This window comes from Micromys minutus (assembly GCF_963924665.1).
Source record: "Micromys minutus genome assembly, chromosome: 10".
Classification (NCBI taxonomy): Eukaryota; Metazoa; Chordata; class Mammalia; order Rodentia; family Muridae; genus Micromys; species Micromys minutus.
Window position 1 is genome coordinate 11,005,091 of NC_137979.1, and position 72,089 is coordinate 11,077,179.

Consider the following 72,089-nt stretch of genomic DNA (forward strand, 5'->3'; position numbering starts at 1 on the left):
GCACAATGAGAAGACCAAACCTAATGATAATAGGGGTAGAAGAGGGTGAAGACTCCCAACTAAAAGGCACAGTAAATATCTTCAACAAAATGATAGAAGAGGGACTGAAGAAAAGATCAGTCAGAGAATGCCTCACCCAGGGATCCAGCCCATATGCAGCCACCAAACCCACACACTATTGCTGATGCCAAGAAGTACTTACTGGCAGGAACCAGGTAAAAATGCCTCCTCAGGGGCTCTGCCAGAGTCATAGAGATGCAGCTGAGCATGCTTGCAGCTAACCAGCTAAAGAAAGGACTGAAGGAGCTGAAAGGGGTTGCAACCTCATGGGAAGAAGAACATTATCAACCAACCAAACCCTCCGCAACTTCCATGGACTAATATACCAGTCACTGAGCACGTTGAGAGTCCTATGGCTCCAGTTGCATATGTAGCTGAAGACAGCAGTGTCTGGCATAATGAGAAGAGGCCTTTGGTCCAGGGAGGGCATGTTTTCCCAATGTAGGGGAATGCCAAGGCAATGGGGTGGAGAGGGTGATTAGGAGTGAGTGCACCTTTTGAAGACAAATGGAGAGGGAGGGAGGTGGGAATGGGGTAAATGAAGGGGATAACTTTTCAAATTTAAATTCAGAGAGTATCTAATAAAAGAAACTGTTGAACTTCAGTGACCTCAGTGGTCAGAGAGAGAATCACACGAGAAATCCCTGAAACAAAGGCATATGTAGTTTGCAATTAAAGAAACATTTTTGCTTCTTGAAGGCATGCCAACTACAGTCTTAATCCCAAAGTGAAGAACCACCTTGCCTCCATTTAGGCTTAAGAACCATTTTATAGTGAAGACAAACTAGGTTTGTTTCTATTCCTCCTCCCTGTCGCCCCAGATGTAACTACACACAAACCTGTACCATCTGTTCCAGGAAGTGGCCACCATACTTTTTCTTTAGGAGGTTGTGATCCCGCTTATATAATACAAATCCTTGTCTTCCTCCTTTATTGTATTTTCTATCACTAACAGCCAATTCGCTTGCCCTTGGTAGTTGATAATCTTTTATTTCTCCCCATTAAAAACTGAATTGATAAAAGAGAGATAAAAAGGAAAAAAAAAACATGACTGCTCCTAGGTATTCGGGAAGCCAGAGGAAGAGACTTCTGGGAGAGTCCAGAGTGGATCTGACTTTGAGCTGAGCATGTGAGGAGAAGTGGGAAGAGGGTGGGGACTGAAGCCACCAACCAAGAGGGGTGGCCTGGGTCTAGAGACGGGCCAAGAGACCAGAAGGGTAAAGGGTAGACAAAAGTTCAGGCAACCATATGTTTGGATTATGTAGGGAAGGGCATCTGAAGGAAGGGCAGCCCAGCCTCTGGGCTAGAAAAGATTAGGGTAGTCAGTGGGGTATGCTAACCAGAAGGACCCTGTACAGATAGAGACTGAAGGATGCTGGGAAACCAGAGGGCCAGGTTCTTTTCGATGTGTTAAATAGGTGCTTTAGCCAGTTGTTAGGTCTGGGACCTAACAAAAGGGGCATTAAAAAGCCAATGAGGGTTGCTCTCTAAAATCCCATCTTAGAGATTTTAGACAGCCAGAGATGGCTGGCTTGTCCCTGGTGCTCCTCTAAAATAAAGCATGCTTCAATCAGACAATTGTGGGTTTGGTTTTTCTTCTCAAAATTTTTAGATTTAACATTAATGTTCAGTCAAATGCAAAAAAACCATTCCTTTTTTATATTTCTTCTTTCATCTTAAAAATATTTTATAATTTATATTTTCTTAGTTTTAGAAGTTAGATTTGACGGGTGTCTTAGTTAGGGTTTCCATTGCTGTGAACAGACACCATGACCAAAGCAACTCTTAGAAAGAACAACATTTAATTTGGCCTGGCTTATAGGTTCTGAGGTTCAGTCCTTTAACATCAACACCATGAGCTGGCAGTCATGTTTTCTTTGACTCCTGAATGACCGTGGGAGGGACAAAGTTTCAGCCATGGTGGATGAACCACTTGAAGCTCCTGCTCACTTAGAGTAAGCTTTTTTGGGAACATGAGAGTTAGACTTACAGGCAAACTTTATTCCTAGGGTCCTGCCATTTCTCTCTAGTGATGGTTCTGTAATTCTTTAAGGGAGTTATTCATGCTTGAGGACCTCCATTATCATTATGAAGTATGGTTTTAAGTCCATGTCTTGTTTTTCTGGTGTGTTGGGAAACCCACTACTTGCTGTGGTGGGAGAACTGGGTTCTGATGTTGTCTTGGTTTCCATTGCTTAGGTTCTTGCGCTTGCCTCTTGCCATCTTGTTATCTGTGATGTTAGGTGATCTTGTTGTTTCTGACTGGAGCTTGTCCCTCCTGTTTGTCTGAGGGCCTGTGGGCTCAGGAGGGAGATTGCTCCTGGGTGTTTGGCTCTTTGTGGGCAGGCAGTGAGTTCTGATGGCAGTGACCTGGCTCTGTTTCCGTGGGCTCGTGTAGGAGAGCACTTCTGAGGCTCTTCTGGGTGCCAGCACTCTGTGGGCAGGCCCTGAGTCCTGATGGTGGTGACCGGGCTCTCTCTCTCAAACCTTACACTTTTGTTTTATTTTTTTTTCAACATAGAAGCACACCTGATTGGCTTTTTATTGAGGAGGGACAAGGGTACGAGCAAGTAACGACAGCTGGGACCCTAGGTTGAGAAGAATACCCTCCCCTCCTCGTATGTACCCACTGCCACAAATATAAAATAAACAACTATAGGCGAGCAGCTGAGACAGTGACGGGGAGGCTGGGAGTGGGCAGGGAAGGACACTCGGAATTGAGGGCAGCAATGAAGAGACCATGCCTGTGTGCGCGCACGGGGGGTGGGGCGCAGGTGGCACTGGATATGTCTATCTTCCATGCAGGCAAATATAAATATAGAGATAAGCCTTTCTTCTCCCCCCTCGGCCCAGTGCTGTTTGCCACCATCCCAGCTCGCCTTTCCTCATTGGTGAAGGGACGAGGGGAAAAGCAAATTATCAGTGAATTGTGATCAGACCCACAACCATCAATTTCTGCATCTTCTGTGCTATAACAGGATTCTTCAAGTGTTCTCTCAGAGCATGGGGGCCCTTTTGCTTCTGCTCCAGGATGAGCCTTGTGGCTGGGTCACTTATTTTCTGCTGCACCTCAGGGTCAGCCACGGCTTCACATCCTCAGGGCTGTTGTGTCTGTTGTACTGTGCCATCAGACAGCGTTAGTAACCGTCTGCTGCTTCCTCACAGTTGGAGTCCAGGTCTAACGCCTTTTGGTACACATCCCTGACTTTTGTATAGTCCTTCATGGCTTCCAGAGCAGCTGCTTTTTGTGTCTAAATCTTGATGAAGGTTGGCTTTAGCCAATGCACTCTTTGCAGTTCTTGAGCGTCAGCTGAAACTCCAGGAGCTTGGTGTAGCAGGTGGCTCGGTTGCTGTACAGTTTGGCATCTCTTGGGTTCCTTGTAATGGCTTCTGTATAGTGCTTCATGGCCTGGGGTAGTCCCCTTTCTGGAAGCATTCATTGCCCTTATTTTTTCCCTCCAAAGTCGAGTCAGGGTTGCTATAAGCCAGACACTATGTTCCTTCAGAATTTTCTCTGCCGGCCAGCACAAGTACATCTTGGGTTTGGTGCTCTGCCAGAGACTTGTAGAAATGGGTAGCATCCTCGTACCTTTCTTCTTTGAAACAGGAATTGCCAACTCGGGCACAAGCTTTGGCGATCTGCTGGTAGTCCTCTTGGTTCTCTCTGCTCACTTCCATGGCATTTGTTGTAGTGGTCCTCCTCACAGTGCTCAGCCACTTGATTAGTCATGTAAGTCATATTGGTAGGGTCCAGCTCCTTGGCCCTGTCAGAATGCTTCAGGGCCTTGTCAAAATCCTTCTTCTTGTAGGCATCATTTTTCCAAGTCCTTTTCTTTCAGTGCCTGTTTCTAATTCTCTGGAAGATCTTCTTCCATTGGTTCTGGCTTGGCCTCCTTTTTGGGAGGGGTTGGGGTGGGGTGTTGCTGTCTCTTCCTCTTCCTCCATACTTTCCAGATCAACCCCAAGGAGGACACTGAGAGTGGTCATGACCCAGGGATCTTGCAGTTTTGTGCCCAGGTCTGAGGGCTTGTTCTGTAGCTTCTCTATGAGTTCCCTGTAGGTGGGGTCACGAGCAGCATCCTTGTCCTGGGATCATTCTCCAACTTCTGGTGCAGATTAGGCAAGTTGAAAGGATTCATGAATTTCCTCTCTGCCTACCTGGCCTCCATGTTCTGCAAGCCCTCCTTAAGCTGGAGATTATTGGCTTCATGTTTTAACCCTTCTTTACAGGTTCGGTTGGCTTCTTCAAATGGGTTAAGGAACTAAAGGGCGGCTGCTCTTTTTGAATAACCCTTGCCCGAGTCAGGCTTCAGGTCAACAGTCTTGCAGCTGTTCTCATAGGCCTTCTGGTAAATCTCCTTTCTAGGCATAGGCTGCAGAGCGATTGCTATACAGCATATGGTTCTGGGGAATTTAATTGCCTCAGAATAGCACTGTGAGGCCTTGTCAGTATTCCCAGCACGCAGGGTCTTACTGCCCCTTTCCTTTATTTAGCTCATTCACCTGCTCCATAGCCTGGCCCGGAACCCCGCTGAATCCAATTGGTCCGCTCCGCGTTCTCCTACACTTTTGATCTAATGTTAGAGGAACTGTTTCTGTTCTTTTTGTAACGTCTGAATTATTTACTTTCCTGCCAACAGTTTGCACGAGTCCCCTTCTTGAAGGATCTTGGTCCAGCCTGCTGTGTTTTCTCCTCACGATAATCACACCTAGAGACCCCGGGCTGGATTCCCACAGGGATTTGTCCTCAGTTTCCGTTCACACTGGCGATCTTGGTTGGTCCGTGTTCCCGTACTTTATCCCACTTCTCTGCTTGCTGTGGCGAAAAGTTGCTCAGGCCTCTTGTCCATGTCTCATGGGAGACTGTCGCCTTTACACTGAGGTACTTGAGCTCTTTCTATGTCGGGAGCTCTGACCCCTTCACAGACTTACGGTTTGCAAGGACTTTTCTCTCACTGCCTAGATCGTGTCTAAGTTTGTGTACTGCTACCTCTTCTGGGTAGGACATCTGACCTTCAAAAAATTTTTCTTTGTCTGCTTCAGCTTTTTCAGTCAAAGTAAAAAAGAAACAAAACTCAAAACTCAGTTCCTGGAGCAGACAGAACTGGGCTGCTCTCAGCCATGGTCAGGGACACTCCTATTTACAGTGGAATGAAGCCAGCCTTCCCTCCCTGTGGGAGTTCCTGCAGCACTCCAATCCCACCCCACTTTCCTTCAGGACTTCTCCTAGGGTTCAAGGCCACACAGTCCACAGCTGTGCATTTCACAGTCCTCTTATCTGCTCAGCTAACTAAACCATCTCATTAGGTTTTTTTTTACTGTTGGACCATGAATTCCAAGGTGACTAATGAGCTCGAGATAAGGAAAGTTTCTGGTAAAGAAGGTGCAAGAGCCAAGAGGCCATCTTTATAGTAAAGTCTAGGGCAGGGTTACCTCAGTTGCTCTTCCCTCAGATGACACTGGCCCAGAGCCTGCAGAACAGGTCAGAGTTGGCTATGTCACTTTAGGAAGAAACCGCAGGCCGCTATCATTGCTAGAGAACAGAGGGTGGTCTCAGTGGGAGAAAGTCACTCAACCTCCTCTGTGCTAACTTCCTGCTCCCTGGGTAAGGCCTCAGCAAAAGCTCCCTGGGGACAACTATTCAGATATGTGGTAGCCTGGGGTCACTGTGGGGAAGCTGGCAGACCCTGTTAGAGGGACAACCTTCTGATGTCAAAGAAGAAAGCTCAAAATACTTGAGGTGAGGTCAGGGGTTCCGGCTACTAGATGTGTATCTTACATACATTTTTGTCTTTTGGTTGGTCCCACAAGACCCCTGGAGAGCATTTCACTCTCTTCTCATTCTTGGGACAGAAACAATATTCTGCTATATGTCCTATAGAGTCACTATTGCAGGGCAGAGTGACCATCTTCCTGTTAGCCTTCCACGTGGGACCAGTTCTTGGAGGAATGCACTGCCTGTTTCTCAGGCTACTGGCGACATCATCTCCTCTCACAGAACCCAGGTTCCCCAGCGCTGCACAGTGAGGACCTCGCATTGCTCTGCCATGTTTACTTGTATGTCTCTTCATTTTCTGAAGGATCTATCTCACTCACTTCACAAAGGATGGGGGTGAAATGAGTGAGAAGGCAGACCTATGAAACCCAGTTCAGTCAGATTATACAGCAAAGACAGTCAGCCATCCTACCTCACCTGACCCTATCATTTAGGCTCAGTAAGAGACTAGTAACCAGATCCCGAGGACCCTTAGGGAACAGGGAACATGCCCAACATGAAGGTGGGGCTTCTGGCAAGAGCAGGTGCAGGCAGGTGACATTCAATGATGTCAGGCTACCTCTGGAACAAACATCCTCACCCAACACCATCCAGATGGTCATTATACACTGCCGAGAGGGGCACCTGCAGGGCTGGTCAACTTCTTAGGAGAAGCATCCCTGAGTCCTGCCTGATCTCCTCTCTCCTGGTTGTCACCAGCTACACAGTGAGGAGCTATGAGAGGTTCTGTTGCTCTTGGGAGCTCAGCTGCTCCATTCCATCATGGGACCTGCAGCTACTCTATGTTCGGACTCCACGGCTGCCATCAAGCAGGATGAAGGCCCTAGCGTAGAGCCTCCGTACTCCTGCACTCCACTCTGGCCCCTGCTCTTGTGCTTTGTTTCCAGGCTTCTGTTCCCTAGTCATCTTCATCACAGGCCCCTTCTTCTCCTTTGGAGAGGAAAAGGCTGAGAAGTGTTAGAGGCAGCAAAGAAGATCACTAGGTCCTAGAAGCACAGGGGCATTCGTGTGAAAAGACCAAGGGGATAGCCAGAGAACCAGAGGTGGCCTCTTTGGGTCAGTTTGACTTGGTCCTTTCTTAAATGATCTAGGTTGCTTTTCAGGCATAGAGACTTGTTCATAGAAGCTCCATGTCTGCCTCCTGATGGTGACATTGGGTATAGAATGATGCTGAAACAGCTGGAAGGCTAGCACAAGACCATGGTCCTAAGAGTTTGGAGAACACTTGGCTCTTCAGTGTCACAGTCCATTGGAGGATGTCAGGGCAAGAACTTCAGTAGGAACCTAAAGGCAGGAACTGAAGCAGAGGAACATTGCTTTCTAATGTTCTTTCTGTGACTTGCTCAGACTGCTTTCCTACATCGCCATGACTACCTGGCAGGGCTGGTACCATCTTCAGTAAGCTGGGCCTTTCCTCCCCATCAATCTTCACTCAAGAAAAATGACCCCACAGACCTGTCTACAGGCCAATCTGATGAAGACAATTTCTCATAGAAATCCCCTTTCTCCACATATGTCTAGGTTTGTGTCAAGTAGTAAAATAAAAACAGCGAGCAATGTTTTGGTTAACCATATTTTTAATACAAATTATAAAAAAGTAACAGAGCATGATCTGAGAGTTGTAAACTGAAATAAGCCTGTCCCTCACCAAGCTGTTAGAAACACTAACAAAGGCAGAAATATTACTTAGGTTAATGCCCAAAAGTTCTCTTCAGCACCACATACATACATGCATATATGTGTGCACACATGTGTGTACACATATAAATATTTCTTCTAGTAGTTTTACAAATTTCTTTCTAATATGAACAATACAATTTCTTCCCTTCCTTTTTATTCTGCTTTTCTTTATTTTTGCTTTCAGATTTAATTCTACTTGCTTACTGCTTTGATCTGTCTGATTACTCTGGCTAAGACTTCTAGAACTATGTTAAGGAGGAGAGGGGACATGCAGAAATAGTTATCTCTGTGTGTTTTCTGATATTACAAAAAATAATGGAGTTAAGTTTTCACATAAAGAACAGAGAAGTGATTCCCAGTTTTTACTTGTTTCATATTTTGGAAACAGCCATCCAAGTATATCCATGGGTCCATGTGCATAGGATTGTGGGATTGCCGGTGCCTGGATGATCAAAGCATGGTTTTCAGGAGGAGCAGAACGATTGGGAGTGAGGCAACAGATTTGGTTGAAACAGCTTGGCTGCATGTGGTTTTAATGTGTATCATATTGAAGATATCTATATCCAGTTTGCAAGCACTTTCAGTTGCGCATCCTTTTGCATACAGGACTGAAACAGAACCAGCTGTTAAAAGGAAGAGCCAGCAGTTAGTTCTCTCTCTCCTCTCCTCCTCACCCAAGTTCTCTGGGGGAAAGCAATGTGCCCAGAAAGATCTTCAATATGTAACCCCTATCTCCAGGTGGTAAACATGCAAACAGCTCCACCAATGGGTTGGGCCTCTGTTTAAGGCACGGTGAACAACACCAGGGGCCAGCAGACCAATACCATGGAAACATATGTCTCTATTTCCCATGGAAATTGAACTAGAAGACTGTCTTGCTGTGGATAACTTCAGTCACCCTCTGTGTCCTGTGTGACCCCCCTGTTCATCTCAACTCTTCTCCAAAATGGTCCTTTCCTTCTTACCCTAGACCCCCCTTCAGGATTATTCCAAATATATGGCTTGACTCGCCTTCAACTCATGTTCTCAGTTTTGCACTCGTGAAATATTTCACATCTCAATCAGAAAAAAAAAAGTTGCCACTGCCTCCCTCCCATCATATAGGGCACAGAGAAAAATCCCATAGTTGTTTTTCTAGTTCACACCTGAATGATGTACATTCCTACACAACACTCAAAAAAAAATTGTAAAACTTTTACTAAATTCACAGTGGCTCTATGAAAAACTCAAGTGCTCACCTATGTGACATGAGGTCACCTCCAGAAATGAAGTCACCTCCTGTGTTGCCTGTGGGCCAAAGTCCCATTTCAGGGTACCACAGCAAGGCAGGTGTAAGCATTTATATTTCTCTTCCTCACCAACCCCATCCCCTACCACACACCCTCCCTTCAACTGTCAGAAAATGGCTCCCTCAAGGTCTTGGAGAGATAACCAAGAGCTTTCTTGGCCTTATATTGCCCTTTGTTCTGTGAGGAAACTACCTTCTAAGGGTGGATTCCCCCCTCCAACTACTGGCAGATTGGCTTTCTGCAGGCCCCATTCATGTTGTCTCAGGTTTGTATCTAGACGGAAGTGGAGATGAGAGAGACAGGACTCTTGAGAGGGCCTGTTGCACTAGGTGATGAGGAAGGACGGGGTGGAGATCATGGACTCTCAAGTCCTAAGAGGACATATGGAACTAATTGTAAAATTCAATCCCAATCTCCACAGCTTCAAAATTGCAGCTCTAACTGTATCGAAGGTCTTAGGAATATATGATATTTGGATCTGGATAATCTCACCACATGATGTTTTTAATTTGTAAGTTCTTTAAAATTTTAATAAAAAAAAAAAAAAACAGGAGTGAAGACGATGTCACTTCTGAGATTAGATTATTAAAGCCTATCGCTCCCCTTATCAGTCTACCCCTGTTAATCTGATCATTAGTGCTAGGAGAAGTCAGCTGATAGACCATGAGGCCATTTCATGAGCAGGAGGAGTTGACACTACCCAAACTCATGAGTGAAGTAGAAAGTGGATCCTCAATCTGAAGGACTCCAGCCCCTGCTGACAACTCACACAGCCCTGGGAGTCACCCTGAGCCAGAACCAGTGCCAGACCTGTAGAAACTGGGATTCATATTTTCTATTTTGTAGCTGCTAAGATTTGGATACACAGAAGCAAATGGCAGATACACTATACCCTTGAAGACCATCCACACCTTAAAGTAACAAGTAAAACTAATAAGAAAACAACTATATGTACATCGAAATGTTTGAGGAAATACTCATACCTGTGCCGGTAACCTCAACACATCTTTTCTCTGCCCCTGTGCACTTTAGGGTAGTCAGTATGGGGCATGTACTGTTTTGGTCATTGTAGCAGGCAGGGCATTCAACGCCATTGGGTTCTGAAGACAATGAAGACACTGGATGGAGAGAGAAAAGTTTTCATCTTGGGAAACAGGCAGAAGAAACAGCCGAGAACATGTCTATCCACTACTCATCTAATGCAGGGTTTTTCCATGGTTCCACCAAAAAAGCATTGCGGTGAGGCCGAGCAGGGAGGAAATACAGGAGAAAGGCACTGGGGTGAGAGCGCCCTGGAGGACCTCACGGGATCTCAGAGCCGTCCCGCCTTCATCAGTTACTCTGATCTCTGCCTTGGGAGAGGAGATCATCTGTTTTCTAAAACAATGCTGTTCGAAGGTGAGGGGTTACCCAGGTGTGGTCCACACACACCTATGCTTCCAGCTACTCCAACTTTGGAGGCTGAGGCAGGAGGATTACTTAATCCCAGTAATGCAATGCAAGCCTGGATTCCTAGCAAGACTCCGTCTCAATGATACAAAAATCCAGGATGAGTAATAAAATAGGTGAGGAAAGTCTCTCCACTGGAGTTGCAGAGCAGAGCATTCAAACCTACAGGTTTGCTGAACCTATTTAGAGAGTAGACCCTGGATCAATTACTGCTGCCTAGCTGTCTCTCGGTCTGCAGATGCAAGTATATGGACACATACCTCAAGAAAGAAGCCTGTATCCAACCCAGGCCCTTACAAAGAAAAGTTTCAAGCAAAAGAAGAAGGGCAGGCACCACTGCTGCAGCCCCTAAGCAGAGAGATAGACCCGTGGAAAGGTAGAGGAGTCCTGAACAGGTCGTGGGGCACAGACACCAGCTATGTTCATGTGTTGGGACACAGACAGGAGGTATACTCACGCGCTATGTTTTCTTTGTTGCACTGTTCACTGGTGCAGCAATGGTGTTTGTATCTAAATTTCTGTTCACCCCCCAGCGTTGCTGAGAATTCCAGGCCACACGCCTTTTTATTTGTAGCACAGCCTTTTTGCATAACTTCTGATTTTGCGCCCTGAGCTGCAGAAAATTGAACCACCAAGTAAATTTTCCTCCTGAGCTAGTGGTAAATAATCTGTTCCCTCATCCCCACTCTCTTGAGTGCTTCACTTCTCCGAGAATCTCTCAGCACTAGTCTATTGAGAAGGAGCCGACAGAGGGACCACTTGCTACAAAGGGAGCGGCCGGTGGTAAGGTACTTGCTTAGCAAGCACGATGCCCCGAATTTGACCCCTGACACTGTAAAAGAGTAGAATATTCATATAGTTTTATGCAAAAATGCTTTTAAAAATCTGTACATGTATCTATTTTTTTAAAAATAAAGTTGAAAAGGGGGGAAGGGTAGAATCACTCCCAAATGGTCCTGATCATGTAGAATCTAGGCCCTACAATAAGCACATGCTCAGTTTCCACCAAGCTCCTAGTCTCATCCCGGGAAGGAAGCAAGGGTAAATCAGAGGATGCTCAAGGGAGTGAGGGTTGACTTACATGGTACTTTCAATTCCATTATTTTTGTGTAGCAACCATAAGTGGTTTCACAAGATACATTCATATAACAGTTTCCATTTTGACATTCAGATACTGCACACTTGTAACTCTCTGTAAGGAGGAAATGCACATCATTTAAAAGGCAACCCCAAAGCCTTGTAGTCAATGTTGCTTAGGAGTCAAGGAGCCATGGAGCCTAAACAGACTACTGGACTCTCGTATGGCCGGCTACTCTGCCAGGCCCTTGGCTGGTTACCTCCCCTTTTCATTTTTACGATACAGGAGTGCTTCGTTTACTCTTACCTATAGCACCAGCGCCGCCGACAGCTAAGATGCTAAAGACAAAAACTGTGAGGAGGCTCTTCAGGATGGAGAACCAGCTCATGGTGATGCTTGCGACCTCGAGCACTGTATGAAATGCAAGTCAGGATAATGGGATCAGAGCAATGGGGCTCAGACTTGTAATCCAGCAATCTACATACTAGACTGTGTTATTTGTCCATCCATCCATCCATCCATCCATCCATCCATCCATCCATCCATCCATTCATTCCTTCTTCACCCCTTCACTCATCCTTTCTGAAAGCCCAAATTTATCAAGCACTGGCTTTATGCTAGATGTGGCCATTTGGAAGGATGCAAACCTGGAAAAGATGCCACACCCTTTATCAAGGCATTGGGGGTGGGAGTTCTGGGAAAGGACTTTAACTCAGGAGGGATTCTTTCATGCATCTGGAAGGCACTAGCTCTCCTTCCACAGGTGAAATGGCTGAGCCAAGAAATGACTCCTCTGGTGAACAGGTGGAGGCTCTCTGTGCGCTACAAAGTTCTGGGCCATGATGCTCTATAGCAATCAGATCCTTAGCTATCAACATGGCTTCACCACTTCCTAAGTCACCGTCCCCCTAGTGGATGGCCTCCATCACCAGGTATGGCCCATACTGGAAACACTCACCGAGAAGGATCCCTGCTCTTCTGAAAGGACTGCTTTGAGCTAGAGAGGAAGCGATCTCACCCAGAGAGAGAATAAATGGAGAACTTTCTCTACCTCGCTGTCACTTTTATAGCCCAGAGGACCATTGCCTGCAATGAAGGCACTGTAAATAGTATCTTGGCATGAAGCCAAGCGCACGAAACTTCCTGATCCTCTAGAGAGAGATACTGTGAGAACAGTGCTTCCTCAATTTCTTGTTGGTAAGGAAAGGAGGGGAAGGAGTTTATAATGCTGCGGCACCTGGGGTGAGCTACAGAAAAGTTTGGAGTACTTAAAAGTTAAAAAGTATAGGGACTGGCCCACAGTGTAGCTACCATCCTCCATCTTTCCTTGGGGCAAATCCCCAGCATCCTCTTCCATCCTTTCCTTTCTTTCTAGTGTCTGACGCTAGGATCTATTACTTTCTCTGCTTAGAAGGGACTGGGTGTGTCCCTCTCTAATTTCACTCCCCCCATCACCATCTATGTCAGTTAGGGCATACCTCACCAGCCTTCTTATTTACAGTGGAGAGAAAGGCTAAGCTAGAGGGACACCCTTCCTTTGTCTTTCTCTAATCATTTCAGACTTTAGACATAAAATTCAGGTACCAAGTTCCTCCTCCCTGGGAAGTCAGTATGCAGAGTTATGAAGAAGGTGTGGGTTTCAGGGAAGAAATAGGGTTGTACATGTATGTGCCTCAGTGGCTGGAGTGTGGGAGAAATGAGGAGGGACACCCAAGAGTCACAGAGATGAAGGACTGAGAAAGGACATCCACAGTTACGGAGACCAGCAGCGACTTAGCTACGATTTCTACATAGGCCTGAAGTGGTGGGAAAGTGCTTCTAGGGTTCAAAGTAAGTTGACAAAACATTTCATGGGACATAGAAGCATGAGCTGGGAGTAGATGTGCCACACACCCAAAGGGTGCTGAGTGTTGATATCATGGGTCCATAATGATGAAGCCCATCTTAGTTCCTGTTCTATCACTCAAGATGATGAGACAGCATCCAAGACACGCTGTAAACCCTCTTCCAAATACAACCAAGGCCTTTTTCAAAGAGTCAGCTTGAGTCTTGCCTTCCAAATAAGGAATTTGGCATTGCCACTTTGTGTCAATTTCATAATGTGTCCCCAACCCACTCCCATCCTATCACACGCCTACCCACACATCTCCGAGGGTCAAAGTCACAGCTAGAGACTGTATTTTATGGTTCCCTATCGATTCAGCTTAATAAAATTCAAGTTGTGTAACCAGTGCTGGACTGTGAGCTTCCAACTAGCTGAGAATGAAGATAAGGATAGTGACTGCAAATTGGCTTGGAGCCAAGAGGCCAGACTTGCAGGTTATGGCCGTGTCTGCTGAGGAGAGCAGCAGCAAGCTGAGGCCACTGTCATTCAACCATGGGAAATGGAGTGTGGCCCCATCTTTCAAGCACCACAGAAACTCTGCCAACTTTCTTCTCACAGGGCGAGGTCTCAGAGAGATTGCTTACATATGGCAGACTTGGACATAAAACTACAGAAGTCGGATGGACACAATAGGATAAAAGGGCCAAGGAAGTAACACCCTAACCCTGACTTGTCCCCAAGACTAGGCCCAAGGAAAAGAATACCTCCAATCTCTGAGAAGAAAACCCCACCAATCCCTGAGCTTGCCCCCGGATCAGGTCACAGAATCCCACCAAATCCCAGGTCACCCTGGAAAACTCTGCTCTTCCCCTGACCCCAAACCCTATCTAAACCTTGCCTTCTGCTTCCTTCCTTCCTGCTTCTTGCCAGAGCAGAGGTAGCCACCCTCTTGTGTCTTTCCTAATAAATCTCGTGTGTGAGGCTCGCTGTATAGTGTGACTTTGTGGCATTCTTTGGCTCCCGACTGCCAGGATAACTTTCCCCTGAGATCTGTCACTTACAGATAACCTCCCGAACTAAAGAAGAGTAGAGAGGAGGCATACAAGAAACCTAGAGGCTTCAGTCTTTTTGATGTGTATCAATACACAGTCAGCTTCAGATAGGTCCCACCTACTCTATCAAGAGCTCAGATCTGTGTTCATTCTTGGGACCATAAATGAGAGTCTGCCTGAGATCCTGGATAAAGGCACTTCTCCGGAGAAAGTAGATGTCCTCTTGAGGTCTGCCTCCTGGGAAAAATCCTGAGAGGGACCCAAGCTGCCTGTTCTCCAGGCTCTTGTGCTGTCCTTGGTGATACAACTCCAACTCCCCAAAGCTCTCTTGTCAGTGAGAATCTCTCAGTCACACATTTGTTGGCATGCAGTCCAGTTATGTTGCTTAGCTTTAAGTATCAACACCACACACCTAGAAACACCTGGGAATCGAGTAGTTGAATGAGGAATGGTCAACATCAGATTAGCCTGTGGGCATATCTGTGAAGGGATCAGTCTTGTTTATTTATTGATATAGAAAGACCCAGCCCAGTGTGGGAGGCACCACTTCCTAACCATGGGGTCCTGAACAGTCTAAACATTGAGGAAGTCAGCTAAACAGAAGCAAGTAAGGGTGAGTTTGTTTTTTCTTTATTCTGTGGCTGTGGATGCGATATGACTAACTGAGTTCTCACCATGGCTTCCCTACAGAGATGGACTATCACTTGGACTTATAAGGAAGGGAAACAAAACAAAAACCCATGCCTTCTCCTATGCTGATTTCTGTCACGGTACTTGTCACAGCAACAGAAATGAAACAAGCCGTCTGCCTCATCAACAATCCGGTTCTATTACTTTAACAGACTCCACAGCTCTCCACTGCTGGTAGGCGTTTTGTTCTTCACAACAGCCAGAGCGAGGTTTTGAAGGATCAGGAACCAGCCAGACCCAGGACAGACAGACAGGAATGAGGAAGGACCAAGACACAATAAAGACGGCAAACTGGCTTTTTCTTCACCCCCCTGACCCGAGAAAAAGCCCAGCTGTTTTTTTCTCTTATATTGGGGCCCCTTCCAGCTGGTTGGTTCAAGGCTGGTCCTTGAGTTGGGGGTCTTTTAGCTTTTATTTCTTGGTTTAAGCCAACCAACCCAAAATCAGGGGAAGGAGATCCATCCATTCCTGGCCACTCAAAACACTTAAAATTTCTAGTCCTCCATATGTGGACTCTTCTCTCTTTTCTGCAAGGCGTCTTTCTCTCCATGTGCCTTGCTGTGTGAACGTCTTCACTTTTAATAAAGTTTGACACCTGTTGCTGCCTATGTATCTGAGACTTTCCCCACCTTGTAATTCTTTAATTGGAGGAGATAACAAACCAAAATGAAGGCACCTAGACAGCAACAGTCTTATCACCCAGTCTGGTTTAGCAAGGGCCCTAGGGAGTTGGCAACCCAGAACTCCCCTTTAGAGTTACAGTTCCCATCTTTTGACTCTGCCTTCCTGCTCTAAATTTCCACTTGGCCATGCTGGATTTAGAACACGCCAAATCTCTTCCAGCTACAGCAAAACACTTGATGCCACTTTGCCTCCTTGAAGAGAGTTCTCACTCTCTTCAGCTGCACCAATCATTTTTCCGTTAACATCACCCACAACTCTGAAGCTCCACTCTCCCATCTGTCAAGTGGGAAAAGACTCAATTCTTATGTCAGTGTGAGGATAATAGTGGGCCCTGTGCTCACCAGGAACTCACAGTTCTACTGCTGGCTGCCTTCCTTTAAGTTCCCTCCTCTGAAAGACCAGGTAGTGCATTGTGTAGAATATTTGCTCCCTGATAGATCCCTGAAACCTGTTCTATGGGTCAGATGCAGGTTGCCTACTAGACCAACAGCAACAACACAGGACAGTAGCTGAGGGACCCAGGTGTGCAGAAATGATTATCCTTTTATTAAGACCAGGTGTATTTATTCTCTTGTGACCTGGGAGTTGTGGCCAGTGCAGGCCCTAAGGGATGGCATGCTGATGTGGGGTTCTTCTTCTCTCCAGTGGTCCTCTCTGGCTAGCGTAATCTGGTACCTAGGCCATGAGTCTATAGCAGATTGAGCAGGAAGAGAGAAGCTGGGGACATCAAAGCTAAGCCTGTTGAAGACTGGAGTGCACTGCAGATATCCATTTTCTGTGTGTGTCTAGAGTCTGTTCCCTATCCAGAATCTACCTGTTTCTAGTAGACACCGTATCAAGAGGGATGAGTGGGGGAGGCGGAGTGTTGGTGACGCAGTCCAGTCAGAATAAGCAAAGGAAAGTAGAATCCTCTATCTCCTGCCTGACCTGATTCCATCCTTTGGATTCAGTAGGAGTCCAGCTTCTATCCCTTAGAGGACATTTCCAGGAAAGGGAGAACAAACACAACATAAGGGTGGGGCTTCTGACAACACCAAGTGCAGGCCTGTGAAAGGGTTAGTAATGAAAGGTTCACATTGGTATAAACATCTCCACCCACTACCATGCCATCCAGATGGTCACTGTGCACTGCCAAGCTGGATGGAGTCCATTGCTGAGTGCTCTGTGATCTCATGATCTTACTTTCCTTCCTTCTTGATGATGTTTTTGTACCTGGTACCTTGAGTAGGTGCTGGCCACAGTAGGCATACTTTCTTAGGAGAAATACTGCTGAGTCTTGCCTGATCGCTGTTCATGCCTGGCTGTGCAACCCATGATAGTACAGCCAGGAAAGTGAGGGGCTCTAGAATGTTCCTCCGACCTTGAGAATTTATCAGTCAGTGCCCCATGGTGCTAGTCATGATGTTACTCCAGCCATGGGAAGCCATGGCTGCCATCAAGCAAGATGAAGTGTTATGGCATTTGTGACCCTCCCCCTCCCCAGGAAAAATCCATAGACTGAATTCAATTCTAATTAAAGGATATATTAATTGCTAGTAGGACAACGACCTCTGAGCTAACTTTGAGACTACCCTGAAGGAGGGGTATGAGGAAGGATTTTGAAAGGGGAAATCCATGGAAGATCTTAGTATCTGGGCAAGCAAGTAAAATCTGATCTGTTCTGCCAAGTGATTAAGGCAATTCAAAAACACTCTTTGGGTATCTGAAAGAATGGTACAGAAGAAAAAAAAAAAGCAGTTAGTCGTATCATCATAACAAATAAACAGTCATGGCGATACGTTTTTTTGGGCAAGGGTCACTGTGTCAGGGTTACTTGGAACTTACTTTCCAAGGACTGAAATCAGAGACAAACAGCTGGTGGGTACCAAGATGGATGCCTAGAATAAAATGGCCATATCAGAAATTAGGGCTTAGACTCTGGAATAGAACCCCTGTACTCCTCTTCTTTGCTTTATCCCTCGCTTTTCCCTTTTCATCAATGGTTCCTCCCCTCATCCTTTGGTGAGAACAGGCTCATGAGAAGCATCTGGGAAGGCAGAGATGACCTGGCAGTGTGAAGCATCAGGCCCTGCTAGGGTTTTAGCACAGAGGTCCAAGCTGACTGGGGACTTACCTGATAAGGCGAAAAGAAGGCTGAAGCATTGGAGGTGGCTTGTCTATGTTAGTTTGGCTTTTCCCTTCCTGGAATCGTCCAGGATGCCTCGGAGGCCTAGAGCTTTGTTCTTAGGAGCGCTGTATGTGCTCTCGGCAGATGGGAAGAAAGCTTGTGTGTGAGAGAGTCTTGCTGACAACTCCTGAACACATGATCTTAAGGCTTCAGAAAACACTTGGCTTCCCAGCATGAGGATCTTTTGACTCAGACAACCTGGGTTTGAATCACAGTCCTGTTGTGTGACCTTCACACAGTGATTCAGGCTCTCTGTGCCTCAGTTTCCTCAAGAGCTGAATGTTCCTCATGGGCATTAACGAGGCTTACAGAGTTATAGGAGAAACATAGGAAATGATGCCTGGCTGCCTGAAGCTCCCAGAATGCCAGCTGCCCTTATTAAGATTATTTATTTAGCATCTACTGTGTGCCTTCCCTGTTTGGCAACAATGAAGGGGGCACACCTTCATTTCAAAGAACAAAAGTGAGAAGACAGAGGCAGGGAGTTGAGTAGAAAGTCTCTTGCTGAACAGGCTTACCAGGAGGTATGGGAAAGAGCCCCCATTCACCCTGGGCCAAGGACAGGAGAGGAAACTCATGAGTCCCTGTCCCTTCCCATCAATGACTAAGCTTCCAATTGAGAAGGATCTTACTACACCAGCTGATTCAAGTCCCTGGAGGCCAGGTGAGGAGCCTGGAATGTTCCAGGCAGCAAGGCTGCTAGAAAGTTCAGAGAAGGCTGAGACATGGGGCCTCTGAACTAAAAAAACTTCCCGGAGGAGGAGCCAGCAGAGCACTCCAAAGCCCAGAAGACACAGCATCACAGCGTATCCTTCCCAAGAAGAAAATTATGCCCAATACACCCTGGAAAGTTCCTGAGCCAGGCAAGGAGAGGACAGTCACGAAAGCATCTCTGAGCCATCAGAGCTAAACAAATGAAAGGGAGGACGTCCTTCGCCATCACCAGTGAGGGAGGTGGCTTCTGTACCTGGCCTGAGGTGTGTGGGTACACTGTGGAAGGGTGACATGGGGCAGATACAGAGCTGGTCAGCTGGGCACAGGAGATCAAGCCAAATGGGAGTCTTGGGTTAAAGGTCAGCTGTAGGAATCACCTGCCACTCTGTCTTTCATCACCTTCCACATCAGCATTGACACCGACCAGACACATTTATCTACAGATTCCCACTAAACCACCTTCTGCTCTCAGAAACTGAAAAGCAAACCAGGCAGGTACTTATACGCTGGAAGATGTTAGTTCTGTCACTGACAGTAAAGCCTTGAGTTCAAGGGTAAAGAAAATGATACCCATATACGTACAATGTTTCCAGCCTAGGAAAACAGTAGAGATCACCATCCTCAGCAAATCAAGGTAATTCTCTCATTTATGGGTCCTAATCCTCATAAGCACATAAAATGGTATATGTGCAAATGACAGGAAAGTAAAATTGAAACCTGTGAGAAACAGAGGAGTGGCAGGGCAATGACAGGGGGGTAGGTGGGGTGGAAGCAAACACAGGAAGTACTGAGCATGCTTCTGTGATGCATGCCTTAAGTGAGCTCATCAAATGAAATAAAAGAACTAAAATCGGCTCAAGCATTTTGGTCACTTTCAGATGGACAGCTTGGCCTTTTGGTTAATAAGCTATGGCAGTCATGCGTGTGAATGACAGACAGGAACTCGCTTTGTTCGTAAAGCTACAGGAATGATCCTTCAGTACGATGGCATCAGACTTTTAGGATATCTATCATGTGGCTTGAAAAATCTTTTCTGTTTAAAATCTCTCTGACAAGCACGTAATATGTCCTGTTGGACACACACATGCACACAACATCATAATCTATTTTCTTTCTAAGATATAGGGAAAAATGTTTAGTAGACCCCTAATTTATTATTTGATCAGCTAGCTCATCCCAACCATCTAAACTGGCTTTCTTTAGATCTTTATGAAAGGTTTTCACTTATATATAAGAATGTGGAGCCAAAAACTAAGGAACCTCTTTCCCTGCCACATCCACTGAGACTTCTAAGAGGACTGTGTAATTTCTCCTTGGGCAGAAGGTTTCACCTGAAGGCATCTCTGACATTGGCTCCTCTCCATCTCTTCCATCATTTCGGTGCCTTGGCCACAGGTATAGTTTTAGATGGTTCCAGTAACAGTTGCTATTGAAGTGCTCTACTTTCTGTATCTGCATGTTGTCAGGACAAAATGTCCACTTGGAGTGTGGCTAGACCTTTCATGTAAGCAAACGTGTGTTGGTATTTACAGGATCACGTGGAAAGTATAATCAGAATCAGGCTGCTTCCCAAAGAGTTCAACAGAGATGGCCGTAGAGGGTTTGTTTGTTTGTTTGTTTGTGTTATCTCATGCCTGTGGGGCCAGAGAGTAAGTGAGACAGAGATGACAGCAAGCTCTAAGCAAACGTTCATTTAGGGGGTAGTGGCATGTTGATATGAGTCAAAACTGAAATGAACTCTATGAGGAAAGGAAAGATTAAACACGTTTCTTTTGACACAGGCCCTTGTCAGGCAGCCTTGGCTGGCCTGGACTCACTTCCATAGTCCAGGTTCTGATACCTAAGAATTGTGCGTCTTCATGAGAATGCGTGTAAGACCTGGATGTGTAATGACCAAGTGGGGGCCACACATTACTATATCCTTAAGCATTTTCTCTGATCTGAGTTGGAGCTTCAATTCTTCACTCTTCTGGTTTGTTTTTTAAGCGTGTACCTGAATGGTTTGCCTGTTATGTGTGCCTGTGCAGTACATGTGCGCCTGTACCCTCTGAGGCCAGAAGAAGGCATCAGATTCCTAGGAACTGGAGTTACAGGAGGTTGTGAGCCACCATACAGATGCTGGGAATCTAACCCTAGTCCTCCTGAGTGCTCTTAACTGCTAAGCCATCTCTCCAGCCTCTCAGATTTAACCTTAATATATTGACCAAGCTATAAAGAACTTTGGACCACATGGGCAGTCTAAAAGACTGAAAAGTTTACAAAGGGAGTCTGGAAAGTTGTGCACTCAGATAAATTGCTAGATATCTCATTGCCTAAAATTTCAAAGCTCAGCATTTTTTTCATTAAGAGATGTAAAGTGATGATCAGTTAATAAAGTATTTCTTGACTCATGTGCACGCAGAATCTGAGTTTGATCCCCAGAACCCAAATAATAAAGCTGGTGTGGCTGTGAGCCTGGAATCTCAGCACTGGAAAGGCAGAGACAGGGGGATCTCTGAGGATTACTGGCTAGACAGCCTAGATGAATTGGTGAGTTCCAGACTTGTGAGAAAATTCTGCAGAGATCACTGCAGAAGAGGGGGTGGGGAACAGGGAGAGAATGTGACAGCCATATGTGGCAGATGATCACAAGGAAACCACATATCCATATACGGCAGGACAGTTAACACATGATGAACTCACAATGCTGTGACACCATTTACAAGACCCGTGAGAGCCTAAGCAAGACAGAATCTCCTGTGGAGAAGGGAGGAAGGCATAAAGTTCCACCCCTAACAGAGGAGCTATTGTTAGCTGCTGAGAGATAAAGGGTCCGTTTTCTCTAAAAGTGTAGCCATTGATAACTCAAGCCACACATCCAAGAACATGTGGAGACTACAAATCGGAATTGATAGGGGTGGTGGACACAATAGTGGGTGGGGAAGAAAGGGGGTGGATCTGGGAAGAGTTGAAAGAGGGAAGATACACATGATCAAATACATTGGACCAAGTTCTTGCATAACTAATTAAATTAAGAAGAAGAAAGAAGGAAGAAAGAGAAAAGGTAGATGGAATCTGAGAATGACATTTGAGACTTCTTTCTGGCTTCTACACACATGCATGCACACACACACATACACATACACACATACACACTAATGCACATACCTATATACACACATAAGCAAAGCATTGTAACTTCAGATGTCATCATTTTGGAAGTATCCAGCCTGTATTAAATACATCAATCGAGCTGTTTTGATAATAAATATAAAGCTATAAGTATTCATCTACAGCAGAGAAATCTGAATTGCTCTCATATAGAGAGTGTAAATGGTCATGTTTTCCCTCATTTGCTGAGACTACATGTCTCACAGCAGAGCTAAGCCGTATGGAACCTGAATAAAAATTCGAGTCAACACAGACCATGAACATGTCTACCGTGCATACAGACTTTACATGAAGAAACAAGAAAATACGAGGCTCTGCATGACTTCTGAAACCTTCTTTAGTAGATGTTTTCCTTTGATAAGATTTAAGGTTGTAGATTTTTCATAATTTCCATTATCACAATGTTTGCTTTTAACCACAGAAAAAGTTGATTCCTACTTTCAGGTTGACATCTTCATAGCAGTGGTCAGACAGACAGCATGGTGGCTCATGCATATAATCTTAGCACCCTGGAGACTGGGGAGGGGAGGGGAAGGGATTGGTTCAAATTTAAGGCCAGCGTGGGATACATGGCAAGATCCAGACTTTGAAATACAACATGAGATTTTTGTCTATAAAAATACAATCAATCAATCAATCAATCAATCAATCAATCAAGTAGTGAAGTGATGTTGCTCATGCCTGTTTTCTGTGGCTTTCATGCAAAGTAGAAAGGTTGATTAATTGGCAGTTCAAAGTCTGTTTTTCCATTTATTTAGCTGTTGATAAGATAAAGAACTAGCCAAACTCATGGGCAATCCCATGGTAACAAACATACTGTGTTTTATTTTATAACACAAACTGATGGTTTCCATGGTGATGTTTAGACAACAGATGCATTTTGGGGTACACAAGAGTCCATCATAATAGTGAATGACCTTTGTTCAAGGTTCTGAACTAGTACCCCCAACCTTTCTTTCTTTCTTGAGACAAAGTCTCTGTGAAGCCATAACTTATCTGGAGTCCAGGCTGACCTCCTGAGTGCTGGGATTAAAGGTGTTCGCCACCACTGCCTGGCTTCCCCAGCATTTCTATGTCCAAAACTCTTTCAGATTTCTGAAGTCATTCCTTTAAAAAGACAATAAATGCAAGGCACACCTTTAATTCCAGCACTCAGAGACAGAGGAAGGCAGATCACTGTGAGTTCAAGGCCAGCCTGGTCTCTTCCCAGTCAAGACTGCATAGTGAGGCACTGTCTCAAAAAACAAAACAAACAAACAAACAAAAAAAAGAGACAATGCATACAGAATCAAACAAATAGTATTTTTAAAAATGTAATAATGGCGTACTGGAGAGACGTCTCTCTCAGTGCTTAAAAATATTTGTTGTTCTTACAAAGGGCATTGGTTTGGTCCCCAGCATTTACATGGAGGCTCACAACCATCCACAACTCCAGTTTTAGGGGATCCAGTGCCCTCTTCTGAGCTCCACGGGCACCAGGTTTCCATGTGGCACACATACACATGCACAGCCAAAATATTCATGCACACCAAAAAATCTAAAAAGATGTAAAGTATGATCTTGGCTAATTTAACCTGGCAACCCAGTCATATGATGAAGAGAATAGAGCTCTGTACTAAATTTCAGTCTCTTTAAGTTCATCTGTGTATATCTGGGGACACAGGTATTCTCCTTGGTGTGGGCAGCCTCCTTAGCAAGCTAGTATTGGAAGGCTCCAATAATCCAGAGCCTGTTGGAGTCCAGGCTCCCTACTTAGCTTCCCAACTTCATGATCTGTCTCTCTCTTTCTCTACTGTTGCTTTGGATTACATTCCACGCCGCCTAGTCCTTCTGCACTAACCCCAGACCCGTGGAGACCATTTTCTCTCGGCTGATTCTGTCTTCCCACAAAGCTCTCTCTACCTTCAGGAGTGCTAAGCGACCATCTACTGGTCCCTTCCTCTTACCTGACATTACCACATTCTTCAGATTCAGACTACTGCGTTTTACTGATCTCTCTTCATGAGCAAATCCGATCCTCGTCTCCTCAGAAGGGCATCGAAATAAGCCTTTCCCCATCCTATAGTAAATAAAGTACTTCTTGTTGTGCGTTGGTGCATTCACATTTGCTCACAGTTTCTTTCTGCTCTATCTTGGGCTCTGGTTAGCACTTCCTGTCTTCATTTACGTCCTTAATATACTAATCCATCTTCCCCATGACTACGTCAATGTACCCAGATGCTTAAAACCTAACGGCTTACAAAAATACAACTGTCCTTCCAATAAGATTCCCCCCCTCACCCTTTGAAAGCACATTTCTCAGGACAGCTGTCTCTCTACACCCTTGGTTTGGTTTCTCACCAGTCACCCTCCCATAATGAGGCCACCACCCTGCAAAGGGCTGGCAGCAGTGTCTGTTCTGAGATGCTTAATGAAAACTTCTCTATCCTTGTCTTACCTGCTGACAGCCTCTTCGTCTCGTCCTTAGCAGGAATCCCCCTGACTCCCACCCCTGCCACCACCACCATGGATGCTCACAGGCTGGGTCTCCTTTTCCTTCATGTTCAAGTCAGAAGTTGCTTTGTCCTCACCCCAACCCCATCAGAGGTCAGAGCATCCGTTAATGTAAAGTGTTTCTTCCCTGGCCTTTTGTGTACCCTGTCAGATGGTAGCACTGACCTTGTTCAGGTCAAGGTAACAAAAATATCTTCTGGGTTAGTGAATAGATCAGTGGACAAGACTGGCCCAGACCTAAATATCACCTGATTAAGAAAGTTGCTCATAGCTTTAATCCCAGTACTCGGGAGACAGGGGCAGGTAGAACTCTTTGTTCAAGACAATCCTTGTCTACTAAGTAAGTTCCAGGCTAGCCAGGGCTCTTTCTCTAAATAAATAAATATATTGCTGGGTAATGGTGGAGCACTCCTTTAATCCCAGCACTCCGGAGGCAGAGGCAGGTGGATCTCTGGGTTCGAGGCCAGCCTGGTCTACAGAGGGAGCTCCAGGACAGCCAGGGCTACAAAGACGAACCTGTCTCAAAAAAACAAAAACAAATGAAGAAGAAGAGTAGGTAGAGGAGAGGGAGAGGAGGGGGCAGGAGGAAGGAAGGAAGGAAGGAAGGGAGGGAGGAAACAAGTAAGTAAACAAAGGACAGTAAGCAAAGCCTTGAATTCCAAGACATAAAGATCTCTGGATCTTTCTATTTCCCTCCCTGTCTTTGTTTGTTTGTTTCCTTTCTAGAAAGTCACTAGTTAAAACACCTTAAAATTCTAGGTTATAAAAGAAGAAATGCTTGGCACCAGAGAAGCTTAACTTATTCCTTCTCACCGCGAGGGCATTTGAAAGTTCTTTTCCCATTCATTCTCTGTCCAGCTACTGAATTACACCAGACTTGGCGTCTAAAGGGCCAGTTTAACAGAGCTTTAGAGAAAAGTCCGTGCCCAAACTCCATGGGGGAGAAACAAATTCTAGCGCTTGAAGCGCTGTGTGCACAGGGTCCCTATTTAGTGGCGACACTTCCTTTCACTCTGGTGCTGTAGACGCCGCACTTGGTTCTTGCGAGTTTTCTAACGGCCTCTTTGAAGTCTTTGTTCCTCAGGCTGTAGATGACCGGGTTCAGCAGTGGAGTGATCACGGTGTAGAAGACAGAGATGACCTTGTTGAGCTCCGGTGACAGATGTGCATCTGGGCGCACATACATGGAGATCATGGTTCCGTAGTAGATGGTGACCACGGCCAGGTGGGAGCCACATGTAGAGAAAGTCTTCATCCTGCCGGAAGTGGAAGGGATTCTCAGAATGGAGGACACTATGAAAACGTAGGACACGAGGGTTAGGAGGAAGCAGACGCAGAGCACAGCAATGGACAGGACAAAGATGGCCATTTCTGTCACATAGACGCTGGAGCAGGACAGCTGGATTAATGGAGGGAGGTCACAGAAGAAATGGTTGATGCGGTTGGGCCCACAGAAGTCCAACTTCGAGATCAGGAGGGAAGGCAGGAAGCCTGTACCCACCCCTGTCACCCAGGAGACTGTTACCAGAGCAACACAGTTGTCAGGGCTCATGAGAAGAGAGTAGTGGAGCGGGTGGCAGATGGCCAGGTACCGGTCATAAGCCATTGCGGCAAGGAGGAAACACTCAGTAGCACCGAAAAACACAAAGAAGTACAGCTGGGCCATGCAGGCAGGGAAGGACAGCATGTGGCCCCAGGTGGCCAGGTTGGACAGTAGCAGGGGCACCGTAGTGGACGTGTACCAGATCTCCAGGAAGGACAGATGTTGGAGAAAAGTGTACATGGGAGCGCGCAGGCGCGGATCCTCACTCACCACTGCAATGACCACCATGTTGCCTGTGATGGTGAGAAGATAGAAGCAAAGGAAGATGGCGAAGAGGAGGGACTGCCACTCAAGAAGGTTCTGGAATCCTAAGAGCTGAAACTCGGTGACCTTGGATAGGTTTTGGGGCCCCATTCTCTGTGAAGGCAGAACATATTTTGAAAAACAGTGTGTCCAAGGCATAAGACATTTGCAACGTTTGACGTTTGGATTCCGAGGGTCAGTCCTCCAGTAGTTTGAAAATATTGTATAGTGTTGGGTACTTGTCTGACAAAATGCAACTTCTAGGAGGAAGGGTTTGTTGGTGCTCAGGGTTGGCAGGTAGTTTATTGTGGTGGCGTGGGTGTGGCAGTAGGAGCTGGAGGTACCTCTGTCTGCAGGGTATGGGATGGGGGAGGGGGCTCACTGCTCATTTCTCTCTTTTCCATTAACCCGACTCCGTCAGAGTCTTCTCCGCACAACTGACCTAATCTACGAACTCTCTCCCCGACATGCCCACAGGCTTGTGTCAAATGGACAATCAAATCACATGCAGGTTTTCAGAGGTACAGATGTGTCAATTCCAGCTCTCTTTTGCACAAGCACGTTTTGTTTATTTCTTGTTGCTGTTTTTAATTTGGGGGCACAGAGTCTCACTAGGTATCCAGGTTGGCCTGAAATTCGAGGTCTGCCTGCCTCAACCAATCATGCGCTGAGATCACAGGTGCCCGCCACCACACCCAACTTTTACAGGCGCATTTAAAGTAACAAGCTAAACGTAGATATTAAACCCGGGAAAGGGATCTATCAAGTTCTGTTCCTTTGGAGTTTGTGAAATACTAAAGTGTCAGATCCAAAGGAATAAGAAGACAAATACGTAGTTGCACACAGACAGAAGGATAGAAGGAGAGGCAGAAGGAGGAGACTGCAATGCCTGGGGTGATGGGTAAGGTAGGCAGAGTGGGAGCTCTGCTTCACAGCAACATATCAAGAATCAAATTTTCTACCTTAAATGCACACATTTATGTTTGACATCAATAACATTGGGGAAAAAAATCTCAGAAACTGACAAACACAACAAAACTTGATTAAAAGCGTGTGGAAGAAAAGGAGGAGAGAATACACTCTCTGAGGGCCTGGGAAAGTCCGTTCATTTTTTTCTTAAATAACATGTTACTGACAGTCTACTCTGTGTGTGTGTGTGTGTGTGCCTCTGTGGCTCTGACTGTGTGTGTGTGTGAATATGAGTACGTATGCATGTGTATATTTGTGAGCATATATGTGTATGTATATGTGTGAGCATGTGGTAAGCATGTACGATTGTATGCATATGTATATATATGTGTGAGTATATGTATATGTGTGAGTGTGTATATGTGAGCATATATGAGTGTATATATGTATGTGTGTATGTGTGAACACATGTACGTGTATGTGTGTGTGTAAGTGTGCATATGTGTGAACATGTGTAGAGGGTATGTATGAGTGTGTATGTGTAAGCACATGTGACTGTATATAAGTCTGTGTGTATATATGTAGCTCAGTGACCAATTAATTTATTTCTCACTCCCACAAAGGCCCTTCTTACCTATTAGGTAACACACTCCCCACTCTGACCCTTCTGTACCAACATCCAACATGACAGACCCCTTGTACTCTTATTTAAATTCATTTTCAAATACAGCAAAAATCCACACCCACCTGCAATACCTGAGCTCTGTGACTCCAACGGAGTGGGATCCAGCAAAAGTGTTAAAGTGGTGAGAACCAACAAAAAGAGTTGCCACATTAAAATCCACAAAGGAGGAGGGCTATGACGCTCATTCAGAAGACTGGAGTTTAGTTCCCAGTACCAAGTCAAACAGCCTATACCTCCAGCTCTACGGTATCCAGTGCCCTTTTTGGTCTCTGCAGGCACCTCTACACACACACACACACACACACACACACACACACACACACACACAGAGAGAGAGAGAGAGAGAGAGAGAGAGAGAGAAAGAGGAGAGACCCAGTGTGTGTGTGTGTGTTCTGCAGAGTGCCTGCCCCTTGTTTCTCCCCAGTTCACCTGCTCACCTCTGCAGTCTCCCCAGGGATATTTTGTTCTGTTCTGTTCTCCGATTCTAAGAGGCCCTTGTCTCATCTGTCCCCAGTGGAAGCCCTGCCCTGATATTTGTGAGCACCGAATCACTCCACTCTCAGGGCATCCCAATATTTGGGACCGTCCCAAATATTCCAAGTCTTCTCCTCCTCCTCCTCCTCCTCCTCCTCCTCTTTCTATCATTACCATCTTACAGGCAGCTGACCTCTCCCTTTTTCTGACCCACCGGTCACTAAGTATTCATAATCACATGTTCCAGACCAGCCTCTACATCTGCATCTGCTTCTGCTGAGTGCCTCCCAATCTGATCATCTTTCTGCTGCTTACAACCTTTAACTATTTACTTATATGTGGTTGTAAGGATAGAAGACTTCTTCTTGATTCTAAATCCTGTCTTGGCTCTTGACTTTCAGGTTCATGCATGAGGCTAACCATGGGGTTTGTGTTGACAGTTGCTGTGTTTGGAACACACACTAGTCTTATCAGCATCAGCATCTGAGCATCCGCATAAACTGACTCTCCTCATTACCTTTGGCAGCACACGGGTCTTCCTTAGTGCCTGCCCATCGTCCTCTACCTCACTGAAGAATACCTCACCTCCCCCTGCCTTCTTATGGCTCTTCTGCTAATTGGCCACATCGGTCCTTTGTCTCTGATGTAGTTTATGTTTAGTTGGTTCTGTTTTCTTTTTACATGATTGGGTCACTCATTGGAAACACTACATTCACATGGCCCTGCATATATATATATATATATATATGTGTGTGTGTGTGTGTGTGTGTGTGTGTGTGTGTGTGTGTGTGTGTGTGATATGTGTGTGTATATATATATGTGTGTGTTTGTATATATATATATATATATATATATATATATATATATATTTATAACTATTTTTAAATCTTCACATCTGAAGTGTTCTCCCTGGTGTTGCACATGTAATAACCCAGACCTCCAATCCGCACGGATGGCAGTATTCTCAAGCAGGGGGATGGGACTGAAGAACCGCTGAGTCATGGCTATATTTAGCCAGTTCTCTTGGTAAATCAAATATGTCATCTTTAAAAGAATGATTCTTTCTTACCATAGCTTCCTCTTGCTTTCCACTAAGTGTGTCACTACCGGGCTCATTAAAATGAGCAATAAACACATTTTAAAAGAATAATTTAGGGTTAAGGAGGGATGGTCAGCAGGGTAATAGAACCATATTGACATTGCACTGAGATACACTGAGGCTGCCAGAAGGTCAGCTTGGGTTCTCATTCAGTAAAGCCCATACACAACACACACAGCAGTGCACAGCATGCTTCAGACATGATCTGCTCACCGCCTATTAAAATACAGGTCCCTTAAAAGATGACTGCTTCCAAGTGGACTTGATTTACACTGAGCTGGAGAAACTCTTTTGCCTTCCAAAACACTGTGCTCTGAAGCCCCAGGGCACACAGTGTAACCCCAGCTTAATTATGTAGTAGGTCCCCTTTATATAAAGTCAACACAGTCAAGGTTGTTACTGGTCATTGCAGCCCTACATATAGTAAAATAAGTGACCTCTTGACTTCCCACGTCCTCTGTTAGGGTTACTTTTCAGTCATTATGGTTTAATTGTCTGGTCAGTTGAGGCACAATGATCTGTTCTTTACTATAAACAGAGCATGTGTCTGGGCTGGAACTGCCACGGTTATGAGGAACAACATACTGGAGTCAGTGTCACTTTAAAATCTAACATTCAACCACCCCCTCAAATAATAGTAAGTATATGCACTGAACGGACACATACCATGTTATCTCCAGAAGGCAATTCACCTCCATGCCCATGTTGCTCTCTCATAATTGCCCCTCTGAGCAGAGCCCAGAGGCCTGAGGGCCAAGCTTCTTCTTGCCAGGATGAGTGCTGGGTTTCTATGGTGAGATTTGGGATCTGCCATCTCCTCCTGCTGTTGGATGCTGAGGGAACCAGACTTCTTTCAATAACTCTGGGTTTCCTGGAGACATGGCGCTTCTGAGACCCTTGTTCCCAAGACAATCTTGCATAATTTCCCAATCAAGAGGGTAAACAATAAGAATGTGCTGCTAAGATCCAGCTCTGCCCGGGAGCCCTCAATGACAAAGCTCGAGGGAGAGATGCCATTGTTACATTCTCTTTGAAATGAACTTTTTCAATTTTTTAAATTAGCATAGATCTCGCTAATTTTGACCTAAGGCCTCTAAGACCACTGAAAAGGTGTTTCATGTAAGCCCAGGGGTCATATGAGTGTGATGAACTTTCTGAGGGCTGTGTAAGTTCTGCATTCTGTTGAGTGGTATCTCACTGTTCCACTATAATTGCAAATGAGGTTAAATATTTATACAACTACAGATGGATTACCCCATCAGCTAAACAGATGTGTGCCAGAAATTGTAAGGTCTGTGCATGCTCAGTAGGCTAAGGTAGGAAGCACTTGGCCTGGGAAGTGATACTCATTGACCTTTAGGAAGAGAAATTGGAAAAGGGACAATCTTAAACCCATCTGTAGTATAGCAGGACTTGAAATAAAAACCGACTAGATGAAGAACTGTAATTTCTGATTAAAATAAATGTATACATTTTAATTTAAAAGAAAGCATTAAGAGTTTTTATTGGGAGAAGTTCTCAGGCTGACCATGAATTCCTTTCCTCCTGCCCCTACCTCCCTAGAGATGAGATGATAGGCACATGCCACCATCCCCAGCTACTTCTGAAGATTTATAGCCACTCATTCATTCAACCAGCAAGAATGCATTTGACACAGTTTCCCTGACCCACAGGACAGTCAACGGGAACCCGGATCACCTAGGAGAAAATGGGGGGAACAAGAAGTTTGAAGAAGGCCAAAAAGTCAAGTGGTCTGATCAAGCTGACAAATTTTTATTTTTTCACATGCTAGTTTTATACAGGTAGAAGAAGGAAATTAAGCATGGGAAAGTAAGGCATGGAACTAAGGGAACTTTCTGGTTAAAGGCTTTCTCACAATACCCTTTGTAAAAAATTACTTGAGGAGGGGACTGTTGACAGCATTTTTGGCACCTTTGGACAGTTGGTGGTGGGAAATCTTACTTTACCAGGACAATCTGAAGTTGGCCAAGGCAGGAACCTGGCTATAGTGCTGAGTCCAGGAAAGGCCCGAATTAAGTACATTTGCATCCGAAGTTCAGGGCAGAACACTTAGGATTGAAGCCCAGGGAAGTATATTTGCATTTGAAGCTCAGGTTGGTACCCTTAGCTCAGGACTTGGCAGGTTCAGTGGGTGTAGGCACAGCCCTCAGTCTCTTTGATCCCCTTTTGTCCCTGATCTTCACACCTGGCCTCCAGAAAGACTTTTACAGGACCTTTGATTGTTAACTTGCTTGTTTTTCTGACTCAGAACTGAGGTTATTTTTCTGCAAGTAATTCAAGTGGTTTAAAAGAGGACTGAATAAACAAGGCTTTGATTCAGCCTCAAGACTGGATGGTTACAATTTTGACTAACTGTCTCTCTCTCTCTCTTTTTTTTTTTTTTTCAATTCTTGTTCCGGCCCTGGAGAACCTGTTGTTTGACTGAGCTGGTCTTGATCAATCGGACAGGGGACAATCCAGGTGCAAGAGGGAATGTTTTGCCAAGTAGGATCCGTTGCCTGGGTGACCGTTCTACTACGCCAGCTACCTGACCAAAGTGAGATCATCTAATTTCTGGGAAAAGGCCTTTACTGTGGGAAACAAAAACCTAGGCTGAGATCTATGTAGAATGGCTCAGGCTAAGGGAATTTCTTAATTCTGTCAGACCTCGGCATTATGGGTGTGATCACAACTAGTCCAGATACAGTTATGGCCCACGTAGTTGTTCACATTGTGGGGGGAGCTTCTCGTGTCTGATGCCATCCAGGCCTAAGATCTGTATCCTGGCAGAGAGGGACGTGAAAAAGCCTGCAAAGCCGGCCATGTGCTTCTTTATGTTGTCAGCTGCAGAAAGAAACCAAGAGCTTCTGTTTGGGTGGACAGCAGCTGGAGAAGCAGAGTCAGGAGGCCTGGGGTTGACAAAGTCACAGTCCAGCCCTGAGCTGGACAAAGGGACCTAGAACATGGCGATGTGTAGTTAGAGTTCTCAGACATCAAGCCTCCCAGGCAGAGGCGTGACAGGGAGAGAGGATGTCAAGGCACTGATGACCAGGTCAACACGGGGCTTTTCTTTCATGGGACAAGAAGGAGAGATTGGGTCGCCACATATCACCTCTTAGAAGGAAGCAGATGTTTTTGAGTGGGGGTGGGGAGCCATGAAGTCTGGTGAAGTGGCTCAGCATGGACTTAACCTGAATGCAGTCCCTGTGGTCCACGGTATTGAAGGAGAGAATTAACTCCCATAAGGTGTCCACTGGGCTACCACAGTTCATGTATGTGCACACACACACACACACACACACACACACACACACACACACACACACAGAGAGAGAGAGAGAGAGAGAGAGAGAGAGAGAGAGAGAGAGAGAGTTTAATTTACAATTTAAAAACAAAACAAAACAAACACCATAAGCTGTAAGTCACCCCGCTCCCCACCTGCTCCCCACATCTTAAGCTCATGTGAAAGAAAGATGTACATTAGGAAGAGTGGTTGCCACAGTTCTTGTGACATTAGTAACTCAGCATCAAACCTTGATCTAACAATGAATACCTACTCTTCTACTGCCCCAGGGTTTCTCTAATCTGTTTTACCATCACAGGTCCAAAGCAACAGCACTAACAGACATAGCCTTTGAAACCATGAGCCAAAATAAATACTTCCTTACCAAGTTAATAATCTCTGACATTTTAGACAATACTGAAAAGCTAACCCACGCAAAGACATGCAGACTCCCTACAGTGCCACAGTCCTGTCCAGAACCCGGAGGCCATATTTGTAAATATAACCTTTCCTCTCCTCTCTAAACGCAGAAGGTGGGAGAGTCATGTTTGATCTAGTCATAAAACACGGAGAGTGAAGTCATCATTGTGACTCACAGGCTGTTGTGCACTAAGCTGGGGGTGGGGGTGGGGCACAGCGCCTCTCCTGCTGCTGTATTTTACTTCTTAGGTCTCTGGAAGCTTCTAGATCGTTAGTTTATGGTAATGAGAGAGTGGTCTGAGGCTCTAGAACTACAAGAAAATAAAAGGAAGAAGAGGTGTTTCATCTGATGCAGAAAAAGAGAGATAAGCAGGTCATTTAGAAAGGTGTTGAAGCCTGCTGGTGGTGGCATCAGTGGCAGACAGGGTGGCAGAGGAGGTGACATATGTCTTTAGGGAGGCAGAAGCAGGCAGAGTTTTCCAGGACAGGACAACCAAGACTATCACACAGAGAAACCCTGCCTTTCACCCTCCCAATACCCCACAAAAAGAAAGAGGAATTGAATTAAATGGGTTTCAAGAGCAATTAATTTGCTAATTTACTGCACATTTATAATACATTTTTTTGACACTCTAAATATGTATTCCAGAGTGGCTTAGGACTTTCTATGTAGACCAGGTTAGCCCTCAAACTCACAGAGATCTGTTTGCTTCTGACTCTCCATTGTTGGGATTAGAGTTGTATGTCACCACACAGAGCTGTCCATACATTCATCAATGTCATTAGCAGCTGAAGACTTTAGGTTCATACATTTAGGTTTAAAGAGAAGAATGAACTAAAGTTCAGGCTTTGGGTGGTTCGGAAGATCGCTGTGCTTAGGCACCATTCAAAGAATAACGATTTGACAGGCAAGAGATGTGCCGCGCATTTTCTAGAGTGTAATTTTACGATCTCATAGACAAAGTGTATTTTATTTATTTATTTATTCATTCGTTCATTTATTTATACTAACTGGACGCACACTGTTGACCAAATATCAGTACAGCTTTGCCATGGTGAGGGCAGAGAAGAAAAATTTTTCTAAAAAGTCAGGTTCTTTCCTAAAAACACCACCTGCCTCAGAACCCATACCAACCAACACTGTTCTTACCCTGACTCGTCCCGGGAAACCTAGAGTCAGAAATCGTGGTTGTTGGGAGAGTTGCCTTTAAGCACCACCTCCTTGCTTTGCCTGTAAGGAATGCGGTGAGGGTCCCCATTGTGGTTGTGTATCTGTAGTGTGGACAAGCTGGTGTTAGCACCACCTGGCAGCATCTTTCCGGGAAATCGATAGATAACACAGGAATTTTATTAGTGTTTCTTAGTAACCCAAGGGAAGATTCTGCTATTGATTTAGATGCTAGTTCTGCGATTGATTTAGACCCATCCTCTGAAATCAAGCAAATGAAACAGACCACCGATTAAATTAGAACAAAGAGCCATCGAAGAAAAATGCCCAGTGTGGGGGGTCAACAGTTATCCTTTCAAGACAGTGACATCATGAAATCGGCAGGTGATTAGTCACTGTTTTCACGAGGCACACGGAGCCTAATTAGAAAGTCTCACTTTTGAGCACCCCATGTTGAATTCACAATAGAGGCAAGAGAACTTCAGAACAATTAGACCCTGCAGACAATTGTTCCCAAAGGTCTGCACCTCCTTTTCTTCTCCCTAGTGGGTTACCTGATTGTGGAACCAGATCGGGAGGGGCAGCCGCCCGCCCGTAGAGTTTAGAATTGGAATAAAACATAAAATTAAATTAAAAAAAGGAAAGGACATGGCTCCTCCTAGGTACGGTAGAAATGAAAGTTTACTGCAGACAAAAGAGAGACCTAATCAGAGGCAGTGGCATCTGGGAGAGTCCAGAATAAATATGACCAGGCTGAGCTAGGCCACGTGGGGAAATGGGGAGGGGAATGAGGAGAGGAGAGAGGGAACCAAGACACAGCAGCTAGGAGGACAATGGCACAGAAAACTGCTGACTATAGTGTAGGGAAGGGCAGCCGAGTCTATCCTGGAGCTCTGGAGTTTAGGTAGAGGGCAGGCTATGCCAACCCTACCTTGTAACAAGTAGGGACTGAGGGATGCTGGGAAAACCTGGAGGCCAGGTTTTCTTTAATGTGTCAAGTAGGCACCTCAGCTGTTTTTACTCAGAATCCACATCTCCATTCACAGTTTTATGAAAGAGCCTCCTAAGAGACTGTTTAGGCCAGAGGATGGAGGCAGGCAGGCTTGTGTAACTCACCAGACCCTGAAGGGGATCGGAGGAGCATGGGGTGTAAACCCAGGTCTATCTCAGCCTCAAAGCCAAGAACTCTGAGGAAAATTATGGGATTTGCAAGCGCCGCAACACTGGTCTCAAACTTGCTCACCAGCAGAAGTGAGAGTTACCATAAGGTACCAGGTTTCTGGCCCAGCTATGGAGTCCAGAGCCAGGAGGCCAGACACCCTCCCCAAATCAGAGAGGTGAATTGGGTGGGTGAGGAGGAGTGGTGGGGATCCGCCTCCACACAGAGCTGGGGAGCTTCGGGGTACAGCTCCTTGGTCTGGGGTTCTCTATCACCATATTCATTGGAGGAGATCGGCTAGACCATCTTCAAACCTCCCCCAAGCTTTCTCCCAATTTCACGTTCACTCTTACTGGAGGGAACGGCCTGTGTCCCGTGGAAGGATTTTCTTTTCCTGGCTTCCATAAAGCAGAAAGGTTTATAGAGCTTTATAAAAGGCTCAGCGTTTGTACTGGCTGGCGGAGGACGGCCTCCAGCAGGCCACTTTGTGAATAAGTGCTGGGGGCCTGGGTTAATAAAAATTCTGCCATAAAATGACAGCTATCGTCTGAGTCCCATTATGCAACATACGATAGAGTCACCATAGCACAGGAAGAATGGGGTGAGAGAGATGTTTACTGTCTAGTGAGCGCAGAGCTTCCACCGGTTAAGAGGGAAAGAGCTTTAGAGAAAACCAATACATTCTCAACACCTTCAATGACGCTGAACCGTACGTACACTTAAATTTTAAACGGTACTCCTTTTAAATTCTAAAGATTGAAATGTCTACTACATCTGAAGTTTTAAATGTTGTAAGGCACATCTATCATAATTTTTAAAAATAATTTAAAAATAATGGGGTTCAGTTGCTTAGATGAAAACCGGGGTCCTAAAAATAAAACAGGAGGGAAGGGACTTGCTGAGTTTGGTGGTGAGAGATGGGGGTTTGGGGAGGAGAGGGAGAGGAAGGCAGAAGGGAGGGAGAGAGGTAAGGAGGGAAAGGGAGAGAGAACAGGGAGAGACAGAGGTAGTATACAAGCTGTTCAGGAGCACACTCAAAACTAGAGAACTGGACTGAGTACCAGGCTGTTGAGCACCGGGCTGTGGCTCCCCCTAGTGGCCAAAGGTGGCGCTAAGACGCATCGGTAACTCATTGGAAAGAACCCCGTGATGAAGCAGTGGAAGGCCCCAAAGCAGCAAAGATATCTGGGGTACAGGCGTCAATGAACTAATGCAAGGTCAGAGAAGACAGTACAGAGGTGGAAAAAAGGGGTAAAAAGAGAGGGGTTTAGAAAAAGACTTACACCCAAGCAGCCTGCCCAGGAGCAAGCTTGTGGCGCGGGGAATGGGGAGGTGGGGTAGGGGTGGGGCAGGATGGGTATCCAGGCACAGCTGGGCTGCGTGGGAGCAAGCACACCGCCAGAGAAACAAGATCCTGAGAAGGTATAAATCTCAATTAGACCCTCCTCTCCCTAGAAAGCTAGAATGCCAGGGATGATGCCCACACGCCACGCTTGGATTGCAGTTCCTCTCATTTCTGCTCACCACATACTTGGATGCGTGTCCTGTAAGAGAATCTCACGCAATTTCAAGAATAGTGGGGCCGGTCAGATGGCTCAGTGGGTAAAGGTACTTTCTGCCAAGCCTGACCACCTGAGTTTGATCCTCCTGAACATGCATGCTGGAAAGAATGAACACGCTCACAAGATGTCCTCTGACCTCCATATGCTATGTGTGCCATGGTCCACGAGTGCGTGCATGCGCTCTCACACACAAATGGAATTTAGATTTTTGTTTTTAAAAGAGTCACGCTACAGCTCTCATCCTAGCCTACAAGTCTGCGAGGGAAAACAGTTTAAGTCCAGCAACTGAAAAATTAGCAGTGAGCTGGCCCATCCCGATGCGCCCTGCCCCGAAAGCATCCTGTCTCTCACTTCTCATTTGCCTCCTAGGTAAAGAAGTTTGGCTTCAGGTAAGCCCCAAGGGCAGGGACATCTGTGTGATACCCTTTTCTGTCTCCAGATTGGTCAGATACGTGCTAAAGTATCTGTCCAAGTGATGGAGACACAGAGCAAGAATGTTTGTGTGTCCCGTGGAAGTACAGGTGGTACCCTTGGGCTCTCTGGGCAGGATGTCTGGGATAACCTGTGTTGATTCTGTGTGTCCACTTCCGTCTTTATTCCGCTCATATTTGTTGAGTGACCATCTGCTCCTATCATTCTGTAAAGTGGTGAACGAGATTGGGGGGGGAAGCCCCTCAGTACTAACACAGCTAGATTCTGATTCATCCTTCCGAGTTTGTGTTCCACTTTCTGTCGTCATTCTCCAACAGCATACAGTTGTTATGTGGCAAACTTCTACTAAGTGTGTACTACCTATTTAATGCTCTGAATACTTTAGGACCATCATTCTTGTATGCGAGATGAAACGCAGCAAGGGGCGTTGACACGGTCTGCCCCAAGCCACTCAGCAAGATCTGTTCTCCGTCTGCAGCCAGGGTTTACTTTGCTCCCTCTAAGCCTTTTGTCCTGCTTTCTTCTCTGATGTCACATCTTTAATGCTCTCTGCATTTCGTCCTGAAGACTCTGTTTCAATTATCCACTTAACCCCGAGACAGATGGCCTCAAGAACACTTTGACCCTGCCCACCGTAAAAGCTCCAAGCCAAGATTTGCCTCACAGTAAAGCTCTGAAAACACTGGGGAAGCTTGCCAGGTCCTGAGTCACCAGCCTGGCCACTTCTTGCAAGCTTATGTACTATTGTTTGTCATGGTCAGCCTTCCTGGAAGCTTCTTAGTCATCTGGATGTAGCCAACCCCTCTGCCCAGGACACTCTGGGGACATGCAGCCTGTAGCTCCAGGGGATCCGTGACTTCTCTGGCATCTTCAGGCAGGAGGGCACCTTGTAAACTGTTCTCATCTGTGCCGGACTGCCCGCTTGCCACCACCACACCCATCATCCCTCACATCTGTCCTTCAAGTGGTAGTTTTCTTCTGAAAGTTGAAAATCTCAGGTTTGGAGAAAGAAAGATTGAGAAAGAGAAGTTGAGAAATGAGTATTTTTTTTTTTTTTTTACAAGTTTTTGTTTTTCTTTTTTTTTTAATAGTGATGACAGCAGGAGAAGTTCATGGTGGGTGGAAGAAGGCAAGTGCACCACACTGGCTGATGTGGCACGAGGGACTCCTATGGGGCAGATTTATTTCTGATTTTACCCTATCAGCAGGCTGAACCACCCAAACCAACTTCATGTGTAATATGTGCAGGTAGACTCAAGCGCTAACTCCAAGTCTGAGGGTCCCTAAGGCCTTTTACAGTCTCACACCCTCCTTACAGCTTTCCCCCCCCACTGAGGTTCTTACAGATCCCCTCTCCCACTAAGGGCTTTTGGGGTCCAGCACCCTCCAGGAAGGAGTGCTTCAACCTTATCCAGGCAGCCCCTGGAACATAGGGAAAGAGCCTTGATATATGACCCAGGCAGGCATCAAACAGCACTTCGTGGGGAGAAGTGTCTTATCTGAGCAGTCCTGGAATGTAGGGCAAAGTCCTGAGATGCAACCCATGTTGGCAGCAGCCAATCGACTTAAAAGTCAACTAAACCCACCAATGCTTGCATGCCTGGTCACCATCGCTGTAGCCCACCCGTTACTAAGTGTATAAAAACTGTACTGACAGAGAGCTCGGGGTTACCTCTCCTCTGAATGTAAGTCACCCCAGTGTACTAAACTAATAAACCTCTTGTCTCATTCATGGGAGCCTCAAATAGTTAAGACTCAATTTGGGTCTTATAAGTCTACATGCTTCAGAAAATTTTGTAAACTTCCGTTAATCTTAAATTTGAGTTTATTTGTGTGTGTGTGTGTGTGTGTGTGTGTGTGTGTGTGTATGTGTGTGTGTGTGTGTGTTTTGCCACACCAACATGGAGTCCAGAGGACAACTTTTGCCAGTCAGTTATCTTCTTTCAACCATGTGAGTCTGGAGACTCAAATTCAGGTCAGGTTTAATGGCAAGCATCTTTGCCTACTAAACCATCTTGTGGACTTTAAATTATATATATTTGCAGGGGGCCAACTTTGTTGGCCTTGATAGTATAGTCCTATCTTTCCAGCTATTTGGGAGGCTGAGCCTGGAATAGGGAGTTCAGACTAATCAGGCTATGAGTTCAAAGACAACCTAGACTGCAGGTGAATTCAAGGCCAACCTAGGCAAATTTGGTAGATCTCCTATCTCAACATAAGAGGTAAGGAGAGACTGGGAATGTTCCTCAGGGGTAGAACTTGCTTGACTCCCGTGAGGGAAGCCCTGGGTTCCATCCATGCTACAAGACGTCACAAGCTAATTGGCTCCAAATGTGAGTTAGGGTGGCGTAAATGCCTTATTCAGTTAGACTCAAAATAAAGCCAGGGAAGGAAGGAACAGAAAAAAAACAAAAACAAAAACAACAACAACAACAACAACAACAAAAAACTGGAAGAGGAGCTGCTGGGTGTTGTTGTATCCTCTTCAATGCAAATAAGCTTGTTCAATGAAAACACAACTCAGTCATTATGAACACAAGTTGAGCAACTAGATGGGCAGATCAACCACTACACTACCCTATTCCTCAGCTATGAGATCCCTTGTAACTTCACCTCCTTCTCCTCCTCCCTCAGAATCCTCTCTCTTCACCTTCCCTTCCCCTGCCCAATCGCAGCTCTGGCCTTATTTTATACAAATTAAAATGGGAAGAAGGTCCTGATGGAATCACCAGAGCACTGACTAGGCAGCTCTTCTTAGGAAAGTGGAATTAGCATCAAAATTCAAAAGGCGGCAGGACAATCCACAACTGCTGGGTTTCTGAAGAGGTGACAGTCTTTGGACTTGTTGCTGTCACCAGGAGTGGCTCTTTTTGGCTGCTTGGATCCCAGCCAGCCCAGGCGATAACACCCTCGGGGCCTGCTCCCCTTCTTTTGGGTTTCCTCCCTTCTGTACAGACCGCAAGGGCAATAGGAGCTGCTGTCGCGGACTAGGGCCATGGCCGCGGCACCCGGGGAGCGGCTGCAGGAGGAGGCACGGTGCTCCGTGTGCCTGGATTTCCTTCAGGAGCCCATCAGCGTGGACTGCGGCCACAGCTTCTGTCTGCGGTGCATCTCGGAGTTCTGCGAGAAGTCTGACAGCGCTCAGGGCGTCTACGCCTGTCCCCAGTGCAGGGGACCCTTCAGGCCTGCTAGCTTCAGACCCAACCGGCAGCTGGCCAGCCTGGTGGACAGCGTGCGGCAGCTGGGGCTGGGCACGGGACACGCGGGGATGCGTCGGTGTTCGAGGCATGGTGAGGACCTGAGCCGCTTCTGTGAAGAGGACCAGGCGATGCTGTGCTGGATCTGCGATACCAGCCCGGAGCACCGGAGCCACCGCACGGAGCCGCTGCAGGAGGCGGCGGGCCGCTACCAGGTGAGCAAACCTCAGCTCCGGTCCCCAGGTGGAAACTGGGAAGGCACTGGGACAGATGGTCTTGGAGTGTGAAGGGACATGTTTCAGGCAGAGCCAAACCGTGCTACTGCATAAGTAGTAACTAAATAACTCCCAAGCTCCCCTTCTTGCCCTGGTCTTCTCCTCCCCAGTTTTACTAGCTCACACTCAGCGAAGCTGGGGTGGCTTTCGCCCCTGGGGACCAGGAGGTGGGCATATGCTAAGTCCAGCCTCCTATCATAATGGGCGAAGTGCATGCGGCTCTCCCAGCACTGCCACAGACTCTCAGGAGGGGTTTCCTGCTGCCTCCTGCCCCCGTGTGTTATCTCAGCAACCGCAGAAGGTTGCTCGCTCAAGTCTTCCTCCGAAGTTGCCGGACACATTTCCAACGTCCTGAAGAACAAACACGAGGAACACCAGCGTGGTTTTCCTTCCCGGACAAGCTCGACCACCGCGTTGCAGGGGGCACTAGCTTTCTTCAGATGTTTGCTGGGTTGATTTTTCTCTAAAATGAAAAATTAGGGTGCTTTTTTTCCTCAACTCCTTGGAGATCCCTCTCTTGATTTTACTGCTTGCTTTCCTCAAAATTTAGGCACAAGTTATTTTCTAGTCAGATTTAAAAATTATGATCCCACCTGCGTAAGTCACACAGCGCTTGGGTAGGGATACATTTCTGATGCTGTTTTCTGCATATATTCTGTAGGAGATTTTTTTTCCTTTCTCAATTAAATGCCAAATAAACATCGTCTAGACCTCTCAGCCAATCAGCTGTATGCCCTGTGGTAACTTGCAAGGCTCTTATCCTAACCAAACAGACCCAGCAGAATCTGCCCTGTCACCCTTGTCCCTGCGTCTGCTGGGCTGTTTGTGACTCCCTTGGTGTGGCTCAGGGTTTCTTTGGGCTGGTGGAGCTCAAGGTTTAAACAGCAGAGCAAATCCCACCCAGTCTTGCCAGGCACGGCCGTGAGTTCCAAGGCCATTTACAGGCACGTTCTACACGGCCCTATAGCGCCCACCTTTCAAGTGAGGAGCACGCGTATGTGGGTTTTTGAGTAGCTTTTATGGTGGGGCTCACATGCTTTTTTTCTGAAAGCATATTGTGCTTGTGTTCTTTGCGATCAAGTATTTACACGAGCGCCCTGCAGGGCCCTGGTGCTGCAAAGACAGATTTTCATCCTCTCCACCCCTTGGGTAGAGCACTTGCTGCCAGCCTGACAGTCTGAGATTGATCCCTAAACCCACATGATGGGAGGATAACTGGCTCCTGCAAATTGTATCTATCCTCCATAAGTGTATCTGGCACTATTGTGGTCACACACACACACACAAACACATTCATTCACATACACACATACACACATTCACACACATACACACACATACACATACGTACACACATATACACACATATGCATATACATACATACACACAAGCACACACATATGCATACACACATATACACACATACATACATACACACACTTACACATATACACATACACACATACACACACATATACATACATACATACACATACACACATACATACACACATACTTACACACACATAAGCATACATACACACATATACACACATACACATACATACACACATACACAAATACACATACATACACACATATATACACATACATACACATACACATACATACACATATACACACATACACATACGTACATATATACACACATACACATACATACACACAAACATACACACATACACACATATACATACGTACACATATATACACATACATACACACACACACATATATATACATACATACAAACATACACACATACATACACATACACGCACATATATACACACATACATGTACACATACACACACATATATATACATACACACATATACACATACATACATAATACACACATACATACACACATACACACAAACACACACATACACATACATACACATATACACACACATACATACATACATACATACACACACATAAATGTTTTATATTAAGTGATAAATAACCCTCCAGTCTGTCAATAGGCCACAGCATTTCCTCTGCATAGTTTTTATTAAGCTTTTTTTCCAAAAATGGCATTATATTTTATAAAACACAACTATGTGTTATTATAATTGTACTTCTGACCACTAAATATGCTACAGCCCCTTATTTGTGCTCTGTTGCTGCTTTGTCCTTTTACCTCACGTTTTAACATCTGATTTTTATTGGAAAGAGTGACATAATGACACATTTTTAGGCACATCTTGGTGTTGGGCACCAGATGAGGTAGGTATCCGCTGAATCTCATGAGTCCAGAGGTCTGTTTCCACCCCCTGGCTGATCTCTGTACTTTACATCTAAGCAAACTCTTAAGACCCGAGAGAGCACATCCACAATGGTCTTGTCTCCCCAAACAGAGGATGCTCCGAGCGTCTTTGGAGCTTGTGAAGAAGGAGATGGAGGAGGCTCTGACCCAGGAGGCCAACGTGGGAAAGAAGACCATCGTCTGGAAGGTGAGACGGAACTTCAGGGAGCTTGCAGGCCAATAATGAGAAACGTTCCTCCATCACGTTCAACTCTCTCCCACGCATGTTCCAGAAAAGCATCACAGTGCCTTCCTGGGCCAACCTGTGTCCTTTAAATCCTTTTCATACGACCTGAGTAAAGTTTTGCTATCTGAATCTTACGGTCAGACTCACTACTGGAATCCAATCACCTCATAAGCAGATCTGTAAGATGAATGAAAACATCAACGCCACACAGCAGGCATAGGAGTGCAGAGGACAGACACCATCCTGTACAAGGGACAACCAGCACTGCAGTCACCCACCCATGCATTCCTCTTCTGGGCCTCACCCGCCCACTTTCTTTCTTATGCACCTCATTTGCATGAGGAGTTGCAACTGGTAGCACGCTGCCGCCACCTACTGGGCAGAGCCAGGAACGTGCCGAACACTGGGGCAGGAGGGTGTCCAACCTTTGACCTTGAGACATGACACTGTCATCCACAAATGTGTTGGGCGGCACTCACAGCTGCCTTAGCACACTAGCAGCTGCCCATGGGCTGAGGGCCGGACACACCCGTTCAAGATTCTACCCACATCTGAGACAGAGCTACCTGATCAGACTCTCAAAGGTATCAGACTGTGCCCCCTTAGAAATCATGGGCATATTATACATGCAAGGTGTTGTATAATACTCAAGATATATTATTTTCATCCTTCTACAAATAATCTTTTCTATATTTTTCTGATTCTTCCCTTCTCCTTTTCATTGAAAGTCCTTTATAGACAGATAGTTCAAGTACCGGGTTCGAGGAGAACCCCTGTCATTACATACACCTAAAGTAAATCTCTGACTGTCCTCTACATATGCGCTCACAGGTGAACACACCTGAACACACACACACACACACACACACACACACACACACACACACATTAAAAAGAAATCTGTTCTCAATCTCAAGCTTTTCCATTACAAATCCAGGTCTCTTTAATCTTTCTGTTGCTGTCTCTAGTAGACAGAGTGGTTACTCCTAGTAGAATAGTAACTAGAAGTGCGCAGCAACCCAATGCTGGACACTGTTCACAGACAGACAGATGGTCACGGACCTCCCCTTGCTACACTTCTCTCCGATTTTGCATACTGATACCAAATCTTGTATCTAGCAAAGCTTCAAAGCTATGTCAAATTGGGATCCTGGGTCCAGCATCCTTTCTCAAACTGCTGCCTTGCTAGGCTCCCCTCATATAAATGGTCTCCAGCTTCTACAGGCTGTTAGAACACAGTCCATGGGTGGAAGAGCAGAGAGGACTCTGGGCCTGTCTCCTCAGCTCTACTTCTCCACACGTGAGGGCAAGAGGCCCCAGATGCACCTCATATCATCTTCATGACCCTGCCTGCTGTGTCTCCACAGGAGAAAGTAGAGATGCAGAGACAGCGTTTCAGGCTGGAGTTTGAGAAACACCGGGGTTTTCTGGCCCAGGAGGAGCAGCTGCAGCTGAGGCGGCTGGAAGAGGAGGAGCGAGCAACCCTGCAGAGACTTCGTGACAGTAGGAACAGGCTGGCCCAACAGAACAAGGTCCTGAAGGAACTGGCTGAAGAGCTGGAGGAGATGAGCCAGATGCCAGCCCTAGGGCTGCTGGAGGTGAGGGACAACTTCCAGAGGTAGAGGCAGGTGTGAAGCCAAGGGATAGAGGTGGGATCTTGTCACTTGGATGCCAGCACATAGGCATGTTCACTCCTAGTTAAAGAAACTGGTGCAAGGCATGTGAACCAGAGAGGATGCTAGAGAGCCAGATAGCTCACGCTATTACAAAAACTTACAGGACACACAGCAAACAAAAAAAAATGTTTGCAAGAAGTTACCTGTTGACTGTCTTTAGATTACAGGTGACTCATATACATGTGCATATCTTTTAAAAGAGAAAACGTTGCCGGATATTAATGGCTTCCTTTCTTATAGGTGTAGAACAAACCATCAGCTTTGTTGTAATGGTTCAAAGACATTTAGTATTCTCTTACAAAGGCATTAAGGGTAACGTGTGTGTGTGTGTGTGTGTGTGTGTGTGTGTGTGTGTGTGTGTGTGTGTGTGTGTGTGGTTGCCTTAAATAAATCCTTCAATATTCGATGCCCCTCCCCAATTCTATCTTCACTAGGTAGAAGCTATAACTCTATCAAAACAGCTGGTTGGCAGAATTATCAATTCAGGAACTAGCTGCGGTGATGAGTTTGGAAGGAGTGGAGAAAAACTTCATGCAGCACGATTCTGCTCTGACTAGCTGACTGGTTGTGCAAATAGTATTTACAGTAACGTTCCTTGGCCCCTGAAGTTTCAACTTAGATGTCAGCAACTTTCAAATATTTCTAATGACGTCTTTTCTATGTGTCTGGCCTGACTTCAGAAAGAAGTCAGAGATCCGACTCATCCCACCATGTCTTTAATTTCCAGGGAGCCAGAGGAGTCTTGACGCGGTAAGTTTCACTTCTAAATCTGTGTGGGGTTTTTGGTACTGAGGAGGGAGGACTCCGGATATCACACTGACACTTGTGGGCTCTGCGTATTTCCAGAAGTGAAGCTATCACCAGGCTGGAACCAGAGGCTGTCCCTATGGAGCTGAAGACTGTGTGCCACATCCCTGGGATGAGGGAGATGCTGAGGAAGTTCCAAGGTAGGTAGCCAGGTCCTCTGCGGGGGTCCACTTTACAAAGAGAATGGGAGACAAGAATAGGTCATAGGAAGTTAGTTTGGGCCAGAACTGGAGAAGGATAAGCTCTCAGTTCCTCTCCACGTTGCCTGTAGTCTCACAGTGTGTTTGAAAGACATTCTAAGACCACGGTGTGCACATGCTGTAAGATTCGCCTCTTCCTCTCTGGCTCCAAGGCTTCTGTTCTATTCTTACCCGCAGCAGGGCTTCTTTTGTAGAAGAAACCTTGATGCCTGGGCCAGGCTGTGAGTGCAGCTGACTGTGACGTCAGACAGTGGTCAGACAGAGCCCTAAATCCTAGAGGCAGAAGGCAGCAAAGGCTTACCCGAGAGCATGCTATCATGAGTAGATTGTGGGACCCAGAGCTTGGTTGCGGCCTTGATGCATCATTAAGGAAAAGGGCAAATAAAACAGAAACCATCTTTTTAATTTATTTTTTCTTCTTCCCATGATCTCTCAATAACTCCAGCGCCTTTGGTCACCAAAATGTGTTAGAGTCTTTCCTGAAACAGCTGATTGATGCCCCAGTGGGCTCTCCAGCTGGGCATCTAACTCGGTTCACTTTCTGACAAGATCAGCAGAGAGATGGAATCGGTCTGACAAACCACCCTATAGGACTGACACCCTTCCTCATGCCAGTAGTAAGCAGGCTGTGGGCTGTGTTGCCTGGGGCGGGTGAGCTCCATTAAAAAGATTATTTTTGGTAAACATGCAAAATAACGAATTTCTTTATTTTTATTTTATACATGAGTGTGTTTTGCCTCATTATGTATATGCAGGCCATTCTAGGGCCAGAAGAGTCCTCTTCTGAAACTGGATTTGCAGATAATTGTTAGCCACTATGTGGGTGTTGGGAACCAAACTTCAGAGCCACCTTTCCATGCCCAGAAATGGGTTCTTTATGACATTTCCCCCTTTTCTTTTGGATATTTTAAATTTACATTTCAAATGTCATCTCCTTTCCCAGTTTCCCCATCCAGACACTCCATTTCCCATTCCCTCTTCCCTGCCTCTATGAGAGTGCTCACCCACCCACCCCTCTCCCTCCTGCCTCCCTGCCCTGGCATTCCCCTACACTGGGACATGAAGCCTTCACAGAATCAAGAGTTCTGTGATACTCCTGTTGATACTCGACAAGTCTGTCTCTTTGGTTGGTGGTTTATTTCTGGAAGCTCTGGAGTATCAGGTTGGTTGATATTGTTCTTCCTGTGGGGTTTCAAACCCCTTCAGCTCCTTTATTCCTTTCTCTAACTTCTCCATTGGGGACCCTGTTCTCAGTCCGATGATTGGCTACGAGCATCCACCTCTGTATTTGTCAGGCTCTGTCAGAGTCTCTAAGGAGACAACTCTATCAGACTCCTGTCAGCATGCACTTCTTGGTATCCGCAATATTGTCTGGATTTGGTGACTGTATATGGGATGGCTTCTCAGTTGGGGCAGTCTCTGGATGGCCTATTAGTCTCTGCTCAACATTTCGTCTCATATTTCCTCCCGTGGGCATTTTGTCCCCCCTTCAAAGAAACACCACACTTTGCTGTTCCTTCTTCTTGAGCTTCATGTGTCCTGTGAGTTGTATTTTGTGTATTCTGAGCTTTTGAGCTAATATCCGCTTATCAGTGAGCACATTGCTCATTCGCAACCCCATCACCTGCTGTGACCCCCTTACCTCTTGTTGGCTTTGTCCCTCATTCAGACAGATATCCCCACTTTCTGCTTTCATATATCAAATCGGCATGAAGGATAGATATTCCCCACTGCCAGCTTTATACCTTCAGGTCTGATTTATATTGAGTTGGTCTGTGTGTCAGGTGAAAGGTAAAGATGTAGCTGCATCTCCTGCATGTGGGTATTCAGTTTCCTCAGCACCGTTTGCTGAAGAGAGTCCGTCCCCCAGGGCTGAGGCTCATTTGGTTGTAGCTGTGTGAGTTGCAGCTGGGACCTTTCTTGTATTCCATGGTTCCATATGTCTGGTTTTGTATTAACACCACACCGAAGGTGTCACTATGGCTCTGTGGTAGAGTTTGAGATCAGGTACTGTGACACATTCAGCATTGCTCTTTCTGAAATTTGTCACTTTCTGTTGTGCCTTTCTCTCCCTTTGGCATCAGGGTGATACTGGTTCCATAGAATACATTTGGTAGCATCCTGGCCTTTTCATTTTATAGAACTGTTTGAGGAGTATTGGCATTAACTCATCTTTAAATAGCTAGCAAAAAGCAGTGCAGTTGACTGCCCTGGTCTCTACTTCTGGTTGAACAGCCGTCAATAGAGTTTCTTATGACTCCCCTCCTCAGGGTCAATTAATACAATTAATTTGCTAGACCAGCTTAGAGAACTCAGGAGAATACCGCTTGTCCTTTATTGTGAAGGCTCACAGAGGGCAAGGCAGATAGAAGAGGTGAGTGGGGAGCAAAGCTCCTTCCCCGCCCCAACTCAGTACATCTCCCCCATCCTGTCTACACCTTCCAGGAACCTCTGAGGGGTTAGCTGTCTGGAGGACACATTCTGACATTTTTATATGTATGTATGTATGTATGTATGTATGTATGTATGTATGTATGTATGTATGTACGTGTGTGTATGTATGTATGTATGTATGTATGTACGTGTGTGTATGTATGTATGCATGTATGTATGTATTTATGCTCACACACAAGAGAATGGGTGTGACTATGACATTTGGGGGGCTATGGAAGTCCATTGTTTATAACAAAGTTCTATGAGACCAAAATCAAGGCATTTGCCAGGCTCAGCTTTTCTGGACATAAGAAATAAGAAACCATGAGGATTCCTAATAGTGCCTAAGGTTTCAAAGGCTGGAACTGAAGCTCAGGGACACTACACAGGCACTAGGGCACATCTTCAGCACAGCAGTGGAAAAAAGGAAAGAAAAGAAAGGAAAGGAAAGGAGGGAAGAAAGCAGGGGGAGAGGAAAAGTTTTACTATGCATTTCTACTTATTTTTTTTTGCTCTGCAAAATTCTTTCCACAGTGGACGTGAAGCTGGATCCGTCCACAGCCCACCCAAGCTTGCTCTTAACGGCGGACCTGCGCAGTGTTCAGGATGCAGAGGTCTGGAGGGATGTCCCCAGCAACCCTGAGCGCTTTGACACCTGGCCCTGTATCCTGGGTCTGCAGGGCTTCTCCTCCGGGAGGCATTATTGGGAAGTCATCGTGGGGGAAAGAGCAGAGTGGGGGCTAGGGGTCTGCCAAGACTCGGTGCTGAGGAAAGGGGAGACCACGCCATCACCAGAGAACGGCGTCTGGGCCATGTGGCTGCTGAGGGGGAGCGAGTACATGGTCCTGTCCTCACCCTCAGTGCCTGTGCTCCAAGATGAGAGACCTCGTCGCATCGGGATTTATTTGGACTACGAAGCTGGTGAAATCTCCTTCTACAATGTCACAAACGGCTCTTACATCTACACATTCAATCATCTCTTCTCCGGTGTTCTCAGGCCCTACTTCTTCGTCTGTGACACAACTCCTCTTATCCTGCCGCCCATGACAGAAGCGGGGCCGGAAAATTGGACTCCCAGGGGTCTCCTTGATCTTGCTGCTGCCTCCAGAAGCGAGGAATACTAAACCCATCCAGAAGTGCTGTGCTCCAGGCGGGTCCTGGATGAGCTGAAGGCGCGGGGGTTGAGGGAGAGGCTGTGCCTGCTTTGGTAAACCACATCGGTGCCAGCTCTGCAGGCCTGCACAGTGGAAATTCTCCCACTGGGACTGAGTGGATCCAGGATGGTTCACAGACTGAGAAAGTGAACGACTCAGGAATAGCAACAGGCTCATCAAACAGTGTTGCCAGAGGTTTCTATTTCTCTTGGTGCATCTTCGCAATGAAAAGCTACAATTAAATGACATTCTCCTTGCATCCACACCCCTCCATACAGGGAGATTTGGGAGTCTCAACTCTACTCGTTTCTGTTAGTTTTGCTTTTGAGATACAGGCTCTCTTTGTAGCCAAGGTTAATTCAGTGTGCTACAAAGTTTGGCTTAGGAATAAGGTTGCTTCAAAATAACCTTACTGTCCTGAGGTTCATAATCGTGAATATTTACTTGCTTTATATCATTCTGTGTCTGTGTCTGTGTCTGTCTCTCTCTGTCTCTCTCTCTGTCTCTCTCTCTCTCAGGTTTGGAACCATTCTGAATGTATGCTTGTATTTCCTAGCAATATGTTCAGTGACTTCCTATCCTCTTTTCTGCTGTTGTTTATTTAAAGATTTCATTTTCTTCATGTGTATAAGTGCACACATCTATGTGTGTGCTATTACATTGCAATTCCAGCAGAGGTCAGAAGAGAGTGTCAGTTCCCCTGTAGCTGCAGTTATCTGTGAGCTGACCAACATGTGCTGGGAACAGAACAGAAAGTTTTAATCACTGAGCCATCTCTCCAGCCCCAAACCTGTCTATTCTGCACCAAGTCTCAATGGTTTTGAAATCCGTTACTCTAAATCGGGTATCACTGATTCTCAGATCTCCTCTTTAGTCTTTGAAGTCATTGCTTTTTAAACTCCAAGATCTTGGTGAAGCAAAGAATCTTTAATCTACCCTAGAGCTTCCTCCCCAAAGAACCAATGACTGGCCTGAGGTGACATCTCTCATGGAATCTCCAACCACTCACAGGGACAGGGAAGCCACTTCTTAGGGGGAGGGAAACAGCAGACACACTGGAGTCCAAGGACCATACTTTCTGTCATGGAGACCCTCATCTCATCTCCAGGGCACCCCCAGGTCTTGCTACATCACTGTGTTTCCTAGCAAGATGCCAGGCACTGACCCAACATGAGTCATTAAAGACTTCATCCTCTGTATGCTAAGATTTCAAATCCCATGTCTCTTGTTTTAATCTTTCTCCTTGCTTTTCCCAACGCATAACATGTTCTCACCATTCCTCTGGAATTCTAGCTGGTTGCTGGCAAAGTCTTTGAAATCGATACCCATTTCCCCATCTTCCCTAACCTTTCTCCCAAATAACATCTCTTTACATGAACTCTACAGTCATTTGACCGCCTGCCTAAAAGCTAGCCCCTGACTCTACTACACTAAATCTCCTTCTAATGAAAAACAGAAGAGGAAAGTCTATATATCCAGTGCATGACAATGCCTTCCCTTCTGTTTCTCAGCCCAAGCTACTCCTTTGCTATGTTCCTGATTCTACTGCCCACTACCTCTGCCCCACCTTCAACACAACCACCCAGGCACCAGACAGTAGAACCATTGTACTGAGCTTCACTAGGCTTATTAGAGTCCAGTGAAAACATCACCATTGATACTGAGCGCTTGTGTCCTCAAAGACCCCAGTCTGATCTCTCCTCTAATTCTGTCTTCTCCCCTAACCCCCGATTTCTATTTTCCTCAGCTACCTAGCCTGCAGGGTAGTGCTATATCAAACCAAGTTCTTCCCATCACAGGGCTGCCCCCAGCTGTGATTTCTGCTTGCAGTTCTTTTCCCCACCCCCCTGCTTCATCATCTGTTTCCTTCTCTCTGATAAACACTTCTCACTGGACACATCTCTCCATACCTCCAGAGCACACCTTTCTAAGTCTCCTTCACCAGGCTTATGGAGGCTGACTTACCCCACCTGGTATACTTCAGTATGTATCAGCTCCCAGAACACCATGCTGAACTGTTATTTAATTACTAACTTATATGTTTTTTCATGGTGTGGTGTTAGCATCATGAAGAGGAACAGGATATTTATTAACAGGATATTCCTAAGCACATTCCAGGATCTCAGACACTGGCTGGCCGTGGTTATGGCTGAATGGTCATTTGTTGAATGAGTAAATGATTAAGGACCTGGAAAGAGAATAAAATGATGTCACCAGAAATGCCTTGCAAAATGCAATATATAGATACTATTTATAAATAGACAGCCACCACCCAATAAAGTTTAATGCCAAATGCTAAATGTGTCATGTCTATTTTAGACACAGGAAATTTTTCACTGGAAGCCAACGTTGGAGACAGAGGTTTCCAGAGACGGGATAGTGCTGCATTATCACACATGGTTTCACTAAGTGCACTGGAGTTTGGGGTCCTTGCAATGTTACAAATGAAGCTATTAAATTGTGCATTTTCTTGGGATATGTAGGCCATGTGTTGGGTATTTATTGACTTGTAATGTGGTGAGTTGCCTAGGGACTTAGATTAAGATATTTCTGTAAAGAAATTGATACCTGGGGTGGGGAGGATTGTTTTGTGCTTAGTTGCTGTTTCAGTTGCTAGTCCAGAGTTTGGACTAGGACTCTTGTAAATTTCAAGTGGGCATGGGACCTTTTGTATCTCTAGACAGAATCCCCAGAGTAAACTTGCTAGCAAGACTGTCTGTATCAGTCAACTCTGGGTTTGATTTAGAGAGTCTGTCTAGATTAAGTGGAAGAGTAATTGAGGGTGACTTTCTACATCATACTCCCCCCCCCACACACGAGAGAAGGTGAGAACAGAAATTGATACCATCATGGTGTACGTGTCTATGGTCTGAGTGGTATGGCATTACCACTCCTGCTCGGAGGTCTGACATCTGCTCCCCTCCCCATCATCTCTATCCTATTTTGTGTTCTTTTTACTATAGACTGGACTTTTTCAAGTCTGCAGTATTGACATTTTCTCATTAAGTTTCTCTTACTTCTGAGAGCCTTTTGGTTTCAGACTCCATCTTTTAGTTTCTTTTGAGTTCAGACTCCACCTTTGAGAAACTGGTCTAAAGTTGAACTTGACTTAACAAACTGGCACCTGGCACTGGTTTCCAGGTAAAGGTAATTCCCCCCAAATCTGCACCTATCGGTTACAATCCAGCCCCTGATACTTCACATCCTAACAATCACCGAGCAGGAAAAAAACAGAGTTAAGTTTATGATTTGGCTCCCAGCACCAGCCAATTACGATAAAGGCCACAATGTCCCCCCCCCCCCCAGTTCCCAATAAGATGTGTTCAAAGCCAAATAAATACCCCTTTTGGTTCTATAAATGTTTTAGTGAAACTGGGCTGGGGGCTCCACCCTCCCATCATGCTGCATCAGGGCTGGTGGATAACCCAAGCTCGAGCTTAAATAAAGGAACCCTAATGCCTTTGCATTGGAATCTGTTTTTTGGTGGTCTTTGGGCTTCATGAATGCTTTCTGGCACAGCACTACCTTCACACTGCTCTGAGAACTAGGGTTCTCGCTTCTCTATAAAGAGTAATTATAAAATCAAATTCATTGCAGCCAAAATGTCTACTTTGTGGGTTCTTTTTTCTTTCACCCTTCTCCACCCCCCACTTTCCTCCTTTTCTGCCCTGTTACACTAGGTAGGAGAGAAAAAGAATAGAGGGGAAGGAGTGACATTATCATTAGACACCTTTCTGCTGTCCAGGAAGTTGAGTTCCTTGGGGCAAGTTTGGGTTTCACTGGCAGGATATCTAATTTCTTCTTTTCATCTTTTTGCACATGACTCCTTGACAAACAGCAACACAGTGCAACCAACCACCAACTGGTCAACCAGCCCCTTCTACTGGAGCTCCAGCATTTATATATCCTCTTAAAATTCCCAGAATTCCAAAGTGTACAATTGTAGAAACTATCTGCAGCTGGCAAAATCACGCTCCTGCTAGAGCATGAGGCAAATCATAGTCATCTGCTGTGAAACAGCCCTGTATCTCCACAGCTTACTAAAACAAAGCCATATATCCTTAATATTTCTGTTTTTCAAAGAAACAAAAGTTCTCACTACACCGCCAACATTAAATTGCTTTGTCTTAAGCTATAGATGTCGAGTTGTGTCTATAAATATCAAAGCCTGTATTTCTAGCAGACTAATTGAGTTCTCTACAGAACTAATTTCATTAATATTTTCCTCTCTTTCATCCCCACTCTCCTGAATCAAATCACAAGTGTAATCCATGAATTACCTAAATTGACCAGTTTCTCAGCACACTTGAAGGACCCAGTATTAGGAACACTAGGTGAAGATGGTGGGTATGTGGTAGTGTTCCTAGCCCCGAGCCTCATTCACAGTGGCAGTTCCTACTTGCCGCATCCCACAGGGCAGAGAAACTTGAGGCAGAAGAAACTGACAAATTTGCCCTCTATCTCATACTGGCCCCTCTGTTTGTGGCTATGGTCTCTGTCACTCTATTCTACTGCACAAGAAGTAGGAAAGGATATAGACAACCTACATGTGTGCAAATACTCCCCTGGGGACTCACCTATGTACACAGTTGTTAGCAGAGAATATTCTCTGTAGCTGTAACTACATTAGGCAAAAGGGCCTATACTGCCATTTTCATGCCTTCTTTAGCCAATCCAATTCCTTCTGTTGGTCTCTAGCATCACATTACTGACTTGAAGGATCATTAATTTCTCCATTTATGTTTCCCTTCACAGTAATATTAAAAATGACAGGTCTCTGGAGAGCATTCAGTGGCCAACACTTGTCTGGCTATATCATGTCCTAGGGTCTATTAACAATCCCACAGAGAAACAATAAATGTGTGTGTATTTACCAAGAAATCAGGGAGCTCAAGATAATGTTCAGTTTCTGAAACTAAAATATAAATCTATATATGCCAACATTTCCCCAAATTTGATAGTAAAAATAAGGAAATAGAAGATCACCTGCTAACTCATTAACTGAATCTTTCTGTTAAGCCATTTACTTTTGAAATCCTCATAATGTCTAGAAAATGAAGCTCTCTTGTGACAGAAAATTATCGATTAAAGATTTAGGAAAAGACTGATTTTCAGTGGATCTTTGGTTTTAAAAGATGAGTGATCCTGTTTTGGGTTGAATTGTTCTCGTTCTTCAAATAATTTTTTTTTATTTTAATAAAAAATAAGTAGTTCTTGTGAACAAAAGAAAAGAGAAAAACAGTCCCTATATATTTCTGTCTTTTGAACGACAGATTTAGTGCCTACAATTTGCTTGCATGATATATTAAATTATTTTTCTATCAAGGGACAAATTCTCATGGCTCTCATTTCCTGGTGGGATCTGTGGGGACTGGGACACTAGGTGGCACAGGACAACAAAAACTGAATGTGCTAATGACCCTGGTGGGTTCAGAAGATTGCCCAGAACATGGGGATACCAAGGGAATGCTGGTCCTGCCTCCCTTGTGGATGCTGATGAACTCACACCCCCATGGAACTCTCTCCAGGCTCTTCTGGAGAGCACCATCTTTGTAACTGTAGCTTTCCTATCTGCAAACATCAGGACCTTGAGGCAGAGGGTGATGCCAAGGCAGGAATAGGCACTTTGATTGTCTCCACAGCAAATCCAACTGCAGAATCTCATCAAATGCAGAAGGCACTACAAGTCTCACCTCTGCTTGGCCACACATTCTGCTCTAGCCACACCCAGGTACCATTGTAAGTAGTTCCTGAACATGGGGGCTGATCTCAGAGATCTGCACTTCTCAGCTAGTTTGTTAAACAAAGACAAGCTGTGGGCTCAGCTCAGCAGTAGAGTGCCCTCCTACCCTGTGCCAGTTCCTGGTGAGTGGGAAGATCACTCCAGGATACTGAGGCAGGACAGCAGCAGTACAGGACATGACACACACTCTGTTATTTAACTGTAAGCGATGGGCCATTTTTACAGGATTAGGTATAAAAGATGCTGAACAAACACAGAAAACAGGAGCTTCCTTGCATCTTAATGTTAAAACTTGGGCTTTTAGAGAAACGAAAAACTGGTATTTGTCAGATTTAAAAAAGAAAGAAAGAAAGAAAATGAGACGGGATGTGTGAGTTTTATTTGGGTTTCACAAATCCACAACAGAAATACAATGTAGATTGTCTCTTTATTGGATAGCCCATGTTCACTGCTCTGAAAGGGTAATTCAGTACCCCGAACTCTCTTATTACAGTCAGACTGAGGGTGGTGGGAGCTGGGTGTGGTGTAAGAATTTTAGTCTTTTAAATGATAAAATAATTTTTAAAAAAATTAATTTTCAAGTAAGCTGAAACATTTCCTTTTGAATACTGTCAGTCCCCCTAGGATCTGGCAAAAGCTCACAGCTTTGACTCCAATCAAGAGCAGACATTCCTGAGATGAAATAGTATTCATGGGGATAGGAGACCCCCCACTGTCTGACCCATCAGCACTCACAGGTGATATCAGTGTGACCAATGGTCTGCTCACGCTTCCAAATACACAGCTGTAGAGATGCTTCACAGGCAAAGGACCCCTCTGTGCAGGTGAAAAGTTTGCTATTTCCAACACCATCTGTGAGTGACTGTCTTCAGTCCTCTTGGTCTTTCTATCTGTCACCTCAACCCATGTAGGGGAAACTCAGGGCTCTTGTTTAGTGTCCTGTCCTATCTGTGCACTGTGTTTCCCTCAGAGCAAGGAAGACAAAGAGAAACTATTTCCCCAGGACAAGAAAACCCACCCTGTGGTGAGGCCAAGCTAACCCATGAGTAACTGTCTGCTCTGTGTCCAGATGTGAACCGTGTAAGGATGCGCCTGGCTCAGGATACCCAGCACAGAAAACTCTGCTTGGTACATGCAAAGGTATCTAATTTATCTTAATGTCACTGAGGCCAGCCTGGTCTCCATAGTGAATTCTAGGCCAAGCAGAGCTAAAAACTGAGACTCTGTCTCAGAGAGAGGACAGAGGGAGGGAGAGACAGAAACAGAGACAGACAGAGATATATTACTTATTATTTATTTAGTTAGTTATGTGTGTATACTCATAATACCTTTTGCTTTGTGTGTAGCTCAGGATAGCTCTGAGCTCGATGTGTAGCCAAAGATGGCCTTGAACTCCTAATCCCTCCTGCCTCTGTTTCCTTACTATTTGGATTTTAGTAATGTACCACCACATTTTGTTTACATGGGGCCGGACGGTGCTGAGGATGAAACTTGGAAACGTGGACTTCATGCATGTAAGGCAAAAGTAAACCGCAAAGCCCATATTTTGTTTTCTACGTGTTTGAACTTACAATATCTGGGTGGTCGAAATTTCAAGTGATGTTACATGCCTATGCTTATTTGAATTTAGCAATTGCTTGTTTCCCATTTATAATATCATTGTCTGTTAAATAACTAATATTATTAACTAGACGCTATTAACTAAAGACACGCCCTCTCTCTATGAACGGTCTGTCTTTCGATGTTGTGAAGACGGTCTGGAGGGTATGCTTCTTTTGACTAGGGCTCAAAACACTCAGGACAGATTCCTACACATGAGATTAATGGAGCAAAGAGAAAAACATTCGGTTTCCAATTCTGTAGAAAAAAAACCCAACATGCACAGCCTTGAGGTGTGTACAGAGAAGTAGGAATCTCTTAAGAGCTATGATGTCAGCCTAAACTCTCATCAAGCGTGCACAAATGGGTTAATGTCTCATGCCTTTCAGTGATCCGTGTCACTGGCACAGGGCATGCAGGCCACCTCAGCTTTCCTGTATGCCAAAGAGATTAGGGGATAGAAATTGGTAGAGAAATTGGGTTTATTTACACTTTGACCAAGCCTGGGAGAGAACAAACCTTCCTTTCACCCTGCCTTTCCTGTAACATGCTACAGAAGCAAGTGCTATTTAGCTGTGAGGTGGGTCAACCAATCTTCTCCCAGAAGGAATCGAACCTGGACCCTGAGCCTTCTCCATTTCTTGTTCTAGCTGGCAAGAAGACTCAGCGGGTAAAGAGGCTTGCTGCCAAGCCTGATGACCTGAATTTGATCCCCCAAGCTCACATGATGGAGGGGGAAAAACTGATTCCTTAAAGTTGTCCTTGTACCTGCAAAGGTAAGCTAACGCGCGCGCGAGCGCACACACACACACACACACACACACACACACATACACACACACACACACAGATACGCACATGCTCAAACATACACATAAGCACACACATAAGTGTAATTAAAGCAAAACTTTAATTGGGATTCAATTATTCTTTAAGCAATATTTCCTATATACTTTGGAAGAAAAACAAGCACCATGCCGCCTAGGCAGCAGGCCCAGAAAGAGATCTTACAAGCATATGGTTTCACTGATAACCTATTGTCTCCTACACCATTTTCTCTCCAGAAACCCAAAATTCATTAAAAAATAACAATGAAAAAAACAGAATGTGTCCCATGCATCCAAAGCAAATCACAGTTCACTTGATCTAGATGTGGATGGTGCTTCCTCTCCACAATTAAGTTTCTCTGTGCTGGAAACAATACTCTAGATAATTTTTGTTCTTGTCAATCTCAATAAACTTTAATGGTGCAGTAGATTATTAAAGCATAATGTATATATATATATATTATTCTTTTGTAAAAAAATTAAATATATTTTTATGCAACACCAGTCTGTCTTTGAATTACCAATTTTTCAAAAATCTCTAGACAGAAACCCAGAAAATTTATTTTAAAATACATTTGTGTGTGAGTCAACCCACATGGGTTCACATAGGCGTTGTCTCCATTTCCTGTCAGCTGTGCTGGGCATCTTCAAATGCTCTTGGTTGATTTTGCCGGACTGTATGTTCTTTGCATTTGGACAGGAGCTTGGGACTGTGGGTCTGGAGAGAATAAAAATCTGGACCACAGCACCATTCACCTCTCGCTTCATGGAATGAGAGGTAAGAGTAGAGAGGGTGAAGCAGACACACTGCGCAGCAATTGCTGGATTCAAAACCAACCCTGCCCCATTCGACGCATTACAACTGGCTTGCCACGTGCATGACTCAGTTTACTTGTCTGTCAGTGTTACCACATCGTTGTCGGAACTATACAAGTAATAAATAACTGAATCTCTGTCTGATTTGAGCACTGTCAGTATTGATGTCTTCCTCAGGTACAGTAGAGATGGGAACAGCCAATGACAGCGCCTTCAGCCATTTCATCCTTATAGGCTTCTCTGACCGGCCCCAGCTGGAGAGGGTCCTCTTTGCCATCATCCTGCCTGCCTACATCCTGACCTTGCTGGGCAACAGCACCATCATCCTGGTGTCTAGACTGGACCCGCACCTGCACACCCCCATGTACTTCTTCCTCACACACCTGTCCTTCCTGGACCTCAGCTTCACCAGTAGCTCCATCCCACAGCTGCTTTATAACCTCAGCGGGCCAGACAAGACCATCAGCTACGTGGGCTGTGCTCTGCAGCTGGTCCTCTTCCTGGGCCTGGGGGGTGTGGAGTGCCTGCTGCTGGCTGTCATGGCCTATGACCGCTTTGTGGCTGTTTGCAAGCCCCTGCACTACACGGTCATCATGAACCCCAGACTCTGCGTGGGCCTGGTGTCAGTGGCCTGGAGCTGCGGTGTGGCCAACTCCTTGGCTATGTCTCCAGTGACCCTCAGCCTACCCCGTTGTGGGCACCGCAGGGTGGACCACTTCCTCTGCGAGATGCCAGCCCTCATCAGGATGGCCTGTGTCAACACCGCTGCAGTAGAAGGCACTGTCTTCGTCCTGGCGATAGGCATTGTGCTGTCGCCCCTGGTGTTCATCTTGGTCTCTTATGGCTACATCGTGAGAGCAGTGTTGAGAATCCACTCTGCTGTAGGGCGGCAGAAAGCTTTCAATACCTGTGGCTCGCACCTCACTGTGGTCTCGCTCTTCTACGGAAATATCATCTACATGTACATGCAACCGGGGAACAGCTCCTCCCAGGACCAGGGCAAGTTCCTCACCCTCTTCTACAACATTGTCACCCCTCTCCTTAACCCTCTGATCTACACGCTCAGGAACAAAGAGGTGAAGGGGGCGCTCAGGAGGCTGCTGCTGGGTAGCCGAGAGACCCGGGAAATAAGGGCTGGCTCCAGACAGACCAGAGGCAAGCTTTCCTGGTGAGGACGGCAGTGGACACGGAGAGAATGCAAGCTCTCAGGCAAACATTTTAATGAGAAAGAGAGGGGCAGAGAAAATGCTCCGCAGTGATTTGGGGAGAATTCCGGCTGTCCTGCGACAGAGGAAAACACAGGCACGTGACTGGATTCTTCAAGGATTTGGGGATTTGGTGGTCATGACGATGGCGGGTGTTTTAAATTTTTTCCTTGTGGTTAAAGCAGACTTTCCCATGAAAGATGCAGACCTGAAGGTCTGTCCCTAGGCTGGTATAGTGTTATCCTGTACATGGTAAGATGTGTTCTTCTGGTAAGGGAAGGGGTCGACAGTTGCATCTTTGTGCACTTTTTACATTAGGTGGCTTAGGGGGTGTGTGTGTCTGTGTGTAGCTGGCCTTACAGTTAAGGGCACAAGCATCTATGCTTTCTTTCCCCTTCCATATGTCCCCATTTTGACATCAGGGGTATGGGAGGGCCAGACATTTCTGGCCTGGATTCCAATCTGTGTAAGGCCTTGGGTGGTAATGGCGGTACTGGATCTGATCAACTCTTGTGGGCAGCTCTCCACTGATTTGTATCTTCTGGGCTTTCTATCATCCTGTGTAAAGTCCCAAACCATCATTGTGAATGAACTGAACATTATATATTTCCCAACTGTTCTACCCCATGATGAGCCACGAATCAATAAAGAATATTCTCACTCATCTCCCTTATCAGCATGACTAGGTTTAGAATCCAGAAGACCAAGGAACCTCAGAGTGGGTAAGGGATGGTATTTGTAGAGCATTAACTGAGGGGGAAAAAACCATCCCGAATGTGGCTCTGCACCCCAGATGATTAAGAAACAAGCCACACCTCCCTGCTGTTTCCAGGCTTCATGAGGTGAGGAGCAGCTCGGCCGGCCACACTTTCTTGACAAGATGGACAGAGCCATTGGAATCCCTGAGCCTCTGGCTGTTACTTCTTTATCACAGCCTAGTGTCTTCTCATGTCAATGAACTGGTAACTAGTGTAACAGTGAATCTAACTAATGTAACCAGAAAGGTAAGTTTCCACCAACTGGTAACCTGGTGCCAAGTAGGACACAACTTTTCTTAACATTTTATTTGCTTGTTTTAAGTTTCTTTTTGATTACATTGATTTTGTGTATATGGGTGTTCGTGTGTGTGTGTGTGTGTGTGTGTGTGTGTGTGTGCGAACATGTGCATGTGTGTGTAGGTGTATAGGGTGGCATGTTTCACAGTGAACATGTGGACATCAGAGGACATCTTGCAGGAGTTGGTTCTCTCCATTAACTGTACAGGTCCTGCAGATCCCAATCAAGTCAAGAGGCTTGGCATCAAACACCATTTTCCACCTAGCCATTTTGCCAACCCTAGTTTTTAATTTCTTAATCATATGCGAGGTGTTTTATTCATATGAACAAAATGTCTCTTCATGACCATTATTCAGCATTGACTTCCACATAGTCTGGTGTTTTATGTTTCAGATATTCCCAGCAAAGCATTTTTTGGAATAATATTGGTTTGTTGTCCTTAAACCCCAACCTTTGACTTGACCTGCCCAACTCCATGTCTTCCATAAGCTTCCAGATAAACAGAAAAGCTGACTATAAAAACCACAAGGGGGCATTATGCCTCACTTGGTTTTGATTTATGAGAAAGCCTCTGTGTGTGTCAAATTTCTGCCAGATTGTGGCACAAGATAAGATCTGTGATTGGGCAGTGAAGAAGATAGGAAGAAAAAGGGTTTTGGAAAGATGGGAGAGATAGGAGGAGAGAGGAAAGAAGAGAAGATGGAGGGTGAGGATGACCTGGACCAGTGTGTCTTAAATTAGCCACAGGTAGCTCTGAATATCTTACAAGGGATGGATTAGTACAAGACAACTCATCTTCTCTAGGTGGGCAGTTTATATCAGTATCAATTGGCCATAACTTTATTGTGTGGATGTTTTGTGGAGTGAAAATTTACTGATATAAATCTGATGAATTACAAGCTTCAAGAGTTTTCATTTTGCTGTGTTACTGGGAATTGTGACAATAAACACGGGGCAGATGTTGTGACTTGTGGAGAAATACTACAGGCTCTAGTATATAGTCAGTAGTCAACAGATCCATTCATTTTCTCTTCTAGTTAAAAACTACAGCTTCTTTAGGTTGACAGAAACATTTTTTTGTTGCAGCAGGTAAATATTAAAGATTGCACTTTGCCATTGATCCAACTTCTTGTTCAAGGTGGGACACAGTGTGCTAAGTCCCTCCTACATCAGAGACCACGATGAACATTTGAAGATGGTCTTTGGAATATGTGACACAAAGAAATACCTATAATCTATAATTCGTTGAGATTTTATATTTACAATGTTCCTAACGTCTACATTTTACAACTTATTCCTATGCTTCTGTGCAGATGTGCTTGTCAAGAGTGTGCAATGGAATGGGATGTGAAAAACGTATCAGCTTCAGCTATGAGAAAAATATATTTTCAACATTCATACTGGTCTCTTTTAACTTCTATTCTGCAGTGCAAACATGAGCTCTAATAAAAGGTTATCTCTCTTGTATGTGATCTGTTTATTTAATTGTGAACAAGAGACCAGGTTTTCCCAGAGGGGTTCTGAAAGAGTGCCTATGAGGTTCAATCACCCACAGGAAGCCAGGGCATTTAAGAGCAAAAACGATATTTCTTTTCCACTTACGTCTTCAATGCTGAATGAGATTTATTTTTAAGCAAAAAATCAACTAGGGTTAACAGTTCCCAAAATGTGCTGGAGATGGGAAGTTTTAGAAGCCAGGGATTCTTTTTGGATACACAGATTAAATAGCTTGATTCACTCGATATTACCACTGTATTTAAAAGTTATTCCTGGAGGTATAGTTGTGACTTTCTACATATTATCTCTAGGTGCCTTATCTTTCTGTATATTTTTAAGCAGGTTCATTTTCTGTTCTTACTTAGTAGTCCATTTTTCAGGAGAAATCCTAGAAAAATGAGATGTGTATGTCTAGTATACAGTTGATTATGATGTAGTTAAATTTATGTTAGAGTTAAATTTATAAAAAGACAGGCAGTTCACACATATAGTCATCTGGAGGAAAAGTTCACCATGATCATCTTATTGAAAACCTCAGCTTGATGGAGGACTGAATTCTTGGTCACACACACACACAGACACACACACACACACACACACACACACACACACACACACACACACAACTGACAAAGGAGCATGGCAGTCAAGGAATTAATGATGTTAATCTGATTTCTCTGATAAATTTGCTACTGATCTTGTGGAGGAGACTGGATAGCTGTGGTGCTCTGCTGGTGCAGGAATGTGTTGGGATTATTGGGTAAGTACATTGTTCTCCCTGTAACCCATACTCTTGAACTGAATCAACTCCTGGGTAGATCTACATTCCAGGTATTGCTTTAAAATATATCTGCAAGATCAATGTTTATGAAGGCTATGCATTGGTATTCTTGAGCATGGAACCCTTCTCACAGGAGAAAGGGACTGGGGCTCTCCCAGTTCCAGGGGACAAGATTGCCAAAAATATGCCATTCCTCAGCATAATTCTGATTTGAAAATTAATTATGGTTTAATTTATTAATTACAGAGGTGCGATGTGATAATTTGACACCCGTGTACAGTGCATGTAGTGTGTGCATAAATAAATATCAAGTTGGTGAACAATTTTTACTGATTCCAAATGAGTCTCATTGTTAAAAGATGTGGTTGTGACAGGGATTCACAGGAGTAAGGAGTATAAGTGTGTCGACTGCTCTGAGCTGCCCCAGCACACTCTGTCCTCCAAAGGGAAGCAGCCACATCTAAAACACATTGTGCTTGGGATGGCCTTGGGGAGGTTTTCAGGAACCAGGGAGGGGGCTGCTGCTGCTGCTTCCATAGACTAAGTTTTGTCTTTAGAGGATGATAGAAAGGACTAGGGATTTCCAACATGTAATGAAGAAAAAGGAAAATTTACCATTTCTAAGTTCACAGCACTTAACGATCACTTTTGCATATGTAAGGTGTCAGCAGACACTGACTAATGCTTCTAAGGATGAGAAACCAGGACATGGCCAGTCTTTGTGGCCCATCCTCTATCCCAGCACTCAGGATGGTCAGGACTGGATTGAAGTTGAGGATGAATCTGAGCTACTGAACAAGATGAATCAGACCTAGCCTCAAATGCCAATTACAAAGAGTGTAACTCAGTATCACAGTGCTTGCCAAGGCCAGGGGTTTGATCCCAGTAACACACAGACACACACCCAGTGTGCATACACATATTCATATGCACCATGGAAATCAGCATGTAACGGCACACTTTCAGCACTGGCTACTTTCACCTGAGACTCAGGGTAACTGAAAATAAATGGAAACTGTGGACCGTACAAAATTTTATCGACTTTAGGAATAGTGTAGTAGGTGCAGGTTAACTGAAAAAAAAAAAAAAAAAAAAAAAAAACTGTTACTAAAAAGTAGTAACTGTCACCTTCGTTGTGAAATTAATTTCTTCTTAAATCTTTTTTATTAATCATATTTGAGAGTTTGAAAAATGTTACCCGATCCTCTGCTACTTTATGCAACAGATGATTTATGCATCCATTTCATGCAACAGATGAATAATGTATTTTAATGTAATAAAATGCTTAGGCAATTTCACATGATGTTTTCTTACATTATGCAATCCTAGAGGACATACTACATCCTCTTAATTTTATATTGCACAATGATATCAGTATTTCCTTCATTTTCTGTACACAGTCCATGTTTTTTCATTTCCTAAGACTCTCCTGTCCATACTTTGTTCGCACAGGTGACAGAACTGAGTGAGCGAATGCTGTCCAGAAAGACACCTAACTTCAGTCTCCCACCAGAAAGGGTCTGCACCAGGTCTAGACAATTTGCTGAGAATTATATAATAGTTAATCTTATGAATATTTAAATATCATTTTGTGATCTCAAAAATGTTCATCCTTAGTTGTTCAGTTTTAACTAATGAACAGCCTTGATTCTAAAGTATAACTGAGGGCTTTATCCATGTCGAAATGATAAGGACAGGAAATCCAAATCCTGTCTCAAAAGTAAGTGTATCCAGCATAAATTTATATAGGAAAGTCTTGCATTAATGCATGTGACACAGCAGGTTAATAAAAAGTAAAAAATTAAAAATAACTAAAACACACACACACACACACACACACACACACACACACACACACACACACATGAACAGGCTAGAAGAGAGAGTGCCCTAAAGCTATTCAGGAAAACTATCCAATGTAATAGTTATCATTTTCTCCTTGAGACCATGCCCTTTCGAAATTGTATCTCGTGTAGGGTTCAGTCTAAGCCATGGAGAAAGGAAACCACAGCAATGGGACAGACTTCATCTTGGTTGGACTTTTCCTGAATGGACGTATGGACAATTTCCTCTTCACAGTCATCGCCATCCTCTTTGCAGTGGCTCTCATAGGCAACATCACACTGGTCCATCTCATCAGGATGGACCGAACACTCCACACCCCCATGTACTTCCTCCTCAGCCAGCTCTCCATCATCGACATGATGTACATCTCCACCACTGTGCCCAAGATGGCAGCTAACTTCCTGTCAGACACCAAGACCATTTCCTTTCTGGGATGTGAAATCCAAGTCTTTATGTTTATTACTCTGAATGCATCTGAAGCTCTCCTGCTGGGCTTCATGTCCTATGACAGGTACATAGCCATCTGCCGGCCCTTGCACTACCCTGTGCTCATGAGCAGGAAGATCTGCTGCTCCATGGTCGCCAGTGCCTGGAGCAGTGGCTCTCTCAATGCTTTAGGGCACACAGTATATGTATTTCAACTTCCATTCTGTGGATCTAGGATTGTTAACCACTTTTTCTGTGAGGTTCCATCTCTCCTACCATTGGTGTGTGAAGACACATCCCACTATGAGCATATAGTTCTCCTGAGTGGACTTGTTTTTCTGCTGATCCCCTTCCTGGCCATTGTAGCTTCCTATGCTCGGGTGCTGGTGGTTGTATTCCAGATGGGTTCAGGGAAGGGACAGAGTAGAGCTGTGTCCACCTGTTCCTCACACCTGACTGTGGCCAGCCTGTTCTATGTCACTGGTCTCTTCACCTACACCCAGCCACACTCCTTGCATTCTCCTGGAAGGGACAAGGTGGTGGCTGTGCTCTACTCTATCATCACCCCTGTTCTGAACCCGTTCATCTACAGCCTGAGGAACAAGGATGTCATGGGGGCCCTGAGGAGACAAATGGGATGATGGATTGTCACACAGGACTTTGGGTTGCCCTGTGGACTGATCTAAAGGCTGGTCGTGACATTCTCCAGTATGACTGCAGGATTGATATTTTGGTGCAAGCTCACCAGCTTGTCTAACTGACTGAACAAGAGCATGAACCTTTGCCCACACTGTCTTACACTGAATTGATGGTTGCATTTGAATGTTGGCTCCAAAGGAGATGAGAGAGTTTCTTTGTCTCTTACCTTGCCATCTCTGGCTTCCTGTCAGCCCCCGTGGTCTTTCCACAGAATCTTCTATCCTGATCAAGGCACCGTGGCTTCCCAGACTGTGGGTGTCAGTACACGTGCTTGCTCTCTCTTCCTCTGGACGCCCTTTTCTGCAGTTTATGAGTCCAGCTGTATGTTTACAGATATTTTACAGAAATATGAACTATGTCATTGTTTTTCTTTTGAAGGTACAAATATTGTATAAAAGTGTATTTTTATACTGTGACATGTTTTAGGAACAATTGTGAGAGAAATATGGAAATTGATAAGGTGATGCTTATAATGCCTGTGTGACTATTACCACCTGGATAAGATTTCTAAGTCCTCCTAAGCTGCTTAGCGGTGTTGTCCTGAATCCCTTTATCAATACTCCCCTCTGAATTCACTAATGTCTCTGTAATAAGCATCACCAATGGATCTGTGTGCCAGTATGCACTCTGTTTCTTTTTTACCATGAACACCTTTAAGTTGATCTCTCTGCAGCCACACAAGCTTATGATAAGGACGTTTAGATAAAAAGACCTAGAATGGATCTGCTTTAAAAATCCACAGGCAATTTCTGTATTTTGTCCATGGCTAATATACAATAAGTGCTGACAGTAATAATGTTATTTCAAGAAAATTCCCTGTATATATACTGACTATCCTGGTGCTTACTATGTGGATTATAATAGTCTCAAACTATTTTTGGGAATAAAGTTGTATGCCAAAATTCACAAATTAAATAAAGAATCACTGGCTGTTTTTTTTTAAATTTAAAGTTCTGGGTGATTATGAGCAACATGTGGGAATCAAACCTGGGTCCTCTGGAAGAGCAGTCAGTGCTCTGATTGTTGAGCCAGTTTTCTATGGCCCCTGCATTTTTAAAATAGTCAAATTGTCATGTAGTCCAAAATCCAATAAAGGAAAACTTCTATGAACCTGTACTGGTGTAAGCAATATGGTATAAGTAACAAGTAATTCTCAGTATTAATGTATATGTAGATATATATGTATATCTACATATATGTATATATGTATATCTATGTTGTATGTATGTATATATTGTGGTAATAGAGTGTCAGTGAAGCCATTAATAACACTGGATCCTCTTCTAGAGGACTTGAGTTCAAATCCCAGCATCCTTTTAAGGTAGCTCACAAATGATTGTAGCTCCAACTCTAGGATATCTGAGGCCTCTGGCCTCCAGAAGCACTAATGTGTATCTATGCACATCCACATCCACATCCACACTTATACATAACAATAACAACAACAACAACAACAACAACAACAACAACAATAATAATAATAATATAGCATGTGAAATATTTTAGAGATTCCTTGTAGCTTCTTTGTAATTGGTGCCAATAATTAGAGTAACAATTTTAATGACATAGAAACACCTCTTCTTGGCACTAATAAAATGAATTGCATCTGTTGTCAGTGTGTGTGATCCTGTTTCCCTCACTGGACTGACTTATCTGGCCTCATTTGGAAGAGGATGCACTCTGCTCTGCTGAGAGTTGATGTGCCAGGGTTTGGGGGTACCCAGGGGTTCCCCCACCTACTCAGGGGAGAAGGGGAAAAAGAATGGCGAGAAGGAACTGTGTGAGGGTTGAAATGGGAGGAGGGGCTTTGATTTGGATGTAAAGTGAATAAATGAACAAATATTTTTGAAAATCCTAGATATAGAAATATAATATATATTCTCCATCTAAAGAACAGGAATGAGCAGGGCATAGGAAAGAAACATTAGGCCACAGCAAGATCCAATGCCTGTAGTTCCATGTCTGGCTTCTAGGACTTGATATCTTCTCAGCCTGGCTGCCTGTAGCACACTAGCCTCTGCCGTGGGCTGCTCCTCACCATGTGTCATTTTCCTTGACAGATGTCCCACAGTTCTGAAATTTCAACATCCTGGTGTCTCCATTGCAATCTAGTCTTCGCCTTCACAGCTTCATACAGGGACTTGGACCCTGCCACTCACTACCCCTCCCCCAGTCCTTCATCTCTCATGCGTTCAACACGGCTTCATGTGGATATTTCCGCTGCATCAGTTCTTACCCCTGGGAATCATCTTCTAGGTTGTAGGTTGATGTCAAGGAAAAAAAGACTCAGTTCGGCCTTTCTTGTCTCATGTGAACTCGCATCTTCACACAGCAGAATCTTTGATGGGTAGGGTTTTGACATCAAGATACTTTTACCATTGCCATCGTTTCAGCCATCAAGTTTATAACGCTGAACCCTTCAACAGCTACAACTGTATGTACTCCATCAAAACTTTAAGCTTGCCCTTACACTTACCCTCTGCCAAACCTATTAGTCCATTAACCATATATCTGACATCACTTATATTTTCAGGACATGGGCACAATGAAGCAAGAATCTTGGCTAGAATTCACCCCATGTGAATGACTGGGGGATCTATCTACCTCCTGGTAGATTTTTTTTTCTCCTTTGAAATGTCACAAGCTAGGTATCCACTGCCCACATTTCTCTCAATGTTCTTCACTCTGAGCATCTAAGACATGATGCACTAAGTTCTGCTTCCAACACACTTGAGCTTTTCTATTCTAAAGAACTAAATTCTCTGTTCTAGCCAGAAGTCACTTCCAGAGTCTCATGAACTGCATGCATTTTACAACAGCATGGCCAGGTTTTTCCCAGCAACAGATTTGCTAGTTGGTACCAATTTCTGTACTAGGTTATTTTCTTCATTCTGTGATGAACTACCTCAAAGTAAAAACTTTGAGAGGGTTTCTTGGTTTTCAGTCCCAGAGGAATATGGACAGAAAGTTGGAGAAGAGGTGGTAGTAGGCAGGGACTGCATGGTGGTTTGAACAGGAGACTGGTTGATCACATTCTAGCTGCACTCATTAAGCAGACCACAAAACAGGAAGTAGTGCCAGGGTCGACAACCTCAAGACACACCCTACTGACCCACTAGAGATCCACCCTAGTCACCACATCACTGTGGTTCCATACCATAAAGGATCAAGATCTCCCCCAAAACCATTGCCACCGGGGAACCAAGGATTCAAATGCAGAAACTGTAGAAACAGATCACACTCGAATCTCATCAATGGGGGACACATGTGGTGAGAATATTGAGGATACTTAGCAACCTCAGTCTTCAGTTTAGAGTGAGTTTGGGGATTATGTCAACGACAAGAAAATAAAACAGCAAAAGTGAGCCATTCATGGAGGATGCAATTCTTATTATCTAACTTTTATTTTATCTGCATTGGTGTGAGGGTGCAAGTACCTTTCAAATAGCTTAGAGGCAGTCGTGAGCTGGAAATTGAACCCAAATCCTTTGGAAAAAGAGTAAGTGCTCTTAACTACTGAGCCATCTCTCATGGATAGTCATGATGTTGTTGCAGTAATTATTAAAATAAAGGAAATTTATCTCTTTATCGGCCCCAAAGTCTCACTCCACGGGTGCCGCTTCTAGTAAGGAGCTAGAGAACGGACTCTTTTACTTGGTCCAAGCTCTGTTTGAATGACTGCCTCCGTCCCAGGTGGAATTACTGCCCTGCTCAGCACAGACATTACTCTAAGGGCCAATAACTCTTTATACAGGTTTATATATTAAATCCTCAATCCACAAACCCTCTATTCAACAAGATTATATTTATTAGACAAAGATACAGACTGCCCTTCCATATGAAATAAAAGACATACAAAATTCTTAAAGTGTTCATAGCTACTTAACGCAAATTAAGTCCACTCCAGCTCATCCGTCCCGAGCTCCATCTTAATCCTCCTGTCCCCTTCTCTCTCTTCTCCTTCTTCCTTCCTCTGACCCTCTCTCTCCACTTCCCTTCCCCTGACCGATTACCTGCTGTCACCTTTATTTTACAAATTGAAATGGGAAGGTTCTGATGAAGTCACCTGAGTATGTGACTAGGCAGCCCTTCTTGGGGAAGTGGCATTAACATCAGAATACAAAGGCTGAGGACAATCCACATGGTGTTTTGTCACAGAAATACAAAACTAAGACAGTTTGAAGGAGGTATCTTCTGCCTGACACTTAGATTTCTTTAAATAATCCATGGATTTTGCAAGCATGATTTTTTTCTCCTCTGTGGAGTATCTCTGGTTAAGTTCCCCTTTACTTTAAAATTTTACTGTCTTTTACTGCATTTACTTTTACTCCCCCAAACTTCACCCATATTTTTCGTGTTCAATGTAATAGCCTCCTTTTATTATTGTTGTTACAGACATATGTATTTATATCTAGTATATTAAATACGTATATAATATATTCTGTACACTAATGTGTGCACACACAACTTGTGAAATACATTCTTTTTCCATTTATTTATTTGTTTTACACCAAAACTAATCCCCCTTCTTGTTCCTCCTCATAAATCTTTCTAAAATTCTCTTTCCTTTCTCCTCTCAGAGTGTGGGTGTACCCTGGGCCACCCTGGTGTATAAACTATGCAAGTGTATAACTAAGGCTAGGCGTATTTTCTCCCATTGAGGCAAGACAAGACAGCCCAGCTAGGGAAATGGGATCAAACAAATAGGCAACAGATGAAATTAATTTTTATTAGTGCCAGAACAGGTGTTCCTATTCAATATTCAATTTACCATTCTAATTATTGACACCAATTACAAAAAAGTAACGAGAAATCTCTAAAATATTCCACAACACTTGTTATTATTTTATCTGTGTATAAGTGTGGGTGTGGATGTGGATAGATGCACATTAGTGTTCCTGGAGGCCAGAGGATTCAGATACCCTGGAGTTGGAACTACAGACAATTGTGAGCTGCTTTACAAGGGCGCTAGAATTTAAACTCAAGTCCTCTGGAAGAGCAGAAGTGCTACTAATGGCTACACCACCATCTTGACCCCACAGCATTTGCACTGTAATACAGAGCATCACTAATGTTGCTTACACCAGTACTAAGGTGCATAGACATTTTCATTCATTGGTTCTTGGATTACACGACAATGAGTTGACTATTTTGAGAATGCAAGGTTCCTAGAAGGCTTCCCTCAACAGTTAAGAGCACTGACTGCACCTCTATAAGACCCATGTTTAATTCCCAGCATCCACAGGGTAGCTCAAAAGCATCTATGACTTCAAATTGCAACAAAAACACAAGATAAGTGACTGTTCTTTAAAAATCTGTGCATGGTAGCACACAAGTTGAATCCTAACACTTGGAAGGCAGAGGCAAGGGAGTCTCAGTTAGTTTGAAGCCATTCTGGTCCACATATGGATCTCCAGGATAGCCAGAACCACATACATACATACATACATACATACATATATACATACATACATACATACTACATACATATGCACACAAATATAATCTTGTTCTTAAAATGACATTCAGAAAGTTTCTAGAAATAACATTATTGCTCTCACCTTTTATTGTATATTAGCCATAGACAAAATACAGACATTGTCTATGGATTTCTAAAGCAGAACCATTCTGGGTCTGTTTCTCTAAATGTCGTTATCTTAAGCTAGCATGGGTGATCAATATAAATTGAAACAGGAAATCAACATAAAGGTGTTCATGGAAAGTGACAGAGTAGATACCATCAGACAGATACGTTGATAATGTCTATTATAAAGTCATTAGTGAATTTCAATTCATAAATAAAGGGAGTCAACTAGACATCTTTAAACTGCATAGGAGAGCTTGGAAATCTTTTTTATTGGTTATTTTATGCAATTATATTTCAAATATTACACCCTTTCCCAGTTTCTCCTCCAGAACAACCCTATTCAACCCCCCCATCATTCTATGGGGGTGCTCCACCTCACCCACCTACTTCCACCTCACAGCCCTGGAATCCCCCTACACTGGGTATTGAACATTCATAGGACCAAGTGCCTTTCCTTTTATTAATACCAGACAATGCCATCCTGTGCTGCATATGTAGGTAGAGGTATGAATCCCTCCATGTGAACTCTTTGGTGGGTGGTTTAGTCCATGAGAGCTTTGAGGGTCTGGTTGGTTAATATTGTTGTTCTTCCTAAGAA

General features: G+C 44.7%; 4 protein-coding genes and 1 pseudogene across 5 annotated transcripts; 3 read left to right on the top strand and 2 right to left on the bottom strand.

Annotated features, from left to right (window-relative positions):
- Window positions 1-2,979: 2,979 nt before the first annotated feature.
- Window positions 2,980-4,611, bottom strand: LOC308426323 (stress-induced-phosphoprotein 1-like; annotated as a pseudogene). Its single transcript has one exon. The product of its transcript is annotated as a stress-induced-phosphoprotein 1-like (transcript).
- A 20,481-nt stretch (window positions 4,612-25,092) lies between these two features.
- OR11L1 (olfactory receptor family 11 subfamily L member 1) lies at window positions 25,093-26,064 on the bottom strand (the record flags this gene model as incomplete). The annotated part of the gene is made up of 1 exon (XM_080924053.1): window positions 25,093-26,064. One exon carries the CDS (start codon window positions 26,062-26,064, stop codon window positions 25,093-25,095), a length of 972 nt encoding a protein of 323 aa, XP_080780179.1.
- Window positions 26,065-40,139: 14,075 nt separating this feature from the next.
- TRIM58 (tripartite motif containing 58) lies at window positions 40,140-49,380 on the top strand (the record flags this gene model as incomplete). Its single annotated transcript, XM_080923972.1, has 6 exons — window positions 40,140-40,556; window positions 43,006-43,101; window positions 44,508-44,738; window positions 45,544-45,566; window positions 45,663-45,763; window positions 48,791-49,380. 6 exons carry the CDS (start codon window positions 40,140-40,142, stop codon window positions 49,378-49,380), a joined length of 1,458 nt encoding a protein of 485 aa, XP_080780098.1.
- Window positions 49,381-58,583: 9,203 nt separating this feature from the next.
- OR2W3 (olfactory receptor family 2 subfamily W member 3) lies at window positions 58,584-59,567 on the top strand (the record flags this gene model as incomplete). The annotated part of the gene is made up of 1 exon (XM_080923974.1): window positions 58,584-59,567. The coding sequence occupies one exon, from the start codon at window positions 58,584-58,586 to the stop codon at window positions 59,565-59,567; it is 984 nt and encodes a 327-aa protein (XP_080780100.1).
- Window positions 59,568-64,925: 5,358 nt separating this feature from the next.
- Window positions 64,926-65,846, top strand: LOC308426213 (olfactory receptor 2AK2-like; the record flags this gene model as incomplete). The annotated part of the gene is made up of 1 exon (XM_080923980.1): window positions 64,926-65,846. The coding sequence occupies one exon, from the start codon at window positions 64,926-64,928 to the stop codon at window positions 65,844-65,846; it is 921 nt and encodes a 306-aa protein (XP_080780106.1).
- Window positions 65,847-72,089: the final 6,243 nt, after the last annotated feature.